Raw genomic sequence first — 65,184 nt, forward strand, 5'->3', positions numbered from 1 at the left:
TGCAGGACACGAACTTAACTATAGCGAGTAAATCAATAAACGCGACAGCTTGAGCAAGGACAATCGTGTCGGAATCTGCGGTTGTTATCACGTCGGCATCTGTGAACTCAAGCATGTGTAAGTACGATCTTTTATACCAAAGTATAAAGACGTGATTGGATAATGAGGAAGGTAATTAGTGACGAAGTAATTGAGTCTTCCTGGCAGAACTTAGGCTGAAGCTTCCATTTCATCTGTAAAGCACATAAAGCTATCGTTTGACTTTATAAACTTCTATTTCATGCATGATTTGTATGGATCTGTTAACTGAATGCAAAGTGTGAGTTCTAGAAAAATGTTTGTGTCTTGATGAGCATGTATCGCTCACTAGGAGTCGCTAAATGAACAGCTGCTGTATTTTTTTTTTCAACGGAGGATCAGTTGCCCTATTGGTTAAAATCCCCATACTGTATACTTAAATATTAAATTAATAAATGACATCAAAACAGGGGCGTTTGCATTATGATGTGGTGGGCTGCTGTGGGCCAGAAAGTCCAGGGCAACTTTTTGGTCCGAGTCCGCCCCTGAATTTCACTACTTAAACCGAATGCATCCCCATGACGTTGACTACCACTTTATGTATGTTAGCTTGTGCTGCTAGTCGGTTGCTGTAGCGTTAGCGCTGTTATTTCCCCCTTCACATTAGCCTCTGCATCGCTCCACCCTGATGTTAGGAATAGTAAGACAATACCAGAAGGTGCCAATCCCTTCACACTGGCAGCAAGAGGAAAAATGTCCACGCAAAGACGAGATGAGTGCCACAGAGCAGTCACTGGGTTTACTGTTAAAGGTTTGCTACAAATACAGTTTGATTTTGCACTAAAAAGGTTTTTTTTTTTTACATTCCTTTGCATTTTAGTTGGTTCAATATTAGTCTGTACGCAATATCATTTATTTATTTATAATATGTTCATGTTGTGGCAAAAAGGTTTCTCTTTTTTTGTTAATTTTGGCCAAGTAAGGATTGATACCAATCCTGAGTGTCTGCTGGCACACCCCTATCCAAAAAGCACAACCAGTTGTATTAATAATGTTATCCTGAGTGTGAATTTGTTTTAATTAAGGTGAAAAATAAAAGTTTTGTGTTTAATGTTTAATGTTTTGTGTTTAAAACATATGGTATCGAAAAAAAGTATCGTTAGGAAATGGTATCGAAACTGAGGTATCGAAATTGGCACCGGATCAAAAGATTTTGAACAATACCCAGCCCTATTTGGTTCAGAGTAATATTTCATTAATAGGCATTAGTTCTGGTTCCCTCTCGAGGAACTCAACATTACGTCAGCTAAGACGTATATGGGAACTCCTCCCTTCTCCCACTTTTGCTGAAATCTTATTGGCTAACGCCAGCTGGGGGCAGCTGGCCAATTGACGCGAAGCATGTAAATACTAACAGGTTTGCGGGCAGTATAAATTGCATGGGCGAGAAAATTACGTCAGAATCTCTTTCTTCACGCTAGAAGTCTTATCTGAGTCATCGTGGAAGTTGCAATAGAGGACTACTCACCCTGTTTTCCTCTCCGCATCCGATGGCTGCTAATGCTAGATTCGGACCTTCACCAGTTCTGTGTGACCTGCCTGGGATTCTCACACGGACCACACGTGCGCCCACTGTGCCGAGCTGCCAGTGCGCGCCCTCAGAGCCAGAGTGGCTCGGAAAACAGTGGGAATGAGGCCCACTGCTGCCAGCGAGCCGCTGGTGGGCCCTCCCCCGCCCGAAGACGAGTTGACGTCGGCGTGGTGGGCGATAGCTTCCGCCCCGCGAACTTCGTCCTCTTCGGAGGCATGCAAGAGCTCGTGGTGAAGTCGTGGGCTGCATCCTAATCGGCGCGCACCCACTCTGCTACGCAGGCCATGTTCAAGCACGTGGACGGGGCGGAAACCCTCCCCCCATCGAGGAGACTGTGCACCTGTGCCCGTCTCCCTCTGCATTTGGTTCGGACCACAGCCTGCCTTCCAAGCCGTGCGGTTCACGGCCCTTAGACGGACAAAGCCTATACTTCTGAAGGGAAGGCAGCTTCTGCTCTTCATGCCAGGGCAATACTCAAGGTGTTCAGGCAGATGGCGGCACAGTTGCGCTGACGTCATCAAGGATCTGCGTGCGGCAACTGATCTCGCGCTGATGGTTACTAAGCGCTCTGCTCAGCCGTTTCATGGGGCTCATGGTCGTCCTTACAGGCACCTATGGATTACCCTAGCTGTCCTGGAAGACGCGGACCGTAGGACGCTCCTAAACGTTCTAGTTGCTCCCTCCGGCCTCTTTGGTGACGTCATGGAGCTTTTCTCAGAGACACAGAAACCGCGCCAAGGCGATGAGCCACGTGATACCCCGTCGCTCACTCCAGTATTCATCTGTGAGGTTCCGCTCTTATGCACCTCGTCAGGCTCTAAGACCAGCTAAAATAGCCCGCCGTGAAACCAGCAGTGGTAAGAACCTGGGAGGAAACGTCAGGGTCGGTTTAGGACCCCGCGCCGCGAGAGAGCCAGCGCGCCATCGAGCCGTCTCCCTGACTGACCGATAGTGAAAGAGTGAGTGCGCGGGAGGCCCCGCCCCCAAGTGCCATGTTCAAATGCATCATGTCCCCCATTCCTTCGGGCGACGATTGCTATGTGTGTTTGAATGCTGTTTGTGTGAGTTCCACAATAGAAGCATGTACACAATCAACAAAAGAGCTTTTCTTTCTCTTACACTCAACACTGTGTCACTCGCCCTGTTTCATAGCAGCGCTGAGCCACAACCCATGATTATAATGGCCTCGCGAGGGAGCGAGAGTGCCAACACCACAAAAAACACGGTGTCACCCTCCATGTTCAGATGCATTACGCCCCCATGTTCCTTCGGGCGACGATTGCTATGTCTGTTTAAATGATGTTTGTGTGAGTTCCACAATAAAAGCATGTATACAATCAACAAAAGAGCTTTACTTCCTCTTACACTCATCACTGTGTCACTCGCCCTGTCTCATAGCAGCGCTGAGCCACAACCCATGATTATAATGGCCTCGCGAGGGAGCGAGAGTGCCAACACCACAAAAACACGGTGTCACCCTCCATGTTCAGATGCATTATGTCCCCCATGTTCCTTCGGGCGACGATTGCTATGTCTGTTTAAATGCTGTTTGTTTGAGTTCCACAATAAAAGCATGTATACAATCAACAAAAGAGCTTTACTTGCTCTTACACTCATCACTGTGTCACTCGCCCTGTCTCAGAACAGTGCAGAGCCACAACCTATGATTATAATGGCCTTGCGAGCGAGCGAGAGTGCTAACACCACAAAAACACATGCATCGTGTCCCCCATGTCACTATGGGTGACGATTGCTATATGCGTTATATGATGTTTGTGTGAGTAAAAATTTTACTTTAGAAGCATGTATCCAAGTTCTTGCACCCAACATTGTGTCACTCGCCCTGTCTCTAACAGCGCAGGGCCACAAACCCATGATTATAATGGCCTCTCGATGGCGCAAGAGTGTCACACCATTACGCGACGCGACCCGCTCTCCCGCCAGTGGTTCCAGCCTCGCGGGGGCGGGGCCCTGGTCATAATAAGCCATCCGTGGCTGTAGAGGTAACGCGTCCGCGGTGTCATTTCATGGACGGTAGAAAGGCTATCCTGTGCGTTTCACCGTGGATACTGGGAATATTCACAATGGATATTCTCTCTATTTCAAGCGCAGACCTCCCCGCTTCAATGGCGCGGTCCTGTCACTGACTTTGCCCCAGAACCATCCTGTTCTGCGACAGGAAGTTCTCAGTCTGCTCGATAGGGAGCGATAGAGCGAAATTTCCCCTCAGATCGAGCGGAATGCGCATGTTGAATTATTTGGACGATTGGCTGATTTTAGCCCACTCAAGAGATGTGCTATCAGTCACGTGAAAACAATGCTTCGCCGTTTGGATACGCTGGGACTGCGTGTGAATAAGCAGAAGAGCGTGCTGTTACGAGTCAGACTGTAACATATCTGGGAATATGTTTGGACTCGATGGCGATGCGAGCCCATCTGTCTCTAGAGCATTTCATCGACTCTGCGCTGTTTCAGACCGGGCAGGTCGTTACACTGAGGGAATTTCAGAGGCTTCTGGGATTGAATGGCGGCGGCTTCTTCAGTGCGCCATCTGGGTCTGCTACATTGCGGCCGCTACTGTTTTGGCTGTAACTCGAGGTCCGCCGAGGGCGTGGTCTTCGGTCCACAAACGCATACGGTCATTCACAGTTGCGTCAGCACTCTGAGACCAGGAGCTCTTTTCTCTACGAACGCATCTACTTCAGGCTGGGGAGCAGTGCGTCTGGGCGTACCTGCCTCAGGCCTGTGGTCGGAGTCACAGAGAAGGTGGCACATACACCGTTTGGAATTGAAAGCGGTGTCCTTAGCCCTGCAATCCATTCGGTCGAAATTGGAGCGGCAACTTGTACTGATACAAACCGACAACACGTCTGTGGTCTCGTACATAAATCGCCAGGGCGGCGTGCGCTCCAGAGCTCTATTCAAACAGGCAGCGAGGCTCCTGTTGCGGGCGGACCGACACTTAATCTCCATAAGAGCGTCGCACATCCCTGGTACTTTGAACCTTGGAGTGAGCATGCTTTCGAGGAATGGGATTCCTCAAGGAGGTGGAGGCTTCACCCAGGATCAGATCTAATGATTTGGGAGGGAGGAAGTGGATTTGTTTGCCACGAGCGAGAACACACACTGTAAGACGTTTTTCTCGCTATCTCACTCCCCCCTGCCGGGAGATGCTCTGACATCGCGTTGGCCGGAAGCCAGGCCTACACGTTCCCTCCGGTGAAGATTCTGCCTGTGTTGTGCAAAATCAGGGAGGAGAGAGCGTCAGTTATACTCGTGGCCCCGAACTGGCCGAATCAGCCCTAGTTCGCGGACCTGAGAGAGTTAGTGATGGCTCCCCCATGGCGAATCCCCCTCAGGCAGGACCTGCTGTCTCAGGCGAACGGCACAATATGGCACCCCAGCCCCGAACTGTGGAACCTTCATGTGTGGCCGCTGCATGGACCATAATAAGCGGGACGCTCTGCACTCACGAGTGCTAAACACACTTATGGAGACGCGAGCACCATCAAACATTCGCTGCTACGCGCAGAAGTGGGGAGTTTTCACAAAATGGTGCAAGGACATTTATGTTGACCCGGGGACCTGTTCCGTGTCGGATGTTTTGCGCTTTCTACAGCACAGTATGGATAGCGGGAGTTTGAAACCATCCACGCTGAAGGTGTATGTGACCGCTAGTGCCGCTTTTCGTTCCCCGGTTGACGGGCAAGCGATCGGTAAGCACGCTCTGGTAATCAGTTTTCTCAGGGGAGCAAGGAGATTGTGTAATTCATGGCCGCCCTCCGTGCCGCCGTGGGATTTAGCTCTAGTTTTGAGGGCTCTATCTCTTACTACCGTTCGAGCCCTTAGCTTCGATTGCGGTTAAGGAGCTTCCCTGAAGTCTGCTTTGCGTTTGGTGAACGATATTGCATCGGTTTCGGACCTGGCGACTGTAACGTCACTCTCCGGCCGAGACCGGGTTTCGTTCCGAAGTCACTCAATACACCGTTTTGTTTCCCTGCCCGCCTTATTTGTTGAGCCGTCAGCCTCGCGTGACGCTGATACTCAGAGCGCCGAGACCCTGTTAGGGTTTTACGGATGTATATGAATCGCTCGGCCGCCTTTCGTCAGTCGGACCAGCTGTTCGTGTGCTTGGTGGATGAAATAAGGGACGTGCTGTTTTCTAAACAGAGACTTTCTCACTGGATCGTGGACGCTATCGAATGCCAGGGGAAGGGTTATCCCCTCAACATCAGAGCTCATTCTGCGAGGACAATATAAATGCTTCCTGATGGGCCTGGTCTAGAAGTATGTCAGTCCAGTATTTATGTTTTTCTGCTGGCTGGTCTTCCCAGAACACAAGCTGGATGTACCCTCTGTTGCGTCACATGTACTTTCGGTGAGTTAAGTTTTATTCATTCTGTAATAACCAGCTATACAGTAGTTACCATGGCTGCTAACTCTGTGTTATGGTTTAAATGGTTTATGCAGTTGTCACCGCTAACCTGTCGACTCTGTGTTTACTCTCAAGCTTGAATGCTTTTGTGTTGTGTCTGCCCTGTTTAGTGCGGGCTTCACATTTATTGCATGAAGATATGCTATTTTTGTTAGGGTCGGAGCTATGTCTCATTGGTCTAGTTCCGCCTATCAGATGCAAGCACTCTTAGCGACACGGCCATTGGCTAGAACTGTCCTGCTTATGTGTGGGGGTGATTGACTCCGTTCAGGGCTTATCTTCACTGCTCTCATGGCGGGATTTTATACAGTTCCCATATACGTCTTAGCTGACGTAATGTTGAGTTCCCGCCTCGAGAGGGAACGTCTCCGGTTACTATCGTAACCTCGGTTCCCTGAGAGGCGGGAACGAGACATTACGTTAGCCGCCGTGGCCGCTGTTTGATCAGCTGTGCTAGCGTTCAGTCGTGATTCTGACGTAATTTTCGCGCCCATACAATTTATACTGCCCGCGAACCTGTCAGTATTTGCATGCTTCGCGTCAATTGGCCAGCTGCCCCCAGCTGGCGTTAGCCAATAAGATTTCAGCAAAAGTGGGAGAAGGGAGGAGTTCATATATACGTCTTAGCTGACGTAATGTCTCGTTCCCGCCTCTCGGGGAACCGAGGTTACGATCAGTGTTTGGAATAACGGCGTTTAAAAGAACGGCGTTAGGTAACGACGTTATTTTTTCAGTAACGGGGTAATATAACTAATTACTTTTCCCGTCGTTACAACGCCGTTAACGTTACTGAACGTTAAATGCGGTGCGTTACTATGCATTGATTTAATAAACTATGCAATCCGAACGCACCCCTGGCTCACACAGCGAGTGAGCAGGTGGGTTAATAACGAGATAAGCGATTATGATTGGCTAAAGCAGAGTCATGTGTTTCATGGTAGCCAATCAGAGCCAGTGTTTTTACACACATGCCGGCACACACATGCCGGCAGCGCCAGCGGCGCCAAACACACACACACACACACACACACACGCACAACAGCTACACAGAGATTCGCAGCAGCAGCAGAGATGGCGAGTCAGGAGGAGCAATCCGATTAAAAGTTGGCATTTTCAAGGTGGAGATATAAGCACTACTTCAAATTCATTGTGGTCAAAGGCAAGAACGTGCATGTAATGGGTACATGTAATGTGTGACACGCATCTACAAAGCTAGTGGCCAAAAACACTTTTCTTTCAAAGATAATACTTCAAGTGCATGATAAAACTCTTGCTGTCTGTTGACGTGCAATAAATATCGAAAGTTATGTACAAACACCTGTCTGTTCTACTCATTTCAACTGACTTGTGAAAACTGCTAAAAAAAAAAAAAACAAATTCTCTGACATATAGCAACTTTTTTTTTTTGTACAGTAACGCAAATAGTTACTTTCCCTGGTAACAAGTTACTTTTATTATAGAGTAATTCAGTTACTAACTCAGTTACTTTTTGGAACAAGTAGTGAGTAACTATAACTAATTACTTTTTTAAAGTAACGTTCCCAACAGTGGTTACGATAGTATCCGGAGACGTTTCCTTGATTATTTTTCTTTCATTATCTAATGAAATGACTCTGAAACATCACTGTTGTTCATGCAATATTGCTTAAACTGCTCCTCGGATTTGGACGTTTCATTCTTCATGTTGGTTTTTGTTCAGAGTGGATAACAGATAATATCAAGGTCATGCCAACGAGCATGAGATCCCCTTTAAGTGTTTAGTAATGTCAGCCTGTCCTTTGGGAAATCCCCCAGACCAGGATAATGTCAGGTCCATGCTACCCCTGCTGTAACTATACAGTTTTAATTACAAACCTGCAGAGTATTTCTGTGTGTGTGTGTGTGTGTGTGTGTGTGTGTGTGTGTGTGTGTGTGTGTGTGTGTGTGTGTGAGAGAGAGAGAGAGAGAGAGAGAGAGATATTTAAAGATTCACTCCGTGAGACAATAAAAATTCACTCTGGAAGAGTCAAACAATTATTCTGTGTACAGATTTCTAATTATCCGCAGTTTATGTGTGAGTACGCATTAGTGCTGGGAGAGAAAGTGTTGCTAAATGTCAGGCAGGGGAGGAGGGTCATGCCAGCTGCACAACACTGACGTGGCACCCATACCAAATATCAGCAGACATGTCTGGATGAACTAAAGACGAGTCTGTGTTGTTTGTGTCTTCTGTTTTTTCTATTTTTTATTTTCTATTATTCTGTTTAAAGTTTTATGGATTTTTAAAAAACTGTAATACATACAATATGAATTTGACAACTGTATTGTGTAAATAAATATATAACTGAAATATTTGCAATAGTTGTGAGTAATTTAATAATAAAATGGCTCCTCAAAGTACACTTATAAAATAATTTCTTACCCGATTTCACACAACTTCACTGATTAGACGTCATGACATCTAGTGGGGACAAGAAAAAATAACAGTTATTTGAGATCTGGGATCCCATACAACTAAAATTAAGATGAAACAAGGGGAAAGAATATATAACAGGTGTCCCTTTCTCATCTCAGTTTGCAAAATTTTAACATCTCATGACATGACCTTTTGCATTTCACATATCATCCTATCGTTAAAATACAATGGTTAACCGATGCTCATAACCAATGATCTTTCATATTCACGTCATATTTTTGTCTAGAAAGTCATGGCCATATGTGGTATTAAATGAATGCCTGAAAAATAATTAACCTGAATGTTGCATACTGACTGGCTGTATCAGACAGTGTTGTATTGGCCAAATAAGAGAAACTTGCAAATCAGTTACATCTTCTTTTGCTCAAGGGATATTGGAACATTAGTTACTCCATTATGTGTTGATAAATACAAAATAATAGCTTCTTTAGGAATTGTTTTAAACTATTTTCCATCACTAAATGTGGATAAATGAATTACCCGTTGTGTTTTTTTAGTACAGCAGTTGATGCCAAAACTGCAAGGCAAATGCAATATGCGATATCTGATTACAACAGGGCGATGCATTAATAATAATTATGGATTTGAAAAATTGCAGCCTCTGTTGGACAATCATTTTGCAATCAATTTTACTTGGTCTCTGATGCTTCAGAGCGGCATCGTGCTGATGAGACAAATGAGGCCTCCTACTTCTATGCTGCCATATGACTATAAATATAACTACTTATCTTCAGAGCTCCATAATCACAAACTACATCCTGCAATTCACAGAATGATAGCTATGTTGAAAATTAACATCCTCATACAGAAGTCAGACTTATTTGCAATTACCTTCCAATAAGTCACTTTGGGTTAGCTTTGGGAAGTGAGAAAGTGTTTAAATGTGTTAATCAATGTCCATTATAAAAACACACACCTGTCATCAGCTTCCTCTCCTCTAAGATCTTAGACAGTCAGTTTATACGCTCCCTAAATCAGATCTCTCTCTAATTGGTTTCACATCATTAATGGCTATTGTTATCTAATCAGACTTTATAAAGAAGAAATCAGCATGCATGTGACTGTTAGTTGAAATGTTTGAAAATAGCTGCATCAGTGGATCGTTGTTCATCTGTTGACAGTCACAGAAAGGTTTTTGTTGCTAGGAGAAATTTGCACGTCTGTTCCTGCAAACTCCCAAACGGGTCCCCGAAAGGTTACCAGGATTTGCAGATTTGAGAACACTTTGTACTGTACTACTGTTGATTGATTTGGTGCAGAACATAAGTGACCCTGGAGCTACAAAACCAGTCTTAAGTCACTGGGATATATTTGTAGCAATAGCCAAAAATACATTGTATATGTCAAAATTATTGATTTTACTTTTATGCTAAAAATCATTAGGATATTAAGTAAAGATCATGTTCCATGAAGATATTTTGTAAATTTCCAACAGTTAATATACAATAAATGTATTAACATTAGTAATACACATGGCTAAAGACTTTAAAGGTGATTTTCTCAATATTTAAAGATATTCAAACAGTTGTTACTCGGCCAAATATTGTCCTATCTTAACAAACCATGTATCAATGTAAAGCTTATTTATTCAAAAGCTTATTATTATATCAGCTATTATTTATGTATGCAGCTCAGTTTAAAAATATTTAACCATATGGCGGGTTTTGTGGTCCAGGCTAACATATTGCGATTTTTGAATTAAGAAATTAAAGCAGTTTTGCTTTGAAACAATTTATGTTTCCTCGTAATCCCACTGTACAATACACAATGTAAAACAATATAAACTTTACAGAACTCCATGAAGCTCAACGATATACATCCAAAAAGTTGCAAGTTACAACAAGAGATCAGTAATGAAGCATTATATGCGAGGAAAAAATAATCTCTTTTAATATATACAAGAGAAGTTTAAGGTCTTTGAGGTCTTTGAGGTTCTGTAGGTCCATGGAGTCTTGGTGGTCCTTGAATGTGTGAATTTTGAAAATAAACGTAGTTGTAGTTGTAGCATCCTGAAGAACCCCTTTATGCTGAAATGGTTCTATGTCCGAGTTTAGGGTTCTTTATTATCACCTTTTTGTTTTTCAAATCTGTTACTGTTTAAGCACCTCATTTCTGATTCTCTGGGGCTCAGTGATTCAGCTACACACACTGTCAACACACTCTTAACAGGTAAATGATTTCATTCATAATTTTAAAAACAAAATTAACTTTAAAATTGTAACTGGTTTCCAAACAAACATGTTCTTTTCTCTTTTTACATTTTTGGTCACATGTAAGTGTGAGCAGCTCTGTTCAGCTGAGGATACTTCTCTTATGTGTCTTATGTCAATATGTCATAGAAATATAAAGTGTTTATATGTCATGAATTTAAAAACAAATAGTTTTTTAGAAACTACATGAGGGTAAGTTAATGATGAGAGAATTTACATTATTCATTCATAAATCTTTATTGCTTTATTGCTTTAAAGGGAATACATATAAGCATATAGGTCTTCAACAGGACCTTATGAGCATAGGTTTTGATGTTTCAAACAAAGCCTTAGGATGGGTTCATAAGTCATTGTTTAACAAGTACTATAAGTAACACTTCGTAAATTTACAAAGCTAATGATTGTCCCATTGGCTCTCTGGATTATTTTGTAGAATAAACATGAATCAATGACTTGAGCTGAAGAGCCAGCAATTTGTAACCAACCTTTAGAAATCTTCTTTTAGGAATTTGTTCGTTGTAGGTGCTGAGATCATGCAGACATAATGTCCCATAAAACACTCCGATGTGATATAAGTGGTCCAGTTATGTTCAGATTATCACATTCTGATCCATGACTCTCACTGAGAATCAAAATCATTGACAGTTCAGCTGAAATCATTGACAGTTTCAAAGAGCTCTATTCTAATAAACATTAACTTCAGAAGCATTGCAGAATTAAGCATGAAATAGAAGGAATGATGGACTATAAAAGAGGGAAATGATCATCTATTCTGGGATCCGTCACCTAAGCAGATGATCTGAAACCCACTGAAAGAAACTTCCAGAAACCAGGACTCAAAGAACCTCAGCTGTGAGTGGAATCGGTTTAAGATTTTCACGCTATGTTAACTGAAGAGTGTTTATTAACACTTTTCAGAAGGAACTGGCAATATACACTGACATACTGGAGTGTGTTCTTCAGCTTTGGACTGAGCATAGCTTTTCTGGGACCTACGATCCTAGATCTGAAATGCCAGACTGGCTCCACGTTACAGGAGATCACCTGGGTGTTCTTCTCCCAGCAGCTCTGCCTGCTCATCGGCAGCTTGATTGGAGGAGCTTTCACAAAAACGTGAGTAGAGCAGTGAGTCTCTGCTGGAAAAGAGTCCACTAAAGATGGACATCTGCATCAAGATAAACACTCCATTGCTGTAATGCTCCATTAATTGAGAAACACACTGTGTGGCTTAGATTCAGTTCAGATGTTAGAAAGTGAAAGGCTTTCAGAGTCGATTACACTCTTAACTGGGGAGTTTATACACTTCTTAGTCCCTCTTTTCCTTTTTTCAATTGTTTGCTCCTTAATTGCCTTCTGAATCTCAGATATTTGGTTAAACATGGCTATTACAGATTTATGTAAGCTTTCAGTCCCGAAACTTCTTGACATCCTCAACAGATGTGATTTGAACATAATCCAATAAAGTATGTTTTCACTGTCACCATATCTCTCAAACAAACAGAAAATTGTGACCCTTGAGCTGTAATTTATCATAAAGTGAAGCTAACACCTACATGTATTTATTTGTATAATGTTATATATATATATATATATATATATATATATATATATATATATATATATATATATATATATATATATATATATATATATATATATATATTGTAAGGGAAACAGGTCAATTTAGCTCAAAGGGAATCATTTAAGATTTTAAAGGGAATTTGAACAGAATCACTGTTTCACGGCTGATCACTGAGACGCCCTGCGATTCACTGAACGAGCCGTTTAACATCAAATCTGCGCTGGATATTAATATCCAAAGTATAGTGAAAACACTATCAATTAGCACAGTAACAAGATCGAGAGTTTAAGACATTAACTTGTAAGCACAAAACACAAGATACTTCTCTTTTCAATATGAATAAGGCTTTATTAGATAAATCTAAGACATATAAACTAATCTAACACATAAACGCACGCACTCACACATTCACACAAGTTGCAGGAAGATCGAAAGTTAGGGAAAGATGAGTTTAAGAGAATGGAAATGTGGAATCCCAAGTTTACAGCAATACGTGAAATTGCATAGACATGAACAGCCATCAATCACTTAATTAACCCTCGCATTGAGTTCCTCGATGAGGTTAAAAATTATATTAGATACACCAGTGTAGATCAGTCTGGAGGGACATTGCCTGTGTAAAGGTGTCCCTTTGTTGTCTTTGAAAGGGGGTTTCCCGATGTCGCTGTTTGGCTGGAAGTTCAGAAGTCGTTGAAGTGACGTCTTGGGAAGCCTGTGGATGGGCGTTGGCTGAAGACGCGGAGTTGTGTGGGCTGTTTGAAGTTGAACGGACACTCGAGGTTAGACTCGGAGACACGTCGTTACAAAACTTAACTCAGAACACGGAACTCTCAAACGGAAAAGAAAATAAGTAAAGTTTCACGAGACTAGGTGGTGTTTCTTCTCATCGTGGCAGGGGCGGACTGGGACCAAAAAGTGGCCCCTGGACTTTCTGGCCCACAGCAGCCCACCACATCAAAACGCAAACGCCCCTGTTTTGATGTAATTTATTTATTTGATATTTAAGTATACTGTTTGGGGATTTTAACCAATAGGGCAACTGATCCTCCATTGAAAAAAAAAAAAAAAAGATAACCTGCGTGCTGCAGCTGTTCATTTAGCGACTCCTAGTGAGCGATAGATGTTCATCACGAGACAAAAATTCTCCTAGAACTCACACTTTGCATTCAGTTAACCAGTGTTGGGGAGTAACTAGTTACATGTAACTTAATTACGTAATTTAATTACAAAATATATGTAACTGTAATCAGTTACAGTTACTAAGAAAAAATGAGTAATTAAATTACAGTTACTTCTGAAAATTGTAAAGATTACAGTGGGGATTACATTTGAATATTTACACACATCCACATACAGATGTAATTGATTTCTTTCCCAAATTGAACTGACTATTCTGAGACGTACGGCCCTATAATTTCCGCGATGCAGAAACATAGTCTGGTTAGTAGAATCCAGTCATAAAAACAGGATTGCTATTGCCTAACACGGATGGAATATGCCACATTTTGGACAAATATATCAAAAGTACACTTGAATCAAAGCATATGCAAAGTTTTAATATTTGCTATAAATTCAGAGACAAAGGTTACTGTTGTTAAACCATGCCACAAATTTACATATTTATTTATTTAAAAATAAATACAAATGGTAATCCATTTGCAATAATAATAATTAAAAAAAACATGGTTACTGTACTTTTACGTAATAAAAGCAGTTAATTTTTGTGAGGGAAAAACATGACTCATGTTCAGTATTAGGATTTTATATTGTAGTGATGCACTCAATTTGACATGTAGGCAATTTAGAAAGTATAGTTTTGTTAAATCTTGAGTGTTAAAGTCATGAGGTAGATGGATAACAGGGCAAAATAAAGAGACTGAAAAGAAAAAAGAAATGAAGTGAAGGTGAAGTTCAGGAGAGAACTTTTAATTATTTTGCATGTCCCCAAACTAAAGATTTAAATCTTTTTTTATATCAGGTCCATACAAAAAATAGTGTTGTCCATGAATTTGTTTGTATGAGTTTGAGATTTCCCGGTCTGAAATTTTATCCCAGTCCGCCCCATGTGGAAATTAATGAAGCAGACATGCAGACATGTGTTCAGATTTGATCATCTTAATTCAAGTGATGAAGGATTGTAAAAGTCTGACAGTATTGAGCACTGCTGTAAGGTTAAACCTGAATGGTGTAAATGTTTGAAGATGATTAACAGTTGCAAATAAACATTTATTGGAGATTTTGAAAAGTAATCAAAAAGTAATCAAAAGTAATTAGTTACATTACTTTAATAAAGTAATTGAAAAAGTTACACTACTATTACATTTTAAATAGGGTAACTTGTAATCTGTAACCTATTACATTTCCAAAGTAACCTTCCCAACACTGCAATTAACAGATGCATGAATATGCGGTAATATAAGTTCATGATCCGATTCGTGAACAGATTATTCTCTTGAGTAAATCTTTTAAAATAATCATTTATTTTGTTTAACGAAAACATTGTGGAAACCAGTGGTTCACAAACTGGATAGATCTGAGGTGCAGGGCTCGCAAAATCGCTAGCCCGACGTCCAGGGGCTATTGTGTTTTGCAGTCGGGCTCCAAAATGTATCACTGCTCTTCTCGACGGGCTATCGTGAACAGTGATTTAAAATTCGCGTTGTTCACTCGCTTGGAGGGGTGAAATGTATCGTAGTTGATCGTTTTCACTTGTTTCTAAATCTTGCTGATTCAACTTTTTTAAACAATTTGCGCGCGTTCGAAGTATCCTGTTGCGCGTATCCTAACTTCTGAATGAAAAAATACACACACAATTATTTCAAAATAATTGTCTCTGCAAGTATTCTCGTAAACACAGTCGGTTATGTTTTAAGTGAACGTATACAGTGGCCTGCTGCTCAGAGAAATTCGCTGTACCAGATGAATCTGTCTCTCTCTAAATTAGACGAAAAAGCGCTTGTTGGCTGCGCGATCGACTCACTCATCCATTTGCCTAGAAAAGAGATGTAATATTATGATTTCCGTCAATTAAAAAAAAAAATATATATATATATATATATATATTTGTGTACCGGGTGGGCCGGCCCACATTGGCTAGCGGCCCACCGGGAAAAGTCCCGGTGCTCCAGATGGCCAGTCCGCCCCTGCATCGTGGCTAAGTAGCAGCAGGCGTGCAGGCCGACGCACGCTGGAACTGTGCTCAAAGAACAGTGATGACTAAAAGCATGGCTAGAAGCAAAAGCTAAGAAGCAAAGCTACAAGCTAAAAGCAGACATGACTAATAGCAAAAGCTTAACAAAAGCTAAAAGCTAAAAGCAAACTAAAAGCATACATGACTAATAGCAGAAGCAAAGCTAGAAGCTAAATTTTATGGTGTCCTAAGTATTTAAACTCTCCTGTTGGCCACACCTTAAATGTTGTCTTGACCAATCAGATATTGTCTTGGCTAGGGGGTATCATAAATCATATGTTATCTTATCAAGCATGTGGTCCGAATTTTCTCGCTCTTGAAGGGTATAATTTTGGACATGGTTCCTATAACAAGAATATGATACATTTGACAAATAACTGATGGTCAGGACTGTTTCAAGCAAGCAGATTCATATTAAACATGATAGTCAAATGTGTGGGTTACATATAAATGAATATGGAGTTAAGCAATGGACTGATATTCATTTAGAAGTAATTTTGGTCCATTTATATCTAAAAAAGACAGTTTCTGTGTCATCCTTTGACAAAGATTTCTGTGGAGACCAGAGGTTCAAAGGCCCCCTTAGGAATTTCAGTCTGGTTCTGCTAGGTGGGGGCAAGTGTTTATTACTCTCATGGGTTTACATGTGATGTCCGGCGTTGCATCTCAATTACTTGCCCCAAATTTGACAATCTCTTCTCCGAATTGAAATTGTCAATAATTGTTCTAATGGTGTTAATGTTGAAAGCTGTTCTGTGAAAGAGGTGGTTGCTTTGGACTTGTGGCACGGAATGATTCATGACTTCCTGTTGCCTTTCTGAGGAATTCAGCTCGTGTTTCAACCACGGGCCTGATCGACTCTTTAATTAGTCTGATTCGGGTCAGATCCGCTGCAATATATATATATATATATATATATATATATATTCCAAAAAATAAAATAAAGTTATATAAGGTTATACATTTATATATGTATTTTGAAATCACATTAAAACTAAACCTTAAAGACTGTTTTTTTTTAACCTTCAGGCTTTTATTTGGGTGGAAAAAAAGCAGGAAGACCTTAAACCTGCACAAGAACACAGTGCTACACTTCACTCTGAAACACGCAATTGTCACGGAGTCACCAGTAACACCTGCCACACCATCAGAGTCCAATCACCCGACTCCGCCCATCCGCTCATTATCACCAGATTACTGAAGTCCCCACACCTGCACCCGCTCATCACTGCCACTTCTTAAGCCGCACCTCCTTTCACTCTCTGTCTGGTCTCGTCAGAGAATCACCGACTCTACTCTCTGTGCTACTCTTAGGAATCATCTGAATACCTGAACGTTTGATCATCCGGATTACCTACCACCATCTGTCATCCGTGTCCTGTCAGTTCCTCCTGTGTCCACCCTTCATCTGTACAGCAAGTATCCTCAAGTCATCCTCTTAACATCCCACTCAGCTCAACTATTCCTCTGCAAGATTGTGTGATACCATCTTCTGTCTCCATTATTCCAATAAACGCCTACTTACCTGCATACCCTGTTGTCTCTCTCTTCTGTCCGTGACAGAAGACCAGAACAACTGTATGCAAAGAGCCGTTGGATTGGAAGAGGACCCTTCACAAGCTTCTCTCCCCGAGCAAGCACAAGCTGGCAATCCACCACTTCCACCTCATCTTCACTCTCCTTCAATGCCTGCCTCTCACAGTCCCATGGCCCGACCTGCAACGTACACCGGTGAGGCGGAGGGTTGCAGTGGGTTTCTACTACAATGTTCACTCTACTTTGAGATGCAAGCACATGCCTTCCCTACTGATCGTACTAAGATCGCCTATTTGATCTCCCTCCTCTCTGGTCCCGCCCTCCAATGGGCTCAGTCAATCTGGGAAGCGAATGGCCCCCTCACTCGCTCATGGGAGGCTTTCGCCACCCACTTCAAAGAAGTTTTCGGCCTCAACACCTCCGCTCTCTCCATCCATGATCAGTTGTACCGCCTTTGTCAAGGAAATTTGACTGTGAGTGAATATGCTTTACATTTCCGCACTCTAGCCGCCAACTGTGGATAGAATGAAACTGCACTTATCACCTGCTTTCGTCAAGGATTGAATCCTACCATCCGCCATCAAGTAGCAGTTTATGATGATGTCATCGGCTCGGAGAACTTCATTCAGCGTACCATTCGCATCTCTCAACGTCTCACCGCCTGTGCTCTGGACCAACCCGCTGCGCACCCTCGGCCTCCCACACCATCTATAAACCTTCCAGCACCTGAGCCTATGCAAATCGACTCATACCAACTCACTGCAGTAGAACATCAACAACGCATTCACAATGGCCTCTGCCTCTACTGCGGTTCCGAAGGACATCTCATTTCACAGTGCCCAGTGCGACCACCACGCCCAGCGGTGAGTACAATCCAGATTCCTCCTATGACATCTCCATTATCACATACTCCAGTCATGATAGTGACCCGTTCCTACTCTGTTTTAGCGTATGCTCTCATTGACACCGGCTCCTCAGGGAACTTCATCTCCCACGAACTCCTCAAGAAGCTCAGTCTCCCGAGGAGAAGGATCACGAAGAAGTTAGAAATCCACACCATCTTGGGTAAACCGCTGGGCCGTGGTCAAGTCTGTCATCAATCCCCCATAGTCTCACTAGACATTGGATGTCTTCATCAGGAGAAGATTTCATTTCTGGTGCTGGAAGGGTCCACCGCGGATATCATCCTGGGACGCCCGTGGATGTCAGAACACTCCCCGCAAGTCAACTGGACCACTGGGGAAATTACGCAATGGGGTGAATACTGCTCTCTATCTTGTCTACTACCTGTCATCAAGATCTGTCGTCAGAAACCCTCTCCTGATGATTTCCACTCTTCCTCTCATCTTCACCTCAACTACACGTCGATCGAAAGTCCAGAATCCAGCCAACCAACAGAGATTCCCCTTGAGTACCGGGCGTTCCAGGAAGTGTTCAGCAAACAACAAGCGACACAGTTACCACCTCATCGGCCATGGGACTGCGCCATTGACCTGCTGCCTGGAGCCACACCACCCAAGGGCCGGATCTATCCACTGTCCATCCCGGAGCAGAAGGCAATGGATGAGTAAATCAAAGAAGCCTTACAACAGCGGTTCATTCGACCATCTACTTCCCCTGCTGCATCGTTTTTTCTTCGTGGGAAAGAAGGACGGAGGCTTGAGGCCATGCATCGACTACCGTGCACTCAACGAACAAATGGTCAAATTCCACTATCCCCTTCCTCTGGTCCCAGCCGCGCTGGAACAACTACGTGGAGCTAAAATCTTCACCAAACTGGATCTCAGAAGTGCATACAATCTCATACGCATCCGAAGAGGCGACGAGTGGAAAACTGCTTTCATTACTCCATCAGGGCACTATGAATATCTTGTTATGCCCTATGGGCTGTCCAACTCGCCATCTGTATTTCAAGCCTTCATGAACGAAGTGTTCCGTGAGTTTCTGCATCAATTTGTAATCGTTTATATTGATGACATCTTAATCTTCTCCAAGAGCTTAACTGAACACCATCACCACGTCTGTCAAGTCCTTCAAAGACTCAGAGATCATCAGTTGTTCCTGAAGTTGGAAAAGTGTGAGTTCCACCGTACCACTGTTCACTTCCTTGGCTATGTCATCAGCCCACAAGGGATCCAAATGGACCAGAGGAAGGTGGACACCATCATTAACTGGTCACAACCCACCACCGTCAAAGACCTCCAGAGATTCTTAGGGTTTGCAAACTTCTACCGTCGTTTTATTCATCAATACAGTATCATCAGTTCCTCACTCACCTCTCTCCTCAAGGGCCAGCCCAAGTCTCTGTCCTGGAACCCAGCGGCCACTCAAGCCTTCCAACAACTGAAGCATGCCTTCTGTTTGGCTCCCATCCTGGTCCATCCCAATCCGGACCTCCCCTTCGTGGTCGAAGTGGACGCCTCATCGACCGGGGTTGGAGCTATTCTATCACAGCAGCAGGGGAAGCCTCCAGTACTCCATCCATGTGCCTTCTATTCCAAGAAACTGTCCCCGGCGGAGCGTAATTACGACATCGGTAATCGGGAACTTCTGGCTATCAAGATGGCTTTCGAAGAATGGAGACACTGGCTGGAGGGAGCACACCATCAAGTCGAAGTCATTACGGACCACCGTAACCTCGAATGTCTTCAAGAAGCCAAACGTCTAAATCCTCGCCAAGCCCGATGGGCCCTCTTCTTCACGCGTTTCAACTTCCAAGTTACATATCGACCAGGAGGCAAGAACCTTAAAGCAGACGCCCTCTCCCGTCTTCATGCGCCTGAGCCCGAAGTATCACCTCCTGAAGCTATACTCCCTCCAGCCATTATCGTTAGTCCCATCGAATGGTCTATGGAGGATCGTATCCGGGAAGCCACCCGTTCCGAGCCAGCTCCACCGGGAGGTCCTGAGGGAAGGATATATGTTCCATCATCACTACGCCTGTCCCTCATAGACTCAGTTCACACGTCTCCGGGCTCTGGACATCCAGGCAGCCGGCGAACCCTCTCGCTCCTTCGTAACCGGTTCTGGTGGCCCACCATCGCGCAGGATGTCTCCCAGTACGTTCGTGGATGCTCAGTCTGTGCCATCTCCAATACTCCACGACGACTCCCCGAAGGGAAGCTAAAGCCACTGCCCATACCACGTCGTCCATGGTCCCATCTGGGTGTCGACTTTATGACCGATCTCCCACCTTCAGATTCTCACACTGGTATCCTAGTTGTAGTCGACCGCTTCTCCAAGGCATGCAAACTCATCCCATTAAAAGGTCTTCCCACTGCCTTTGAAACTGCCAACCTACTATTCCACCATGTATTCCGTCACTTTGGTCTACCAGAAGACATTGTATCAGATAGGGGTCCCCAATTCATCTCCCGAGTCTGGCATGCTTTCTTCAGATTACTCGGAGTCTCAGTCAGCCTATCTTCGGGGTACCATCCTCAATCCAACGGCCAGACTGAGTGCAAGATTCAGGAGATCGGAAGGTACCTGCGAACCTACTGCCACCAGAACCAAGGCAGCTGGAACCGCTTCCTCCCATGGGCCGAGTATGCACAGAACTCTCTACGCCAAGACACCACCGGTTTAACACCGTTTCAGTGCATACTCGGGTACCAGCCTCCTCTCTTCCCCTGGTCAGGAGAGCCGTCAGAGGTCCCAGCGGTCAACACCTGGTTCGAAGCGAGTGAGAGGGTATGGGACTCAGCACACATCCATCTCCAGCGAGCAGTGCGAAGACACCAGAGCCAGGCCGACATCAAAAGAGGAGTTACACCCCAGTACCAACCAGGTCAAAAGGTCTGGCTCTTCACCAGAGACATCCGTCTTCACCTGCCCTGTCGAAAGCTGAGTCCCCGCTATATAGGTCCCTTCACCATCGAGAGGCAGGTCAACGAGGTCACCTACTGTCTTCACCTTCCCTCACACTACCGGATCGCACCATCATTTCATGTCTCACTGTTAAAGCCCTTCACTGATCCTCGTGTTCCTCCTTCCCCAGGACCTGATGGTGTTGACGTACCCCCTCCTCCCGAAGTCGCAGAGGAAGAGTCAATTCACCGTGTGCAGGACATACTGGATTCCCATCGGCGAGGCCGCCTCCTAGAGTATCTGGTAGACTGGGAGGGATATGGTCCTGAAGAACGCTCTTGGGTCCCTAGGGACGACATCCTGGACCCATCCCTCCTCACCCAGTTCCACAACTCCCATCCCAACCGCCCTGCGCCGAGAGGTCGAGGCCGACCCCGTCGACGGATAACACGGGCGTCAGGAGCCGCCCGTAGAGGGGGGGGTACTGTCACGGAGTCACCAGTAACGCCTGCCACACCATCAGAGTCCAATCACCCGACTCCGCCCATCCGCTCATTATCACCAGATTACTGAAGTCCCCACACCTGCACCCGCTCATCACTGCCACTTCTTAAGCCCGCACCTCCTTTCACTCTCTGTCTGGTCTCGTCAGAGAATCACCGACTCTACTCTCTGTGCTACTCTTAGGAATCATCTGAATACCTGAACGTTTGATCATCCGGATTACCTACCACCATCTGTCATCCGTGTCCTGTCAGTTCCTCCTGTGTCCACCCTTCATCTGTACAGCAAGTATCCTCAAGTCATCCTCTTAACATCCCACTCAGCTCAACTATTCCTCTGCAAGATTGTGTGATACCATCTTCTGTCTCCATTATTCCAATAAACATCTACTTACCTGCATACCCTGTTGTCTCTCTCTTCTGTCCGTGACAGCAATGCTTCTGATCAATCGTGCAGCACTATTTCTGACTAGCTGTCAGGAATATGAAAGCACATAAATAAAATACAATTTAAGACTCTCCATGAAGTGCAGATAAACATCATGTTGTGGAATATTCAGTTCAATTCAATTCAAGTTTATTTGTATAGCGCTTTTTACAATACAAATCATTGCAAATCAACTTTACAGAAAATTAAGTTTCTACAATATTTAGTAGTAGCTTATCAGTCGTGACTGTCAGTTTATGTGCATTTGAAAGGTACAGAAAAATCAATTAAAGACGTAATCGAACAGATGATGAACACTATTAACAGCAAGTATTATATGATGCAATCACACTTATAGCAATATTTGTTAGTTCCGTTTGTTGTTTCAGGGTTAGCCTCATCTGAGGTCCTCTGAGGGTCAGCATCATCACTTCTCAGGTGTTCTGGATCCAGACTGGAGCTTGTGTAAATCCTAGTTACCACAGGGCAAAACAGAGAAACAAATAGAAACATAATTAGCATAGCTGCTGTTCCAACCAAGTAAAATTAATTAGTTTAACCCAAGCTAAAGAATGATAATGCACATTTGACCAGATATAACTGCAGTCCAAAAATATGAGATGCATTATTTGAATGCTTGGCGAAAGAGATGTGTTTTTAATCTAGATTTAAACAGAGAGAGTGTGTCTGAACATTATCAGGAAGGCTATTCCAGAGTTTGTGAGCCAAATGCGAAAAATCTCTACCTCTTTTAATGGACTTGCTATACCTTGTTATACTAGGAACTACCAAAAGTCCAGCATTTTGTGACCTTAGGGAGCATGATGGATTGTAACGTGGTAGAAGGCTAGTTAGGTACGCAGGAGCTAAAACATTAAGGGCCTTATAGGTGAGTAGTAATATTTTGTAACTGATACAGAACTTAATAGGTAGCCAGTGCAGAGACTGTAAAATTGGGGTAATATGATCATATTATTTTGACCTTTTAAGAACTCTAGCCGCTGCATTTTGTACTACCTGTGGCTTGTTTATTAAAGATGCAGGACAACCACCTAGCAGTGCATTACAATAGTCCAGTCTAGAGGTCATGAATGTATGAACTAGCTTTTTTTGCATCAAAAATAAGTAACATGTTTCGTAGCTTGGCAATGTTTCTAAGATGGAAGAGTGCTGTTTTTGTAATATGGGAAATATGATTTTCAAAAGAAAACCCAGATAACACCCAGATCTTTACCTGTATTGGAAGTAACAGTACTGTACATCCATCTAGTTGCAAATTCTAATCTATGAGATTCTGTGTACTATTTTTTGGTCCAATAAGTAATATCTCTGTCTTATCTGTATTTAATAGGAGAAAATTATTGGTCATCCAATCTTGTACATTTTTCTTAACACACTCTGTTAGCTTAGATAATTTAGAAGTTTCATCTGGTCTCGTTGAGATATAATGTATAGTTGAGTATCATCAGCATAACAATGGAAACTAATCTCGTATTTTCTAATAATATTATCAAGGGGCAACATGTATATTGAAAACAGCAGAGGACCCAGGACAGATCCTTGTGGCACTCCATATTGTACTGAGATGACTCTCCATTTAAATAAACAAAGTTGTAGCGATCGGACAGGTAGGATCTAAACCATCTTAGAGCCTACCCTTGAATACATGTATAGTTTTGTAATCGATTTATGAGTATTTCATGATCTATGGTGTCGAATGCAGCTATAAGATCAAGTAAAACTAGCAATGAGATGCAGCCTTGATCTGACGCAAGAAGCAGGTCATTTGTAATTTTAACAAGTGCAGTTTCTGTGCTATGGTGGGGCCTGAAACCTGAATGAAATTCCTCAAACAGATCTTTTTTTTTTTTGCAGGAAGGAGCACAATTGGGCAGACACAACTTTTTCAATTTTTTTTTAATAAATGGAAGATTTGTAATGGGCCTATAATTTCACTAGGATCTAGTTGTGGTTTCTTAATAAGAGGCTTAATAACCGCCAGCTTGAATGCTTACTAAGCTGTCTTATTACAGATATTAAACATTAGCAGTTGTAATTGGCAATATTTTTAAACTAAAGTAAAAGTATGAAAAATAAAGAGAGATAATTAACAGATCCAAGCTGTTTTCCTTGTGTCATCAGGTTGTTCAGGGCCCTCATCGCTCTCTTCTTCTCCTCCCTCATCATCTCTGTGGTTTTTGCTATCATCCCACTTTGCTATAATGTGCTGCTGCTGGCGGTTGCTATGGCAGTGTCAGGCCTGGCGATGGGCATCATCGACACTATTGCAAACATCCAACTGGTGTCCATTTATAAGAAAGACTCTGCTATCTTTCTACAGGTGAGGAAAGAGATAAATCTTCATACATTTACAGGGATATACCTAGAGATATATCTACATACATTTACAGGGTTTATTTTAAATATAAAAGGCTGTTTTATTTATTTATCTTATTTGTTCCTCAATCATGGTCCTGTACAGTGGAAAAAGTTGTAACCTAATTCAAATGGAATTATATGAAAAGAAATGCAAGAAAGTGTGTAAAATCTCACCGGGAGGTGCCCATGGTCAAATTCTATCCCAAAAATCAAAAGAAAAAAAAAGTTTTTCAAAAAGAAAATAAAATTTCCTCCTGTCCTCGTCCTGTTAATATTTAATTACAGAATAAAGCACTAAATAAATAAATAAAAACAGTTAATATAATTTTACCTCCAAATTCTCATTATAGTGTAAAATACAGTCTCATATCTTATATAATAGGAATTATCTTAAAAGAACAGAAATACTAAACGCATAATGAAAACTGTGGTGATATGGTTAATTGTCCTGATATAAATGTCACAAAGCAAAAAAAAAAAAAAAAGTAACAAAAAAACACATTTAATGCAAAATTAGATTTTTTGGGAGGAGAATGCAGTTTGGATAGGGGCATAATTAAATACATTATTTATTTAGTTTATAAATAATTTTATTAAATTAACACCTTAACATGACAGCTCTTCATGTTCTTCATGAGTCTCTTGTCTGTGTTTTCACTCTCTTTCCAGGCACTGCACTTCTTCATTGGGCTCGGTGCTCTGGTGAGCCCCCTGATTGCAGACCCTTTCATATCAGAGCACTGCCTGGGCAGTAATAGCACAGAAAATGCCACAGAGGTAATTCATCACTTCAGATACAGCATCAGGTCACCTGTAATCCACACTGAAAATTCTCCGCACTCAGAGCCGGTGGAGGAGACGGCCAATGTGGAATACGCCTTCTGGATCATGGCTCTCATAAATGTAAGCTGATGCATAGCCTTGTGTGTGGTGTAGAAAAGGTCTTGGATCTCTGAGATCGCAGTGTTTTTCTCTCCTAGTTGCCCGTGCCGATCGTGGTTTTTGTGTTGATGTACCAAGAGAAGCTGCTCCCCTTCTGCCCAAACAGCACACCGCAACTGCTGGACAAAGATGAGCTGGCCATGGAGACTAAAGCACCAGAAGGCACAGAAATGTCTGAACCACACGATACAGGTACAAGTGAACAGCAGTATTAATTTAACACATCAATAAATGACATTATCCTGCAGAAGTTAGATTTTATTTTTTTTATTATTCTTTTGAGCGAAGGCTTAGGCCTACTAAGGCTGCATTTATTTTATTTAAACAAAAATACAGTAAATACAGCTATATTGTGAAATATTTGTACAATTTAAACTAAACCGTTAATGTTTATATATTTTAAAATGTCATTTATTTCTGGGATGGCAAAGATGCAGCCTTTACTCCAGTCTTCAGTGTCACATGATCCTTCAGAAATCATTATGATTTGCTGCTCAAGAAACATTTATTATTATATTTTTTATTATGGTCCCTTAGGTTTTCATCATGCAGGACATGGAAACATCTTCAGCTGCTGTGTGAATGGAAGCCTGAGTGGGTTACCGGTCACGTTTTTTGGTATCCACATCTTAGGCAGTATGGTGCTGTTCATGACGGAAGGCATTATGGTGAGTGAGCTCAATGAGATTAATTATTTTTCTGAATATTTTTGAGATCTTCAAGTTAATATTTATTCCTGACGCTTGAACCTCATTTTTAGGGGGTCTATGCTGGTTTTGTTTACACGTACGCTGTTTCAGCTCCCATGTCTCTGCACGCTAAAATGGCAGCATACCTGAACTGTATCTTCTGGGCAGCCGTCACTGCTGGACGACTGGTGTCCATCCCACTATCATACCGATTCAGACCTGTGCATCTGCTCGTCATGAACCTGGTAATCTATTATGTAACACTGTAATACAGTATAGCTGATTATGATTTATAGAGTACACATCCCTCCAAACTACCTGTAGGTTTTTTCTATCATATTGCTCCACTTTTTCTATCAGCTATTCGAAATACTGCTTGTGGCTGTTGAGTATGAATTGAGAATTGAATGTGAATCCTCTCTCTTCTCTCTCTCTCTTAAGACTGGTGTGACTGTAACATTGCTGCTGTTACTGATCCTCTACACAAACAGAGTGTTTCTGTTTGTTGGGACGACCTTGCTTGGGCTTTTCATCAGCAGTGTTTTCCCCTGCTTGGTGGCCTACACCGAGGAAATCTTAGAGTACCGCGGTAAATAACACACAAATATACTGTTATATTTCATGGTGGGGACCTTTAACTTTCTGTTGTTCTTACATTCTATATTCCATAATAATATTATATATCATTACATATATTATAATATTCCATACTACTACTACTAATTATTAGTATTATTTTAAATAATTATTAATTAATTAAATACTACAGACTTGATATTATGAATTTATATTTATATTACAAAGATATTACAGACTTTATATTACAATGCTTTTCTTATCTTATTATCTTATTTTATATTATGAATTTCTCAGTTTTTATTATTATAAAAATTCAATCTTGACACCAAAAGTGAGTAAAATTGAGGGGCATTACATAGACTTTTATTGTTTTTATATACAGATAGTTATATACTTTTTAACTGAAACCCCACCCCTAACGCTCACAGAAAACGTTCTGCATTTTTACAATTTCAACAAAACATTGTTTAATTATTTTATACCAGTTTTACAAATGAGGATGTCCCAAAATGGAGGCTTTTGGCGATTTTGTCAGGTTTTGCTCACTTTCGGGTACAAAATTTCCCCAATATATGGCTAAGTAGGTACACACACACACACACACACACACACACACAGTGTCCCCACAATGATAAACCAGACTCTGTGTGTGCGTGTGAATTTAATCTGAACATCAACATTTGTAAGATTTAGTCAGTCAAACAATTTTACCTGACGTTAACTGAACTAATAATGTGCATGTTGAAAAAAGTGATCTGTGACATTTGTACTTTATTATGTAAAGCTTTCTCTTTTTTTCTTCAGGATGTGCAACAACAGTCTTAGTGACAACTGCTGGAATGGGTGAGATGACGTTGCAGGTGTTGGTTGGATCAGTAAGTACTTAGGCTCCCGTTTTTAACATTTGAGAAAGATTTTCTATGGAAGTAAATAACCCTGAGCAAATTTATTGTAGCTAATTCAGAAAAAAGGGACTTACAGTTTCTTGGTGTGTGGTTTCGTCATCGGATGCCTCGGTTTCGTCTTCTTTCTCAGTGTGATCCTGTGCAACCCCATCCACAGAAATCTCACAGGTAAAAACAACAAACTTACACGGTTATTATTTACTAATTTAACTGGTAATATTAATACTATTTGAGTAAATTGGACAACATTATATGACTGTCTCAATGTGTTCACCATCCAGGATCATCTAAAAAATCAGCCGTGGTGGAAGCGCCGCCAGCTCCTGCTCCACCTACTTCACAGAAAGCTGCACCAGAGCAGAAATTTGCTGTTATATCAACAGAATCAATTAAATGTGACTCTGGATGAGACCATCCATGGGTCATAACCTGCTGGAAATACTTAACAATACAAATGTAAACTGTCAGTGTGCTTTCATTATCACATTTATTTCAACAAACAACAAAAACTCTACATGGTGATGAAATATGTTTTTTATGTATTTCTGCCAAGTTTGGTGTGTAAATACAGTACAGACCAAAAGTTTGGACACACCTTCTCATTCAAAGAGTTTTCTTTATTTTCATGACTATGAAAATTGTAGATTCACACTGAAGGCATCAAACCTATGAATTAACACATGTGGAATTATATATGGAATTATATACATAACAAAAAAGTGTGAAACAACTGAAAATATGTCATATTCTAGGTTCTTCAAAGTAGCCACCTTTTGCTTTGATTACTGCTTTGCACACTCTTGGCATTCTCTTGATGAGCTTCAAGAGGTAGTCACCTGAAATGGTCTTCCAACAGTCTTGAAGGAGTTCCCCGAGAGATGCTTAGCACTTGTTGGCCCTTTTGCCTTCAGTCTGCGGTCCAGCTCACCCCTAAACCATCTCGATTGGGTTCAGGTCTGGTGACTGTGGATGCCAGGTCATCTGGCGCAGCACCCCATCACTCTCCTTCTTGGTCAAATAGCCCTTGATGCCTTCAGTGTGACTCTACAATTTTCATAGTCATTAAAATATAGAAAACTCTTTGAATGAGAAGGTGTGTCCAAACTTTTGGTCTGTACTGTATATATATATATATATATATATATATATATATATATATTTTTTTTTTTATTTTTTTTTTTTTTATGTTGAGTGTCTCGCAGACAATACTGGTTGTTAAATTAGGAATATGTTTTGAAAGTTTTATTACAGGAGGGGAATTAAGTAATTTATAGCATAAAATGCATAAAGTTTTGTACTTTACCCAAGACTGAAAATCATTTGCACCAAATCAAATACCATATTAAACTCTCAATTAATAATTCTCAAACCTGAAGAAGAAATCCTAGAATATTCCTAGTCATTCAAAACATTATTTTGTTTTTTTTAAATATTGGTTTAACTGATCTTGGGCTGGAAGGTTTGTGAGTATTGTCCTGAAATCATACATGAATAATTATTGTTTCTGTTAAACTGCGATCATGTTCCCCCAACTTCATTCATCTCATTTTATCTCATGAGTTATCTCATTTTAGTAGATTGTGGCCATGTTGTGCTCATTTCTCCCCTTGTTTTGATTTAGTAGTGTAATGAAGCACAGCTCACACAGAAGTTGCCGTCAGAAATTACACATCACATGAACTCCTTTTGAAATGACTGGGCTTTGTCCACGGAAATATACCAAACAATGGTAAATGTGACAAATGTTTCATTGCCACACTTTTATATTTGTATAAAAGCTAAATTTTGCTTAGCTAGACTCTTCCAGAAAGATCTTTGCAACTTAGTAAAAGAAAAAGTGGCATTATTTTCAAGCTATTGCTTTGACTGGATGTGTGACTGGGTATGTGTTGGCTATAAAAGACAGCATGTAGGATACCTTACTGACTGTACAAACACAAAACAGTCTTCAATCCTGTAAGAACACCTCTAAGAATTGTGCTTCAATTATATTCATCCAGCACTTGAACAAAACCTCAGTCTTCAATCAGAAAGATGCTAAGTAAAACATTATGATGTCATTTCCATTGCAATCTACAGAAGTTCATGGCATGCCATAAAAAAAGGACAGGTCATCAACTACTAGATTTCTTTAAAGATACATTTTATTCTTTCCTTGTAAAACAAATTTTACAAAAATCAGAATAGCGTAATTAAAACATACATTTATTTTGGATAAATTATGATATAGACTGAAAAGCTACAGATTAGAATGGAGATACAAGCAATAAAAATAGTCATATGCAGCTGAGAAAGCTATGGATGGTGTGCACTGAATTCGGCTCGTTTTTACCATTCTAATGGCTCAATGGACCGCTCATTTAAAAAGGCATCTATAAGCATCAAAATATTCTTAAAAAAAATGCACACATGAAGCATCACAGAGGTCAATATTAAGGTTTTCACTAGCTTTTCACTTCTGACATCACTCCGAGCCTGAGACTCCGCCCACCGACGTACTTCACACCACGTACATGAAAGCATGCCAACCATAAAAGGGGCTCAATACAACCATAGAAAAAGTCATCTTAGTTCAAATGCTCAGACGGAAAAAAGCTGATTTACTAGACTGAATTAAGAAGTAACTGCACGGAAAGTGGGAGAAAGTAGCGTACTACAGCTATGTAACGTTCAGTTGATGTAGCAAGGAAATCACATGACTGCAGCCACAACAATCCAGTGCAGCTCATGAAGACAAGCGTATATGCTCATTATAAGCCTGTGGTTTCACCGGTCAACAAAGCTGGGATGAGATCATGTACATTAAAAGTGACAAAAAATGGTGTGTTTGGGAATAAACAAGCAGTTTTGTTCTTTTCAAATACAATTTTTCCCGGGCAAATAATCTTCGTCCTTTATTATACATTGAAGGTCAACTGTAGCAAAACGGTTTCGGCAAAAATGTTGCAAAGCTATAATTGAAACATTGATAAATATTAATATGAAAGACCACGTTTCAGGATTAGGCCAAACCGTATAGATTTAGGATGAGTTTGATGATACTTTACAGATTTTGTTTTGAGATATGGTATTTACAAGCTGAGAGAAACATAACAAACATCCGAAACACTCTTTGAGTATTGTGGGAAATAAATTCTAATGCTCCTCATTAAGAAAAAAAGATAAGCTGTTCACCAGCAGGCGAAAGAGCTCAGTCTTCACCTGATGGAGCTTCCTCCTCAGAAACATCGTCCTTTGCCTCTTTCTCATTCTCCTTCTCCTTCTCCTCCTCCTCCTTTTCTCCGTTATCAGTGTTTTCCTCTCCTTCGGCGCCGCTTTCATCATCCTGCGTCTTCTTGGGGGCAGGCGACTCCTTTCGGTTTTCCTCCTGTGCCTCTTCCTCTTCCTCCTCCTTGTTGCTCTCGATCTCTTCATCTTCGGCTTTAGTCGAGGCCTTCTTCACAACTCTCTTCACCTTCGTCTGACGTTTTCCTCTCCTCTTCTTGGGCCCTCGGGTCGCTGCAAACAGATAATTGACGTCATTACTGTAACTGTGACCATTAAAGGCATCTGGAGGAAGTTCTTAATTAATTTTAAGCAGGAAGTGATTCATTTTGAAGGTGTTACAGTTGACCTTTCTGATGATAGGATTATGGGTGGCTTTACCTGAAGCCCTTATCTTGGGTTTAGGGGATTTCTTGTCTTTGCTTCTCCTGCTCACTTTTGAGTTCTTCCGTTTCGGACGGCCATAATCGCTGTCATCATCGTCATCCTCCACCGTGAAGTCTTCATCACTGCCTGAATCTTCTATGAGGAGAAGAGGGAAGTATAAATAAAATCAGCAAGTATCTAACTGTTTGCTAAAATGTGAAGGTCAGTGTTCTTGAAAGAGTTTGTCTCTAACATAATACTCCTCATACCCCCAGTGTAAACATCACTGTCGTCTTCCTCCTCCTCTTTCTTTTCCTCCTCATCCTCACTGCCTCCATCCCCAAGAAGAATCTCCCTCTGTTTGGATGCAGCTTTAGTGGCAGCCTGACGCACCTGACGACCCTTCTTCCTCACAACCTTACCATCATCATCACTGTCATCTGTGCGCCAAAAGAGCAGGTGCATGGTTAATAAACACAAGCTGAAATTACGCATTAGTATGCAAAATGCATAAACAAGCATGAAAATGTTACTGAGGTTTAGTGCGGTTAAGTGAATAAAAGCAAATTAATTAAATTGGCAACATTACAGCTGAGGGCAGACTGACAAAATTGCATTTTAACAGCATAAAGAGCGAATGAAGAAATTATTTATAATACATATTACATAGAAATGAAAAGATAATGAGGTGGGATGTTTATATTTAACATTATACACTACTAGTCAAACTATGTATATATATATATATATATATATATATATATATATATATATATATATATATATATATAAATCTATATTTCACTTATTTGGGATGTTCAAATTTTTACTGTTTACTATTTGAATAATTAACTGAGAAAGAATTTTAAGCAATATTTGCTCAATTGCCACCAGGTTTAATATAGTAAACTAAAACAATAAAATAATAAAAAAGTGATATAAAAATACATACTCACACACACACACACATATACATACATACATATATATATATATACATATATATATATATATATATATATATATATATATATATATATATATATATATATATATATATATATATATATATACATATATATATATATATATATATATATATATATATGTTTAGATCAACTTGTTGCCAAAACAACATTTCTTATTTTTGTTAAGTTTAACTTGAAATGCTAAAATAATTCAAACTAAAGCCGAGTAGATATATATACTGTAGACATATTAAAATCTTATAAAAAATAATAACCACACAACATAATTACTACAACTTTAACTCGAGAAATGAAAAAGAATACAAAAGTATCTCAATGATTCTAAAATAATACAGACTTAAAAAATACAAGCCATTATTTTCATTTTACTTATATTTTATGTTTGTTATGTTTATATTTCATATAATATATTTAATATTTAATGAAGAAGTTCATATTTAAGAACATTATAAGGCAGAAAGTAGCTTAAACCATCCAAGATGTCAGAAATGACTGAATGACTTCATGTAATGAATGAAGCTGTCCTTCAGTGTTTATATTGGTAATACCTGCAGGCCTTTTTCGTTTAGCTGTTGCCTGTCTCCCTCTGCTGGCCTCTTTAGCATCAAAATCACTTTCACCAGCATCATCCTCCTCTTCCTCATCCTCCCCATAGTCATTGTCATCATCACTTAAATCCTCTGGAATATGAGAGAATGTGTCCGAATATTCAATAACCGAATAAAAAAGTATGTTTAAATAAAATATTTGAATATAAATCCTGATGGGAAATAATAGTAAAAAATTTATAATAATTAAGTAAAACAAAAATGTACTTACTCTTGCGGTCCTTGATTCGAGAATCATCACTACATAAGAAGAGATACAGCATTTATTTTTAAGGGTATATAAAATAATTCAGACAAAATAAAGACACCATTAATCTAAATCAAATAAAACAGTCTAATGAATATGTATGCAGCTCATAAATAACATTCCAAATGGAGGAGTGCTAAAACAAATGCATGCAAATATGACAGTGGTGCTTAAACTGAAATATCATACTTTTACAACCACTATTTATCATTTCTTTCGTAGAGATGCTACATATTTACTATTTAAAAATGTGATAATTCAAACAGACTAACCTGCGTTTTACAGAGATTTTCTCAGGTCGAGCCGATTCTCTTCCATATTCCTCATCTGTATGAAATCATTCAGTTGAATCAGGTTAGGAAACAGCATGACTTCAAAACACTGCATCTACTAAACCATTAATGCAGCACGGTGTCATTATTTAACATTAGGGCTCATTTTCCATTTGTGTTTTATTTTAAGCACTTTCATGACTTTTCCAAACCTGGAGGAAAACACTTAAAAATCCCCTGTTATTTCCTGACTGTGACTGTGGGAACCCTGTACAGTGGGACAGAAGGATGACGTTCTGTATGGAACAGGATATTTGCATTAGAGGAGTTTACCTGCATCGTCAGACTCCTGGAATTGTGCATAGTCAACAACCCTTTTATTCCTGTGCACAAAAGAACATGAAAGGACAAGTAAATGACCCACAAGAGAACAAACATACATGCAGCAGAATATGTTTATAAATCATTTATCATCTATGACCTAAAAATCAGTTCACAACAGGGGTCTTTAATCTATATGAATATTTTTATGGCACAATATTAATGCATATATATGCTTCGATGCAATGTCAATAAACATAAGATACTAATGAATGATGTACATTTCATATGTACTTTTTAATGTGAGATGAACGATAAAACATTTAGCTTTGGCAGGAAACAAATGCAGGGTATTGCGCCTTTAAAAAAAACCTGATCTGAATGCAGCAGAACTTCTCTCTAGGCTTAAAAAAAAAGCTTATTTGTATCGAATCTATAATAAATATTTTAAATGGTTGCGGATATATTATTACTGAAAAGTTGTATTCATCCTCCATATAGCAACAGAGCTGTCACTCCTTTTATTTAAAGCTGTGCAGCTTGACTGAAGGGGCATAGGAGACAGGGGTGCCATGTTGGAGTAGGTTAATTGCCAATAGCATCAGTGTTTGTGTTCGCAGAGGGGCACTGAACTACAGGCCCTGCGGGTCAGATTATATCCACTGCCCACAGGAGGACCTCCTCAGTCCATAACTTATACCGACGCGTCCGACATTCCCTCCCGAGCTCCTGGAGTCTGACAGATGATAAACAGCATGTTGCCAGTGTTAACGTCACTTAGGCTCGCTGGTTCATATCAACGCTACGAAAACAACAAGGGTGCATTTAAATATAAGTTTATCGCGAAACGTAAACACGTTTATTAATTACCTAGGGGGGCTTAATTGCTGATTGAAGACAGATCCAACCCTAAAGTGCATTGATTACAAACAAGTTTGCAGAAGAAATGGCTCAAGTCGCACATGTGAAGTAATGGCGCGCATTGCGCTGCTCAAACAGGCGCGCCGCTGAACTAACACTAATGCTCACGGGGCTAACTGAGGAAAACACGTGAAACTTTCACCGCAATAGCTTATTAGTACACCACACTTTCGCTAAATGACGAGGTAATTGTAAAGCGAATGTTTTGTTGTTGTTGTTGTTTGTTTGGGGTGGGGGCGATCATGGCTAGCTGTTTGTTTTTGTATAACAGTAACGTAATTAGTCATCATCGTGAACTACTATTCAGATTTTATCTGCTTGCGGTTAGCATACGTGCGTCTGGGGATGCCGAAACCGATGCAGTCATGTTTTCAATGAAAATAAATCTAAACATGTATAAAGAGATGGAAATCTACGTGTTAACGTGTGATTTCGGCTGTTTTGGATTGCAATGTAAACACGCGCAGAAAAACGCTGGTTAGCCACTTAGCATTTAGCAAACATGGAGAGACCCACAAACAGATCGCATCATGTGCGAAACCGCGATTACTGTAGAGCGAAGACGACTAACGAAACGCGCTTACCTTGAAGGTCTCGCCATTCCGCACACAGATTAAGAGACGTTTGCTATTCCAACCTGCAGTTTTATTTGAAAAACAAATGTGGTGGCTTGCAGTGCTAGCTTTTTGCAGCTGAAGTCCAGGTGTCTGCTGCTTGGAAGATCTTTCTGTAGCACGGAGCTGTGCGAAACTACTCGAATGCAATGCAAACTGCACTAAAAGAGGCCCAAACTGTGTGCGATCTAAAGCATCTGTTTGCACAACGCGTTGGTCTGTGTGGGTAGAAAATGTTGAAGTATCCACAGGCCGGATTGACCTGGTTAAGCCTGCTGTCGAATAGAAGCTAACTAATTATCTGCTGCCTGGCCTCCCAGCCAGGAGTCTTTTATGAGTAAAAGTGGGATGGGAGTCTGAAGAACACAAGACCCCTCAAACCTGGATTGGATGACCACACTCAGCAACAGTCCTTTACTACCCACTCATTCACATAGAAAGATGGTTAATCAGTTGATTAGATTAATTTATTAAAACTATTTCCAAATCCTGTTTAGTCTGATAATGTTATTACTGTGAAATAGTGAAGCTAGACTCGTTCAATCTGTGTAATAAACATACTCAACTTTTAGGGGTGTATCCAATATCACCAGAGTCAAAGGCATTTATGCACATTCATTCTGATTTGAAGGGGGTTAAGCAGACTGAGATTGCTGAGGAATGTTTTGTATTGCAATTGTTGGAGGCAACAGGTGTGTAATGTTTTATTTCAGAGACATTTGACTTGCTCATCAGCCTTGTTATTAAAAAACGCATAGATTTGAACATTGCCTAATCTAATTGTTGCAGATTTTAATGTTTATTAGTTCAGTAATAAGTGCTTACACTAGTCTGGGTCAAACACTAGGCAAGCTGCACATTTCTGGAAATAGAGAAGTGCTTGTCAGAGGGTTGAGGGTACAAAAACATTTTCTCACAGATAAAAGGAAAGCACTTTAAACCATTGCTAAACCCAGCCATTAGGGAGGCAACCCAGCCATTAGGGAGGCACAAGCCAGTGCACTCTTAGTGCCGGTCCCAAGCCCGGATAAATGGGGAGGGTTGCGTTAGGAAGGGCATCCAGCGTAAAACATGTGCCAAATCAAATATGCGGGTCACGAATAAGAATTTCATACCGGATCGGTCGAGGCCCGGGTTAACAACGACCGCCTCAGGTATCGTTAGCCAACAGGGTACCGGTGGAAATTGGGCTACTGTCGGCCGAAGGAGGAGGAGGAGAGGAGGAAGACGTCTACAGAGGCGACGGGGAAAGGAGATGTGTAGGAGAGTGGAGGTTCGGGTTGGTACTTTAAATGTTGGCACTATGACTGGTAAAGGGAGAGAGTTAGCTGATATGATGGAGAGGAGAAGGGTAGATATGTTGTGTGTTCAGGAGACCAAGTGGAAAGGGAGTAAGGCCAGAAACATTGGAGGTGGGTTTAAACTGTTCTATCATGGTGTGGATGGAAAGAGAAATGGTGTAGGGGTGATTATGAAGGAAGAGTACAGTAAGAGTGTAGTGGAGGTGAAGAGAGTTTCTGATAGGGTGATGATCGTGAAGGTGGAAGTTGAAGGGATGATGATAAATGTCATCAGTGCCTATGCTCCACAAGTCGGCTGTGAGATGGAGGAGAAGGAAAGATTCTGGAGTGAATTAGATGAAGTGGTAGATGGTGTACCTAGAAATGAACGATTGGTGATTGGGGCAGACTTTAATGGACATGTAGGTGAGGGGAACAGAGGTGATGAGAAGGTTATGGGTAGGTATGGCCTAAAGGAGAGAAATGTGGAAGGGCAGATGGTGGTAGATTTTGCTAAAAGGATGGAAATGGCAGTGGTGAATACGTATTTTAAGAAGAAGGAGGATCATAGGGTGACCTATAAGAGTGGAGGAAGGTGCACACAGGTGGACTATGTTCTATGTAGGAGATGCAACCTGAAGGAGATTGGAGACTGTAAGGTGTTGGCAGGGGACAGTGTAGCTAGACAGCATCGGATGGTGGTCTGTAGGATGGTTTTAGAGACGAAGAAGAAGAGGAGGAGAGTAAGGACTGAAAGAAGAATAAGATGGTGGAAACTGAAGGAGGAAGACTGTAGTGTGAGGTTCAGGGAAGAGGTCAGACAGAGGCTAGGTGGTGGTGAAGAGGTGCTGGATGATTGGGAAACTTCCGCAGGAGTGATGAGGGAGGCAGCTAGAAAGGTACTTGGTGTGACATCTGGAAATAGAAAGGAAGACAAGGAGACGTGGTGGTGGAATGAGGAAGTGCAGGGGAGCATAAGGGGAAAGAGGTTAGCAAAACAGAAGTGGGATCGACAGGGTGATGAGAAAAGTAGGCAGGAGTACAAGGAGATGCGGCAACAGGTAAAGAGGGATGTGGCGAAAGCCAAGGAAAAGGCATACGAGGAGCTGTATGAGAGGTTGAACACTAAGGAAGGAGAAAAGGATTTGTACCGATTGGCCAGGCAGAGAGATCGAGCTGGGAAGGATGTGTTGCAAGTTAGAGCAATAAAGGATGGAGATGGAAATGTGTTGACTAGTGAGGAGAGTTTGTTGAGAAGATGGAGGGAGTATTTTGAGCAGCTGATGAACGAGGAAAATGAGAGAGAGAGAAGGTTGGATGATGTGGTGTTAGTAAAGCAGGAAGTGGATAGGATTAGTAAGGAGGAAGTGAGAGCAGCAATTAAGAGGATGAAGAGTGGAAAGTCAGTTGGACCAGATGACATACCGGTAGAAGCATGGAGATGTTTAGGAGAGATGGCAGTGGAGTTTTTAACCAGATTGTTTAACAAGATTTTGGAAGGTGAGAGGATGCCTGAGGAATGGAGAAGGAGTGTGCTGGTACCGATCTTTAAGCATAAGGGAGATGTGCAGAACTGCAGTAACTACAGGGGAATTAAGTTGATCAGTCACACCATGAAGTTATGGGAAAGAGTAGTGGAAGCCAGGCTGAGAGAAGAGGTGACCATCTGTGAGCAACAGTATGGTTTCATGCCGAGGAAGAGCACCACAGATGCCATATTTGCTTTGAGAACGTTGATGGAGAAGTATAGAGAAGGACAGAAGGAGCTGCATTGTGTATTTGTGGATCTAGAGAAAGCGTACGACAGAGTGCCAAGAGAGGAGCTGTGGTATTGTATGAGGAAGTCAGGTGTGTCAGAGAAGTATGTGAGGGTGGTGCAGGACATGTATGAGGACAGTGTGACTGCAGTGAAGTGTGCAGTAGGAACGACAGACTGGTTCAAGGTGAAGGTTGGACTGCATCAAGGATCGGCCCTGAGCCCTTTCCTGTTTGCAGTGGTGATGGACAGGTTGACGGACGAGGTCAGACAAGAGTCTCCCTGGACTATGATGTTTGCGGATGATATTGTGATTTGTGGTGAGAGTAGTGAGCAGGTTGAGAAGAGCCTGGAGAGGTGGAGGTACGTGCTGGAGAGGAGGGGAATGAAAGTCAGTAGGAGTAAGACAGAGTACATGTGCGTAAATGAGAGGGAGGGCAGTGGAGTGGTGCGGTTACAGGGTGAAGAGGTGAAGAAGGTGGAGGAGTTCAGGTACCTGGGGTCAACAGTGCAAAGTAATGGAGAGTGTGTTAGGGAAGTGAAGAAAAGAGTGCAGGCAGGGTGGAGTGGGTGGAGAAGAGTGACAGGAGTGATTTGTGATAGTAAAGTATCTGCAAGAATGAAAGGAAAAGTTTATAGGACTGTGGTGAGACCTGCGATGTTGTATGGGTTAGAGACAGTGGCATTGAGTAAAAGGCAGGAGGCGGAGCTGGAGGTAGCAGAGCTGAAGATGTTAAGGTTTTCGTTGGGAGTGACGAGGATGGACAAGATTAGAAATGAGTTTATTAGAGGGACAGCGCATGTTGGACGTTTTGGTGACAAGGTGAGGGAGGCGAGATTGAGATGGTTTGGACATGTGCAGAGGAGGGACATGAATTATATTGGTAGGAGAATGCTGAGGATGGAGCCACCAGGAAGGAGGAAAAGAGGAAGACCAAGGAGGAGGTTCATGGATGTGGTGAGGGAAGACATGCAGGTAGTTGGTGTAAAAGAGGCAGATGTAGAGGACAAGGTGGTATGGAGACGGATGATCCGCTGTGGCGACCCCTAATGGGAGCAGCCGAAAGAAAAAGAAGAAGAAGAAGAAGACTTTAAACCATTGCTACTGAGACAGTGTGAAAATGTTCAATATGGTAGATTCATATTGAACCAATGAAGGTTTAACTCTGATGGTATTTGGATATCTTGCAAAGGATAGGCATGAAATTATTTGGATATTTTGCAGAGAATTAAAAATAATAACCTTGATAATTAAAAAAGATTATGAAAAAATGTGTTCTATGATGATGTAATTAAAATATAATTAAGTTCTTAAGGGTGTTGAACTTTGAAGGTTTCAGTTTATTTTTCCTGGTTATATTTATATTGTGTAATAACAATTGTAACAACATATTTATGAATGGGGTTGTTTTTCTGGTCATAAATTAGCTTCGACATTCTGTGTGAAATGGAATCAGTTTTGAAGAAGAGTGAATAAAAATGAAGGATAGTTTAAAAATCTGCATTATGATAGACATAAACAGAATTGTGTCTAATATAGACTGTGTCTTATTGTGTAAGAATTTTTGCTATTTTGAATTCATGTTTCTGGGTTTGCAGTTCTTGTAAACATTAATCTGGAACTTTAAATTTAAATCAAACAATCTTCCATCTAGTACGCATTACAATAATAATCATAAGATGTTATACATCATAGTTCAGTATTCATCTTGATATAACTAATGTTTGTTTCCACATAAGTGCATTATATATATATATATATATATATAAACATACTTTACAGTATATTCAATATTTATACTACTTTTTTTTCTTTTGGTCTTTTTTTTTATGGCTAGCTTGAAAAAAAAATTGCTTTATTAATCTTAACAAGAATATCAGAAATACTGAAAGACTGAAAAAGCATGTCTGAAAGCACATATGAAAGATAAAAACAAACAATTTATTTAGCCGTTATTATGCAAAGTAATGTATTGTAATTTGCCATATAAAATATTTTCACAATGATTATTGGCTTATATAAATAATGTTTTCACATGTTAGGATTACTGAGTTTTAATGGTTAAAACATTTTAGTTAATAATAAATTTTGTTGTTGTTGTTTTTTTACACTGAAAAATCTGGGGCAAAGAAAACAAACACAAATGTCTGATTCAACGAAAATAAACTATAAAGGAATAGTAAACAGTCCAGTCACGTGATCTTCATGGTCAGTGTGTAAAAATGAAATTAAATCTTGATGCTGTAGCTACACAAGCACTAGTTATGTACTGTAGGCTATACATAATTTAGGTTCTTGCACAATTTTTGTTCTCTTCAGATGACAGGTAAAACTGCATTAAACCAGTGGCGATGTGCCTCATTCCTTCAGCACGCCTAAACATTTAACAAAAAAAACAAACAAACAAACAAATAAATCTGTCCAAATAAATGGCGATAGACGTGGGTTACAAGTTTTTTAAACAGACTATGGTTACAAGCGTTCTTCCAAGTGGCGAAAGTTAGTCATAATGTAAAAGGTGAGCATTTGAACTTGAACTATGAAAGGGCGAATTCCAAACGGCTTTTTTGCGCCCTTAAAAGGCACTTCGTGAAGGGTACGTCATTTGTAGGGACGTTCCAAACGAAAGTGAACAGCTCCCTTCACAAAGCGCTCCCAGAAGTCCGTTAGCGAAGGGAACATGAGATTGTTTACTTCACGTGATTTGTGAAAGTGATTTCCGTGTGTGAACATGTGATCTTTGGTTAGGAGATCTTGCAATGCTATTTAAAGCAACATTGGGGTTGATTTCGAGTTCACATAAAAACGTAAGCAGAAAAGGTTAATTAGGTCTATTTTAATGTAAGACAACATAATTTTCATCAGTAATCGAAACATGATTTAAGACGGTAAGCAAGTTTAAGCAGTTTTAGTTTGAAGATATTGAATAGTAAACAAGACACAATTAGACAATATTTGAATAAAAAAATAATAATAAGAAATATTTATTTGCAACAACTGATGGAGTGCGCGATGCTGCACGCACGGGCATCGTTATCAAGGTAACATTTGGTCAGTCATTCCCCTCGCCAAAGAAGTTCCAAAAGCCTAAACGAGACAGTAATACACCTACACCCTTCAAAGAACACACTTCAAGGGAGCAAGGCATAGGGATGCTCACTTCCGCTATGACAGACACGCACTTGCGCTGCCGCAAAGCAGACTGGGTAGTAGGAACATAGACATATAAATATTCATGTTTTTTAATTGTACAATTAATACAATACAATTAATGTATTTTTTATTTTTTGTTAGTTTTTTTGATTGAAAGAATATTGTATGGACAATGCTTAATAGCTCGTTGACAGATAAACCATGTTCAAAACATTTACACTTTAAAATGTCTTCATCACAATTACAACAATGTGAGGCAAATGATTGTAAATTCGTGATTTGAGTGCAGAAATGAACTCTTATTAAACATTTAGTTTAGAAATCAGAGCCATATACATTTTCTCCTACATTTGCTGCCTCCTTAATTTGGGTTATTTAGTATGGGTAACATTGCATTATGGTGGTTGTCCCATGTATCTTAAGTATATATATATTTTTTTGTTTTGTTTTGTTTTTGCTAACATGGCCATTGAAGGTTGTGGTATTGGTGACTGGGAAGGCCGCGGGAGTCATGTGCAAAAGTTTCTGGAGAGAACTGGCCCCTTCACAAACCCAGACTTTGAACCTAGTGAAGAGTTGAGAAAAAGTAATAATTTATATTATTTATTTAGAATTATATGTATATTTGTTTATTTATTTTTATTTTCTTTTATTCTCTTCTTGTTTTGTGATATTTGGAAACGTTGTACTTCATTTTAATAGACACTACAGTTTCTGTTGGAAACATGCAAAATCCTGGTCATTGGAGTTGGGGGTCTTGGCTGTGAAGTACTGGAAAACCTGGTAAGATCTCTATCTATATTTTAAATCCAGCCCCTTATTATTATAATTTATGTTTTCATTCAGTGAAAACTTGAGCATACTATTTTTTTAAGGCTCTGTCAGGTTTTCGTCATATTCATATTGTGGATATGGACATCATTGATGTCTCCAACCTCAACAGACAGTTTCTCTTTAGGTGCGACCATCAAAGTGTGGATTTTAAAATGGATATCTGAGTTTCTTGGCACCTACTTTATTTAGTTTTATTTATGCCTAACTTCTTAAAGGTCCAAAGATGTTGGACGGCCCAAAGCAGATGTGGCAGCTGAGTTTTTAAACCAGAGTTTTCCAGGTTGTAATGTTGAACCGCATCCTTTAAATTAATGCCTCTGCTATGACTATGACTTTACACTTTTACTGACGTTCTGAACACACGTGCTTAACATCTCTGTGGATGAAACAACATTTTCTTAATTTGATTTCAGACACTTTTAAAGAAATTCAAGATTTTGATGCTTTGTTTTATAGATGTGAGTGCATATTTTTTATTATATCAAAAACCCTCTCTTTGAAGTATTTATAGTGTCTGTGAACTGATCTATGAATATTTCTTCTTTGTCTTGTTGAGTTTAATATTATTGTTTGTGGGCTGGACTCAATCAGTGCAGGTGCTGAATCAATGGGATGCTGGTCAGTTCTGATACATCATGCATTTAACTATGACTAAAGCCAGTAAACGAATGTTTGCTTAATAACACATTGAAACTACCTGCACTTTAAAACTAAACTGCCCCATTGAAACGGACAAGCACACAGACATTTTATTCCCCATCCATCTGTAATATTTGTATTAACAAATATTGTATTTTATTATTTTTTTAATTTAGTTTAAATAAATGCAATTAAAATGTATTAAATACTTAATTTGTGTAATAAGGGGAATGAAGTGCAGCCAGCAGGTCTTTATTGTGAAACAAACCCTGAAAGGGTGATCAGGATGTTCACGTAATGCTGAAAAAGTACTTGTAACAATACTAAAATTATGTGTTAAAGAGTTTGCTGGTGTAAAATAACTTATAACACAGTAATTTTAGTTACGCTTTATTTTAAGGTGTCCTTATTATACATGTACTTACTATTACAGTAACAATAAATTATGCATAATTACATGCAAGTAACTCTAAGCCAAACCCTAACCATATAGTAAGTACATGTAGTTAATATTACTCCGTACTTAAATGTATAATTACAATGTAACAAGGACACCTTGTGTAACCTATTTTCTTTTTTTAAAGTGAAATTTCATTGCAAATATTTCATTGCCCCCCTCTTCTTGGGCTCACATCTGACTAGTCTAGTGCAGCTTTGACACTTTCAGTATTAAAATATTACGATGGATGGATGGAAAAGGAATATGCAGCATTATAGTAAATTCATTAGTCTGCCACAGTAGCTATAAGCCCTGACAAATGTTTTTTGGTTTAACTGTGGTTGGTGTGGTTTCTCTTCAGTTCTCCCTGCTCTCTTATGAAGATGGCTTTTTGAATCTCAGCTCTATCATTCCTCTGATAGATGGAGGGACAGAGGGCTTTAAGGGGAATACAAGAGTCATCCTGCCGGGAATGACAGCCTGTATAGACTGCACACTGGAGCTTTACCCACCACAAGTACTGTTTTCTCACGCTCACATGCTGTTAATTCCATTCATCCCTGTAAATGAAGGGTTTACTGTTACCATACAACTATATATTACTCGTAATGCTGAGATGAAATGACTGTCTGCTTTTGTCTGTGTTCTCTTCTTGTGCACTATTGCCTCAATGCCACGGCTACCAGAGCACTGTATAGAGTACATGAGAGTGCTGCAGTGGCCTAAAGACAAACCCTTTGGAGGTGTTTACAAGTTTTTATAATTTCTACAGAGTGAATCATCTATAGGTTTTGATTGCATCTCTGTCATTGTTTTGATATTTCACGTTTGTTTCATGGCCAGAAAAATAATTTAATTTTTTATTTAGATCTTATAAACCAAGCCACATTCCTCAAACATAAAGCCATTTCTAAAATGTATTGAAAACATTTTTTACTAGTCACAGAATCTGGTCCTTAATTTATTTATGTCTGTTTTCTTTCAGTGCATATATCCCATTGAATAACTATCTGGTTAATTTTATACATTTGAAGCAGAGCGAAAGTTAATGATGACATTTTCTATCTTTTATCTGTTACACAAGTTACAAACTTTAATTTAAGGTCTCTTTAGAAAAGACTGAGCTTTTTGAAAGTAAAAGATGTGAAATGTTCGCAGTTGTTTTGTTATTGCCTGTTATGATTGACAGGACAACTGTTCAGCATATAGACGGGTTCCTCAAAAACTGCCATTTCCACCATCTGCTAAACTGCAAGAAGTCCTGGACTATGACTGAGAATGCTTCTAGTACATGATTCCCATTAACTCTCTCTCACTGCAAATGATTTATAAATACTGATCTACTTGAATTTAAAACTGTTTTCTTTTTTTCTTTTTTTAGACAAATGAAGTCCCCAGCTATCACTGCAACACTTGAAGGCAAAAATAAAACACTCTACCTGGAGGTGAGACAGTATGTACTAAGATTCTGAATATAATGCTATTTATTATATTTCTTTACTGCTTAAATATTAAGGTTTTATTTGTGTTCTTCAGACCATTGCCTCAACTGAAGAAAGAACTAGACCCAATCTTCGCAAAACTTTGAAAGGTGAGATCCTTTCCAGCCATGAGAACCACAAAAGCACAACTGAAATTGAATTCCCAAATGGTCAAAAGGGTTGCCAGCATTATCATTTTATTCACCATGTCTGTGTTTCACCATGATTTGTGTGTATGTGTGTTGAAGAGCTGGGATTGGCTGATGGATAGGAGTAAGCTGTTGCTGATGTCACCACTCCTCAGACTGTCCTCTTCAAGCTCAACTTCACATCAGAAACATGCAGCATTAAACATGGACAAAATTAATTTAATGGCACAGGTTCCTCAAATTCACCTGCAACAAGTTTTTGCATCATTTGCATCATATACCTGAATAACTCCCTTCATGTGTAGAGTCTGTATGTGCTTTGTTCTTCAGACTGAAATATCAAGTATTTTTTTCTGATTAATTTGTAACTTTATGAGGAATGTTGTCATTTTATCAACCAGCAATCCAGACAATTGTATGATTATTATGCAAGGATGATGAGACCTCAGCACTTTACAGTAAGGTCTCCTTAACATTAACTTAAGCATTAGCATTAACTAACAATGACCAATATGTTTGTTACAGTATTTATATATCTCCGTTAATGTTAAAAATACAACTGTTCATTGTTAGTCCATCTTAGTTCAGGTAATTTAAATATTAACAGACAGCTTGATTTTATTAATGTATCAGTAAATGCTAAAATTAAACTTATTTTTTTATTATTATTGTTATTTTTAACTATAGTTAACTAATGTTAACAAATGGAACATTAGTGTACAGTGTTACCATTATAGTTTTATTTCTGTTGTTTGCCTTTGTGTCTTGTAAAATGTGTTTTAAGTTAAAGTATGTACATATTGTTTTTGCAGATGTTTCTGAAAGAATCTGACCTATAATAAATTATTTTCTTAAGTTTAACATTTATTGACAAATTTATATTTGAGTTGAAATATGAGGAAACTGCATTTCACTCTGCTGAAAATTATTTTTATTTGTTTGCATTAATTGCTTTCATTTCATTTGTATTTCAGTGTATTAAATGTTAATGTATGCACATTTACCAATGGTAATCAAACACAAATGGACCATAATAAGAATGTTCTACATCAGTAGAGCGCAATTATGACGTGCGGATTGCAGCAGATACATATAAACATTATTTTATAGAATTCTGTTTTTGTTGCGGTTGGTGTTTTTTTTACGTGTTTGAAGAGTTTCTACAGTAATTATATTAATTTTCGTTTTTTGACTTGTTTTCGGACCTTGACTGTCGGCTTTGGATTCAGTGTCAGTGTCACTGTGTGACACTGACACTGAATGAGTGATTTTGACTCCCTTCCGTTTTTGACGCAAGATTTTGTCGGTTTGGCTTCCCGGCTTTGACTTTTTTCTCTTTTTTTGACTCACGGCTTCGGACAATCATCTGATTGGTTGATAACTCGACGACTGAAAACAAAAGCAAAAAAACGATCCGTTTATGGAAATGGGAGCAATTAGTGTTTTATGTGTAAGTATGTAATGCGCACACATCAGATACTAACAATTCACAAATAATGACTGTCCAGTGAAGAGCTTCATACATTTTCATAACATTAAAAAACAAAATGGCATGTTTGCCATGGGAGTACATGGTGTGCTGTGCAGTATAATTCCCAGTAAACCTTCCTTTTTTTCTACTGAACTTTTGTCTTGTGCAGGTGGAAACACCAAGAGCTCTGTTTGGTATTCCCCTCATTGTCCTGAGGGAGAGCGGACAGATGAGGCATGGTCTTCCTCGGGTGCTCACACACATTGTGGAGTTTGTGGATAAGCACGGTGAGTGTCGTGTGTGTGGCAGTGTTTCCTAGTGTTTGTCCATTGTATGCAGAGATTGTGTGTATTTGTAAACTGCGTTTGTGTTTAGGTATCAGTAAGAGTGGTCTGTTCAGAGCCAGCTGTTCAGTGAAACGCTGCCGGGAACTGAGGAAAGGTTTTGATCAAGGAGGCTTTCCAGAGTTTGACAGTGGATATATTCTTACTCCGGCCTCCTTACTGAAAGCTTTCCTCAGGTGTTTAGGGGTATGTGAAGTTGAGTTGGTGATGTGTGCACTTGCTGAACAACAAAACAGATTTATCACATTTGACTGAATATTCTTGAATTCTTTATTATATCTTGCAGATTCAAAAGAGGGAGGACTGAATCAGGCTGTGAGGACGATCCTGAACAGTCTTCCAGAGGAACATTTGAATGTCCTCTGCTACCTAATGTTCTTCCTGTCCCGTGTGGCTGCTGAAAGTCAACTAAATCTTATGACATCTGGGACCCAACATCTTTCAGTAAGTGTTTTTGTGTGTGTGTGTGTGTGTGTGTGTGTGTGTGTGTGTGCATTCAGCTTATAGTCTGTTCTTCTGAACACATTTCAACATAACTACAGGTCATCTAGAATTACATGCACACATTTTCAGAATCAAATGAGACACCAGTCTGGTGGAGTTGTCAATCCTAAAATGGAGATGGGTATGTAGTGTATTTAGTAAGGTGACACATTTGTTATTTGTGTGTACAGCGTTCCTCTCGGCCCCACCATGGTTGAGGAACAGGGGCAGTGTAATGCTTTGACTGAGCACCTGCTGGACAACCTGATCCACCTTCTGCCAAACATGTACCCTCATGCACCCACCAGCATCACAGCAGTGAGTTTATATGATGTTAAAAGTTTGTTTCAAATGATGGTCGCATCTTTGTGTGATTGGCTTTATGAATTAAATAAGAATGTTGTTCAACTGTAAATTATTTTTTGTTTTGTTATGTATATATATAAGAAATTCAAAATGTTTAGAAATGTGTTTGTGTGTTTGAGGAGGAAAGGGACTGGGCTAATGAAGATTGTGTCCAACAGCTGCTGCTCACAAAAATAAGGTACATTTGCTTAAGTCATACACACACTTGTGTAGGTACACAGGATACTGGTTATTACAGGTTTATTATAATTAGTTTATTGCTTGTCAGTCCACATTCATCCTTGTTTTATGTATGTATGTTCCAGATCAAAGCTGCCTAAAATTGGACGACTTGGGCAATTGAGAAAACGATTAAGAGGTTTTTGGAAAAAGCTGTGCTCATGCACTTGCAGGTACATAGTATGATCACAGTAGACAACATTTTTATGTTTGGTGATGAAAAAGAGAGACGAAGAGACTGATATGGTTGTCCTGTGCATGTGATCATAAGTTTAGAAATAAAGTTTTACTATGAATAAGATTAGATTACAGTCCAGATTAAAGTTTTATTGCTCCTTGTTTTTGGTAAACAAAATTTATATTTTATTTTTTTATTCCTTTGCCTCATAGCAATGACACAGAGAGTGGAGAGGCCTCTATGAGAGTGGAGACCCAAGACATAGGAGAGTAGAAGATTCTATGGATTGTGAGAATCACCAGAAGACACTGGGGTCGGTGAGAATCACCGGAAGACACTGGGGTCCGAGGTGAATCACCAGAAGACACTGGGGTTGGTGAGGGTCACCGGAAGACACTGGGGTCGGTGAGAATCACCGGAAGACACTGGGGCTGGTGAGGGTCACCGGAAGACACTGGGGTTGGTGAGAATCACCGGAAGACACTGGGGTCCGAGGTGAATCACCAGAAGACACTGGGGTCGGTGAGGGTCACCGGAAGACACTGGGGTCGGTGAGAATCACCAGAAGACACTGGGGTTGGTGAGGGTCACCGGAAGACATTGGGGTCAGTGAGAATCACCGGAAGACACTGGGGTCAGTGAGGGTCACCAGAAGACACTGGAGTCAGAGAGGGTCATCAGTGAGGGTCACACGAAGACACTGGGGTCAGTGAGAGTCACCGGAAGACACTGGGGTCAGTGTAAATCTCCAGCAGACACTGGGGTCAGTGAGGGTCACCAGAAGACACTGGGGTCGGTGAGAATCACCGGAAGACACTGGGGTCGGTGAGAGTCACCGGAAGACACTGGGGTCGGTGAGAATCACCGGAAGACACTGGGGTCGGTGAGAGTCACCGGAAGACACTGGGGTCGGTGAGAATCACCGGAAGACACTGGGGTCGGTGAGAATCACTGGAAGACACTGGTGTCAGTGAGGGTCACCGGAAGACACTGGGGTCAGTGAGGGTCACCGGAAGACACTGGGGTCAGTGAGGGTCACCGAAAGACACTGGGGTCAGTGAGAATCACCGGAAGACACTGGGGTCCGTGAGGATCACCAGAAGACACTGGGGTCGGTGAGAATCACCGGAAGACACTGGGTTCAGTCAGGATCATCAGTGAGGGTCACCAGAAGCCACTGGAGTCAGTGAGGGTCACCAGAAGACACTGGGGTCAGTGAGGGTCACCAGAAGACAATTGGGTCGGAGAGGATCACCGGAAGACACTGGGATAGGTGAGGGTCATAGGAAGACAGTGGAGTCAGTGAGGGTCACCGGAAGACATTGGGGTCGGTGAGGATCACCGGAAGACACTGGGGCCAAATGAGAGTTATCACAAAACACTAGGGCTGATGAGGGTCACTGCAAGATAAAAGGGCTGGTGAGGGTCACTAGAAGACACTGATAAGGGTCAACCGGAAGGCAATCAGGCCAAGTGACGGTCACGGTAAAACACTGGGGATGGCGAAGATCACCGTAAAACATTGGGGCCAAGTGAGGGTCACGGTAAAACATTGGGGCCAGTGAGGGTCACTCCAAAACACTGGGACTGGAGAGGATCATTGCAAGACATTGGGGCCAAGTAAGGGTCACCGTAAAACACTGGGGCCGGTGAGGGTTACTGCAAAACACTCGGGCTGGTGAGGGTCGTTGCAAAACACTGAGGTTGGTGAGGGTCACCACAAGACATTTGGGCCATGTAAGGCTCTCTGCAAAACAGCGGAGCTAGTGAGGTTCACTGCAAGAGAATATGGCTGGTGAGGGTCACAGCAAAACACTGGGGTTGGTGAGGGTCACTACAAAGATATTGTGTCCAGCAAGAGTCACTGCATTACAATGGGTCCAGTGGGGAGGGATACTCGGATGGCATTGCGGTCTTTGAGGTTCACCGTAATACATTGGGATCAGTGAAGGTCACTGGAGATGTTGAGAGATGATGGCCGGTTTGATTATGAAGACACAGGCATGATAGATGCTGATGTTGCTGACTGACACAATTAAAAACTTCAATAAGCCGACTCTCTTTTTTTCTTGATTAAGTGTGTACAATTTTTTTTTGTTTTTGGTTGTCCTGGCAAGTTGAATTTACAAAATTTCAAATTTAGCAAAAGCCAAAATTAAGCACTTAAAAAATTCAGCTGTCTACAAATGTATGTATGCCAAAATAAACAAAGTAATTTGAATTATTTATTATTTATGATTATTAAAAAAACCATATTAGAAATTGTATGAATATTTAAAATGTAAATTTAATTGGACTTAATTTAAATCAAATGTATTGGTGTTGTTATTAAATACTGAGGAAATGTTAGTATGGCGGTATAGAGTAAACATTAGTTTCTTCCTGAAACTGTAATGAGCTCGCGCTATCAAAGAAATATCCCTGTCTACCGCGTAAATAACTCAAGTAATCGCCTTTAGAGTAGTAATAGAGAAGATCTTAAAGTGAACAGATGGTCTCTTGATCAAGTTTGATTCGGACGCATATGCACGAATCCTCTTCCTGAGGACTTTGCTGAACCAGTTTTGAACGAATGCATGAAGAGGAGGGACACTCGTTTTCCTGAAGAAATACAGGTAGGGCAACTCGAAACTTATATTTTTAAAAGGAGCAGGTCGAAACATTTGTATTTTCCATTCGTTTACAAAATTATCCTCAAATACTGCATGTGTACATGAAAATTATGAATAACGTAAACGCGGCGTGACTGCGTTTTTTTATGTTCTCGACAGTTTACAAGTTACCTGTGTAGTGGCGCAAATGTCGCGTTCGTTTATTAAGGAACTTGTTTCATCTTTTGCATTTTTCTTCATATACTTTTAAAAAGTGTAGAAAAATAGTCCTCGACAACAACACCCTTCTGAAAAGGTAAGATTGACACGAGTCAGCGAATTTGTTGTCTAAATTATAACAATTTTCGTCTGTCCAGAAGTTAAGGAAGTGTGTGTAAATGAGTATAGCTACTAATAATTTAAATAACAGATAAACCTTTTTTTCCAGTATTGGTTTGCCTTCGTTAATAAGACTTATGTAGCCTTTCTCCCTCAACCTCTGCAATGGTTTTACTATAATTTTACAAAGCTTCATCGAAAAGATAGCAAGCCTACTACTATTATTTTTACTCTTCAGTGTGAACAACGGGGATTTAAAATGGAAAAAATGAATTAAAAAAAAGTGAAAGAAAGATGTATCTACCTTGAGTAGAAATGCATCTCGGCTTCATTCTAATTATCATGTTTTGGTCTAATATATAGTTTTTGTTTAGGCTACATTTCACATTTGTGATATATAGTCATGATGAGCTGGTAAGCCAGTGGATCATAGGCTTATACAGATTGTGAAGTTGCTGCTGTGCTTTGAAAATGTAAGAACATCCTGAACATTAAAAATGTTATCCTGACAACATATTTGTTATTATCTTTCCTGGATGACGGATTGACCCAGGGGACTCCACAGTAATCCTGACACTAATCGCTAACAGCATTTTCCCCCCTCGCACCTTTTGTTTCTTTCTAGGCCTTGCATATAATGAAAATGATAACAAGGGTGATGCTACTGAACCTCAGATATTATTTTGCGTCTGATGGTTCGCAAATGACAGAACATTAAGTGAAGTGTCATTCTAAATTCAGGTATCCTCTAAAGATCTACCAGTTTGAGGAAGAGCAATTACTATGGTTAATATGATGTACTGAATGTATGATGTGTCATATTATTAATATTCCTTTTTTTTTAAGTTGTAAGCTTTGGGCACATTGTTATTATTATATATGCTATAGAAATAGGCTTTTGTAAGTACATATGATGCTTGCACAGTACTAAAATAAAGATCAATACAAAATACACTGCTTTTTTATCACAGGAAAATGCAAAAATACATTGGAAAAGAGAAATCTGTGTGAAGCTTATCTACAGGAATAATGTTAAGCAGAAACCAGGGGCTCTTCTGCTTCTGTGTGTGGCTCCTGTGCTCTCAGTCAGTGTCCAGCAACAACCAAAGCTCTCGAGGCCAAAACGGTGAGCTAAGCTAGTGCAACATCTTTTCGTCTTTCCCCTCAGGTCTAATTAAACACACTGGACACACAGTTATATGGCTCCACTGGGAGCACAGTCAGACCACTGCTAATAACAGCTAAAGAGCCATTTGCCACCCACTTATACCTCATCCAAACGTTCATCATGAGGTGTTTGGTAGATTGACAGTAGATTAGACAGTACACAGTAGATTGACATATTTATTTGCATACTTAAAAAGTCAAATAATATATATATATATATATATATATACAGTACAGACCAAAAGTTTGGACACACCTTCTCATTCATAGAGTTTTCTTTATTTTCATGAGTATGAAAACTGTAGATTCACACTGAAGGCATCAAAACTATGAATTAACACATGTGGAATTATATACATAACAAAAAAGTGTGAAACAACTGAAAATATGTCATATTCTAGGTTCTTCAAAGTAGCCACCTTTTGCTTTGATTACTGCTTTGCACACTCTTGGCTTTCTCTTGATGAGCTCCAAGAGGTAGTCACCTGAAATGGTCTTCCAACAGTCTTGAAGGAGTTCCCCGAGAGATGCTTAGCACTTGTTGGCCCTTTTGCCTTCTGTCTGCGGTCCAGCTCACCCCTAAACCATCTCGATTGGGTTCAGGTCCGGTGACTGTGGATGCCAGGTCATCTGGCGCAGCACCCCATCACTCTCCTTCTTGGTCAAATAGCCCTTGATGCCTTCAGTGTGACTCTACAATTTTCATAGTCATTAAAATATAGAAAACTCTTTGAATGAGAAGGTGTGTCCAAACTTTTGGTCTGTACTGTATATCACATCACTCTGTGGCAAATTAACCAAAGTTCAGAAACTTCCCTAGCTAAAAATAATAATTTAGGTAAGAATGTTTTTATTTTATTTAGCTTTTTGTGAAGTCACTGGATCAGAGCTCAGCAAAGGCTAATTGTAGTGTTGTTTATGTCCATGTGAGGACGCCAGAATACTAGAAATAATGTTGCCTGTGCCTCTGTTTTCACAATATATATATTTCAAGATGTGTCTACACACAATATGACAAACATTCAGCATGAAATGTCTCTAACTGTCTTTCTGTCAATCTAAGGTCGGTCTGAAGTTAAGCCGGGTACCTGTGAAGTGGTGGCAGCTCATCGCTGCTGTAATAAGAATAAAATAGAGGAGAGGTCTCAGACGGTCAAGTGCTCATGTCTTCCTGGACAGGTTGCTGGGACCACCCATGCTCAACCTTCATGTGTAGATGGTATGTCCACTTTACATGGACACAGCATTTTATTTTTGTGTAATGCTGCTTCTACACTGAGAGGTGTCAATGCAGTCCATAATACCTGTCATACTGGCCAAAACTGCAATTGGAAAAAATGCATTTAAGTATAATTTTGTTGCGCCATTTTATTGTTTTATTACTTTTTCTTTAAATGTGTCTAATACCGTTTTTTAATATATTTTTCATTCAATTTTGAGTAATCAAAGTGTTTTTTATATGTTTAGTGTCAGTTCTAGTTTTAGTTAATATTAATAAACCGGCTGTATTTGATGGTTTGCAAACTCCTGTTGGCTCCATTTTAGTTTCAGAAACAGGTTGGACTTCCATTTGATTTAAAACTCCAGCAAAATAAAACAGTGGCTTTCTTAAACTGTCACTCTACTTAAATTTGGCCCAGGCTTCGAGGTGTGAATCTAATCCTGCTCTGCCAGTTTGCTGACTTTTCAATCAACAGATATTTTTGGGTATTTACTGCCGTGCTGTATGTTTCTTGCTGGAGCAAGAAATTTTCTGCAGGAAGGGATTTTTTTTAGGGATGCACCAATATTAAAATTCTGGTGGATACAATAAACTAATAATTAATTAACCAATACATAGTCAGTATTCAAGTTCTATAGGCCTAGTATTTTATTAATAAAACTTTTTTTTTAACTCTGTCATTTTAAATGCTACAAATAAATTTAGGCATCACAACATTATAAAGTATGAAAAAAGCAATGTAAAAAAATTACCTTTGACAATGCTGTTAAATTATTACTGTTGTTATTACTAGCTTTTAGATGATGAGTTTTTACAATTGGATATCAATATATCTGTAAATGTCCAAAGTTGACAGATGACTGAAATGGTATTTTTTATGAATAAAATTTGACTGATATGAATTGAAATGAATAATATTCCTCAATAATATACCCTATATAATGCATTTCTTGCACACAGACTAATTCAGTGATGATTCTCTAGTATTTGGATTTAGATTGAGGAAAATCTTCTCTAGTCTAAATGATAATGCAGATTTTGATTCAAAGTCTTCATAATTCATTCTTTGAAAAAAATTTCAAGAAACAAGTTTTGAAAGAAAAATCCAGATGTAATACCACATTCACGTTCATACATTTTCTCATATCTTCAATAGCATTACTATATCCTGGTGCCTGGGGTGCACATGTATTGTGTTAAGCAGGATATTACCATTTTACAAAAGACGCTGCTGACTTTGTTTGGATCTGTCCTTGAATATCCTGCTCAAAAGACTAGCATGAATTTTCAGACCAGCCCTGTCTTTCTGATGAAGCCGGTTGGCCAGCGCATGTCTGGCAGGTTAAGGGACCCATGCTGTGTCTTTGTCCAAAATCCAACATATGCTGGTCTGTCATGTGGGTTTTGTAGGCATGGAGCAATAATCAGACATATCTAGTGTCTTTTTGTGTAGTTCTAGCATGCATGTTCTTCTTTCTGTGTGGGTTTAAGTGTGGGTTTATGTGCATCTGAGAGGTGGGCAGTGAGTTTATGTGGGTGTGATATCGTGGTCATTTTTTCTATGCCTCTGAGCAGGTGGAAACTTGAGAAAATTGAACAGAACTTAATATTTCACAGTGTGTTTTCAGTCTAATTTAGTTATTTGTGATTTTATACATCTTTTTATGCTGATCCCTGGAATACTAGATTCCGATCGGTCTGTTGAGGAAAACATATGCAAAATGTTGTTTTATATAAACTCTAACTCTAAACTCTGGGCTGTTGTCTCTGGAAAAATGCATGCTAGTTTAACTCTGCTTTCTCTTTCTTCTCACATAAGTAAATAATTTAAACTAAATTAGTAATTTGTATCCTTGTTTTTATTTATTCACTTTGAAATTAGCGATATTAAACAGGACAACAAGGTCAGTCATTGTTGCTCTTATTTTTGATCAGTTTAATTTGTCTTTGCTGAATAAAATAATAAAAAAATATATATATTTAACTTTTTTAAAGAAATTAATACTTTTATTCTGTTTATCAAAGTGTCCAAAAAATGAGCATGTTTTTTCATTAACAAAAAAATTAAGAAAATTATATATATAATTTCTTGTTGGTACTGTATGTTTGCTCCTGTCTTTCACTTGGTTTTCTTTTCATTACCTTTCAGCGTCTATCGTGCGGATGAAGTGGTGGTGTCAAATGGAGCCGTGTTTAAATGTAATTTTATTAATAAGATTCGGGAGGAGCGCGTCAGATACTTAGCCTAATCAACACAGGTGGACCATAATCAAGTAATCAATCCCATAGTATAAATATCGCTGACTTACCTCTATCCATTGACGGTTTATCAGCATCCCTCCTCCACCCCATCTCCTCACTTCAAGTTCACTTTATAAATAGACGGGGAAGGGGGGGGGGTACTCTAGGTTCGGGCCATTCCCGAGCTCGGAGCCCTTCCCCGGACAGCACGCCAAATACGCATACCTCAGCTAATTATATGTAAGCGTGAACTATTGAAATGGTGAAGAGTGTAAAGCGTTGCCTGACCTCACCGGCTGGTCCTGCAGCTCTGGGAACAAAATCAAAACTACCAAGGTGAGCTGTAAGGCCTGGCCTATGGAGAGAGTCCACTCTTAGAAATATAGTTAGCAGTCTGACAGAGACCACACATATGTCAGAGCTTCATCGCCAGATGTTTTGGGTTGAATGTCCCAGAAGTGATGCTTGTTTGGACTGTAAATCTGTTTTCTTCTATTTATTCACTGCTAACTGTGCCTGTCATATGGAATATCATCTAAAATACATCTTGGCTCTTCTTCCCTGCTTAGCCCACGCGGTAAAGCAACGCTTCTGTGGACATGTGATGACAACTCATAATTTCACACGAGCATATTTTAAAATCAGACCTGCAAATGTCAACAAAAATGCATGCTCGAGCAGAAACATGTGAACCGTGAGCTAAGACTGTGAGAAGAGTTTAAATGATGCAAGGCACTGGCTTCACGAAACCTAAATATCTCTAGTTCAAATAAATTCTGTTATTTTTAACTTTTTTCATCAAGAATCCTGAGAAATATCATTATTTCCATAAAAAATATTAAGCAGCAACTATTTTTAACATTGAAAATAATAATAAATGTTTCTTGAGCAGCAAATCATCATATCAGAAGGATTTCTGAAGGATCATGTGACTCTGAAGACTGGAGTCATGATGCTGAAAATTCAGCTTTGCATCACAGGAACAAATTACATTTAACATATATTCAGATAGAAAATGTTTATTATAAATTATAATAATAGTTCACAATGATACTGTTTTTACAGTTTTATTTTTTGTTTATACAGTTTTATTTTTGGGTGAGCATAGACAGTAGTATATTTTCCAAAATATCTGTGCTTCACAGGAGAAAGAAAAGTCATACAGGTGTTGAAGGACACAAGGAGAGAGAAATTGTTGATTTTATATGCCTTTAAATATTTTGTGAAATCACAGGTATGTTTTTTTCTCTCTCTCCATCTTGATGAAACCATGTTGCACTAACACGAAAATCCGTTGTTCCCCAAATTGTAACCAAGTTAACTCTGATGTTGTTTTTGCACCAGCAAAACTTTTTCTGGATGTCTGATTTAGACAAATATTAAGATAAAGCCCTTACCAACACACACAAACACACACACACTGCATTTCTCTTCATTTTCATCTGACTGACACACCACCTGCAAGTGGAGGCAAGTAAACATGGAATTTTGGAGCAAAACAAGCCCTGTTTGATATGGAAATAGAACAGAGGAGTGTGAGAGAGTGTGTGTGTTTATCTGGATGTGTGAAAAAGACAGATGGAGAATCAGACTATGCTGGAGCCCATGTGCTCCTGAGTTGTAGGTCATTATCATATTAGAGTTTATTAGAATTTTTATGGCTTTTTTTCTGGGTTTCAGTCAGCTTCAAATTATGACTGTAAAAACAGTGAAATCATTTATTAGTTTGGTTACGCAAACACATGTTGGAGATCACTGCAGGTTCCAGTCACCGCTGACTGTTTTGAATGATTTATCATGGGGCTCATTAAAACGCATGACAATTCACTGAATTAATTTGGTGGTTCCAAATGTAAAACTCTGGGATTTTTTTGAAGTGTTAATGAATAAACATTCATTATTGAGGTGCCTCTCTGTATCGTTATTTACCCATGAAGAATGTGGGTATTTTTACACCTTTTCACTCTGCAGTACCCATAACATTATACCTGACAGTTTAAGTGGCAAGAGGGAAGATGAATTTGAATGCATTTCAAAATAAACACATTTCAATTTTAATGACACAGAACTCTCCTGGAGAGAGTAATTGTTCTGTGTGGAGATTCAGAAAATAGGGTATTACTTATGCATGCTGTGCCTGGCATCCATCCCTTGGGGATGGCCAGCGTGTTCCTGTAGTGTTTTAGAAGAACTGAGGACAGTGGATGTAAGTATATGTGCTTGAATTTAAATGTTGACGTCCATAATGAACTTAATGGTGGGGTGCTTGAGTTTTACATTCACAGTACTCTTCTCTTTGCATTGCATTGTTAATAATAAGGGTGCAGCTGAATAACTTGATGTGCCATTGTTCACATGCTTTAAAATAACAAAATGAGGAACTTATGCCAAAGCGCTATGCCAGAAACTTATTACATCCAGCAGTGAGCAGAGCAATACAGAGAATTTGGCTCTGTGGGAAATAAAAAATTTCAAATTATGAACTGTTTTAGACCGGCAATTTACCATTACCAGGCTCAGGTGGATCCCTCTTTTTGGAGGAGAAAATTAACAGGAATGGATGTGGAGGGAAAAAACATATCCAAAATGTGTGTTCATTGGTCAGATAATAGCCCAAATCTTTAGTTACATCATACAGTGGGACAGAGGAAAGGAAGGAGAGTAACACATCTGTTTGCTATTATTTCTCCTATAAATTAAGTTTATGTCATTATTTATTCTTCCTCATGTGCTGCCAAACGTGTATGACTTACTTTCTACCATCAAACACAAAAGGAGATCCAAGATGCTCTTTTCCATACAATCTAAGTGCATTCACTTTCACTGAATGGCTAAAAGTTGGTTAGAACATTATGTATACACACACACACAGACAGTATTGTGCTGAAGTCTTAGGCCATTAGTATTTTCACCAGCAACAACAACAAAAATGTTTTAAGCCAGTTATTTATATATTTTGCCATATTATATTTAGTGTATCAGTAGGAAATATCAGTTTAAATTTACAAACTTTCCTTTTGTAATAATCCGGTGAGATTTTTATGCACAAGGAGTCTAACAACAGCCAGTGCTCCACACAGAGATATGATCTCATCATCATTCAGTGCATTATTTCATGAAGAATCAGAAAAAACTGAAACAAACTAAATTCAGAAGAACTGTGGCAACGTCTCCAAGACACCTGAAGAAACCTTCCTACAAAGCTGAAAAATTATGTGAAAGTGTACATAGTACAAAAAAAAACAAAGGGTTTTAAAAAGGGTGGTAGCAGCAAATGTTGATTTGATTTAGTTAATAGAAGCTAATTGATAAATAAAATCTATTTATGACATTATTTTTGAAAGCATCCTCACAGCATTTTTTTTTTTGGGGGGGGGGGTGAAAATACGAATGGCTTAAGATTTTTGCATAGTAGTTTATATATACAGGTTCTTCTCAATAAATTAGAATTTTGAGGAAAAGTTCATTTATTTCAGTAATTCAACTCAAATTGTGAAACGTCTCGGGTTACTTGACTGTAACCCTGTTCCCTGAAAAAGCGGGAACGAGATGCTGTGCTCAATAGCGCTAATGAGAACATTCGTTGTTCGACCGGTTGTGAAGCATTGTGTGTCAAACACACCAAAATTGACTTAAATAATCTCGGCAGGTGACGTCACTGATAACGTGCACCTGCAGGTTATAAATAGACGTGAAATGGAAACATCCTCAGGTTACCCCTTTGTCTGAAGAGACGTCCGGACACGTCGACAGTGCGGAATTGAGGCGGAGCATCTCGTTCCCGCTTTTTCAGGGAACAGGGTTACAGTCAAGTAACCCGAGACGTTCCCTATCAAAAGCTACTCTCGATGCTGCGCTCAATAGCGCTAATGGGAACGAGAATACCAACGCCGCCGCACTGTAAGTGTCTGGACCCCCAAGGTTGTGTAGTGTGTGCGCACAAACACCGAAGAGGTCTCAGACATGACTCTGGGATGTGGACTCAAGGGCATGCGAGCCCGGAGTAGCATCGGCATCCAAACTATAGAATCTAACAAATGTGTGCGGAAAGGACCAACCTGGCTCATCACACACTTGCTGCAAGGGCGCACCTCTTGCTCAAGCCATTGAAGATGCAACCCAACTGGTTGAATGGGCACTAACTCCTAGTGGCAAAGTTTGACCACGCGCCTCGTAGGCTAGGGCGAAAGCAACCCTCACCCAATGTGAAACTGTTTGCCTGGTGGCAGCCGCACCCCTGACTGCGGCCCCCACGGCATATGAAAAGCTGCTCTGACTTACGCCACTGGCTAGTGCGGTGGAAGTAAATCTGAAGAGCACATACTGGACACAGTAAGTGAAGTCTTTTCTGCTCCGGTGTTGTAAATGGCAGAGGACAGAAGTCTTTGGAGATAAGTAGGATGGACATCCAAACTATAGAACCTGACAAATGTGTGCGGAGAGGACCAACCTGCCGCATCACACACTTGAGCAGGAGCATCCCTCACCCAATGTGAAACTGTTTGCCTGGAGGCAGCCACCCCCCCCCCCCCCCCCCCGGTTGCGGCCCCCATGGCATATGAAAAGCTCTGACTTATGCCACTGGCTAGTGCGGTGGATGTAAGTCTGAAGAGCACGTACTGGATACAGTAAGGAATATTCGGAAGATAATTAGGGTGAGAATGCAAAATAGCTTTGACTCGCCTAGGGGCAAAATCGGAACAGGATGGCAGGACTGACAAAGCCTGTAAATCCCGAATTCTCCTTAGAGAGGTAATGGCCATAAGAAAAACCATCTTTTGAGTCAGAAGCCTGGCAGGCGCTGATTCTAATGGTTCGAAAGGGGTGCCAGCCAGCCCCTCGAGCACTACGGCTAAATCCCCTGAAGGGGCCGTAGCTCTAGTGGGTGCCTCAACCTCTGAGCCCCATGAATGAAGCGGGCGACCAGAGGGTGCTTCCCCACAGAAACCCAGTCAATCAAAACATTGCAAGCCAAACTAGCGGCCATGTAAGTTCTGAGAGTACTAGGGCATGTGCCTGAGGACAATTTCTCTTGCAGGAACTCCAGTACTGAAACAATTTGGCAGTGAGCTGGGTCTGCATGTTGTGTCATGCACCAGCCCTCAAAAACACTCCATATGAGGGCATAAGTTCTTCTAGTGGAGGGAGTCCTAGCACTTAGAATGGTCTCTATTACTGTGGCTGGAAGGCCAGCATCACTAGTTGGTCCCCCTCAGGGGCCAGACGTGAAAGTTCCAGAGCTCAGGCGAGGAATGAAGTACAGTCCCCAGTGCCTGAGAGAAGATCTCTCCTGACTGGAATCGCCCATGGCGAGCCATCGAGGAGGGATATTAGATCTGAGAACCAAACTCCGGTCGGCCAACGGGGCGCTATCAGTAAGAGGCGAGACCCCTGTCGACGGACCTTGGCCAGGACTCCCGGGAGCAGAGCAATCGGAGTAAAGGCGTAAAGACGCAGTCTGGGCCACGCATGGGCCTTAGCGTCCAGACCCAGGGGAGCTGGATGAGTCAGAGAGATGTAGAGGGGACATTGTGCCATCTCCTGTGAAGCACAGAGGTCCACTTCTGCTACTTGAAATCTTTCCCAGATTTGACTACTTAGGGGTGGAGTTTCCATTTCCCGTGTTTCACAGCTTGTCTGGACAGCAAGTCTGCTCCCACATTCATATGCCCAGGAATGTAAATCGCCCTGAGGGACAGGAACTTATCCTGTGCCCAAAGCATAACCTGGTGCGCTAACTCGTTCGAGAGGCGCGACTGCAGTCCGCCCTGGCAATTTATGTAAGAGACTACAGATGTGTTGTCCACCCGCACTAGGACATGGTAGCCTCTCAACTGCCGGAGGAAGTATTTCAGGGCCAGAAATACAGTCTTCATTTCGAGGCAATTGATGTGCCAATTCGAGAATATGACCTCTCCAGATCCCTTGGGCTGGACAGCCAACTAAGGCCGCTCCCCAGCCCATGAGGGAAGCGTCTGTCATTAGCATCTTGCGATGACAACACGGACCTAGAGTGGGACCCAAAGTCAGAAACCGGGGTCTGAACCACATAGATAGGGTACGAAGCCCCTGGCGCGTAACCTTATTTGTCACTGGGGATTGGCCCTTGGATGAAATCCCCTGGCTCTGAGCCACAACTGAAATGATCTCATGTGCAGGAGGCCCAAAGGTATCACCGTGGATGCAGCTGCCATGAGACCTGAACAGTGACTTTCTGGCCTAGCTTGATGTTCTTTAGGGTGTTTAGAACAGTGACTTTCTGGCCTAGCTTGATGTTCTTTAGGGTGTTTAGAATGGATTTGACGCATGCAGGAGAAAGCTGTGCCTGCATTGTGATCGAATCCCATACCACACCCAAATACGTTGTCCTCTGAGCCGGAGAGAGAACGCTTTTCTTGGCGTTGAGTCTCAACCCCAGAGATTCGAGATGAGCTAGGACGACATGCTGATGTCGAAGCGCAAACTCTTGAGACTGGGTCAGATTCAGCCAATCGTTTATATACATTTTAAATGTGGATGCCCTGGAGTTGTAGAGGAGCCAGAGCTGCATCCATGAATTTCGTGTAAGTGCGGGATAACAAAGCTAGGCCGAATTGAAGAACCTGATACTGGTAAGCTTCGCCCCCGAAAGTGAACCTCAGGTACCTCCTGAGTTGTGGCAATATTTCAACGTGAAAATACACGTCCATTAGATCTATGATTCGACGCAGCCCCTCATCTTTCTTGGGAATCAAGAAATACCGACTGTAATAGCCTGACTCTCTGTCTGGCAGGGGAACACATTCTATGGCCCCTTTGACCAGCAGAGTCTGTGATTCCTGTGTCAACAGATATGCACGTGCCTGTTTCACAGAGGTGGAGACCACGCTATTGAAAGGCAGAAGATGATGTGCAAACTGAATCCTGTAGCCCTTCACTACAGTACTTTCGACTCATGGGGTTGATATTTGGCAGTAGCTTCCACGCTGCCAGCTTCTCCAAAAGGGGCACTAATTGTGACACTTTGTTTGTTGGGGGGGGGGGGGGTGTTAGATGTCTGGTGTCCTGAAACGTGGCAGGAAGCAACAGAGCATGTATCATTTCACTGGAGACCACTGCCCCCCGAAACACCGGTGGTGGTGGAGGTTGTTCAGTGATCCCCTAAGGGTGCCAGGAAGGAGCCTTACACTTCTGATGGAATTTTCCAGGGCCCTCCCTGAGGGGACACACCCTTTGTCCTGGGCACAGTTTAAGGCCCTTGATTTGGTCATGATGACCGTACTTTAGTCCAGCTCCATCTGGGCTGCCAAGTGTTACAAGCTGCTCCCCAGTCTTATGAGGGGGCGCACAACTCGCCATACTCTCTCTTTGAACCTCCTACCCCAGAGGAGCTGGATCGGGTCGGGACTGTTTATTTATTTATTTATTTTTTTGACAGCCTCGACACTTGAGCACAGTGAGTGAAAAACATATTAAAAGTCTCCTCCTGGCACTCAGATTTTTTAGATCAGCCGGATACGCCTGCATAACCCATGGTGTGCAGGGCAGCACTAGTCTGACCCACAGCATGAAATGCGTTCCATCCAAGTGTAGATGTTGCTACAGTACGTTTGGCAGGGAACAATTGCTGTATTTTTATATATATATATATATATATAAGGACTCCCGGGAGCAGAGCAATCAGAGGAAAGGCGTAAAGACGCAGTCTGGGCCACGCATGGGCCTTAGCGTCCAGACCCAGGGGAGCTGGATGAGTCAGAGAGATGTAGAGGGGACATTGTGCCATCTCCTGTGAAGCACAGAGGTCCACTTCTGCTACTTGAAATCTTTCCCAGATTTGACTACTTAGGGGTGGAGTTTCCATTTCCCGTGTTTCACAGCTTGTCTGGACAGCAAGTCTGCTCCCACATTCATATGCCCAGGAATGTAAATCGCCCTGAGGGACAGGAACTTATCCTGTGCCCAAAGCATAACCTGGTGCGCTAACTCGTTCGAGAGGCGCGACTGCAGTCCGCCCTGGCAATTTATGTAAGAGACTACAGATGTGTTGTCCACCTGCACTAGGACATGGTAGCCTCTCAACTGCTGGAGGAAGTATTTCAGGGCCAGAAATACAGTCTTCATTTCGAGGCAATTGATGTGCCAATTCGAGAATATGACCTCTCCAGATCCCTTGGGCTGGACAGCCAACTAAGGCCGCTCCCCAGCCCATGAGGGAAGCGTCTGTCATTAGCATCTTGCGATGACAACACGGACCTAGAGTGGGACCCAAAGTCAGAAACCGGGGTCTGAACCACATAGATAGGGTACGAAGCCCCTGGCGCGTAACCTTATTTGTCACTGGGGATTGGCCCTTGGATGAAATCCCCTGGCTCTGAGCCACAACTGAAATGATCTCATGTGCAGGAGGCCCAAAGGTATCACCGTGGATGCAGCTGCCATGAGACCTGAACAGTGACTTTCTGGCCTAGCTTGATGTTCTTTAGGGTGTTTAGAACAGTGACTTTCTGGCCTAGCTTGATGTTCTTTAGGGTGTTTAGAATGGATTTGACGCATGCAGGAGAAAGCTGTGCCTGCATTGTGATCGAATCCCATACCACACCCAAATACGTTGTCCTCTGAGCCGGAGAGAGAACGCTTTTCTTGGCGTTGAGTCTCAACCCCAGAGATTCGAGATGAGCTAGGACGACATGCTGATGTCGAAGCGCAAACTCTTGAGACTGGGTCAGATTCAGCCAATCGTTTATATACATTTTAAATGTGGATGCCCTGGAGTTGTAGAGGAGCCAGAGCTGCATCCATGAATTTCGTGTAAGTGCGGGATAACAAAGCTAGGCCGAATTGAAGAACCTGATACTGGTAAGCTTCGCCCCCGAAAGTGAACCTCAGGAACCTCCTGAGTTGTGGCAATATTTCAACATGAAAATACACGTCCATTAGATCTATGATTCGACGCAGCCCCCCATCTTTCTTGGGAATCAAGAAATACCGACTGTAATAGCCTGACTCTCTGTCTGGCAGGGGAACACATTCTATGGCCCCTTTGACCAGCAGAGTCTGTGATTCCTGTGTCAACAGATATGCACGTGCCTGTTTCACAGAGGTGGAGACCATGCTATTGAAACGCAGAAGATGATGTGCAAACTGAATCCTGTAGCCCTTCACTACAGTTCTTTCGACTCATGGGGTTGATATTTGGCAGTAGCTTCCACGCTGCCAGCTTCTCCAAAAGGGGCACTAATTGTGACACTTTGTTTGTTGGGGGGGGGGGGGGGTTAGATGTCTGGTGTCCTGAAACGTGGCAGGAAGCAACAGAGCATGTATCATTTCACTGGAGACCACTGCCCCCCGAAACACCGGTGGTGGTGGAGGTTGTTCAGTGATCCCCTAAGGGTGCCAGGAAGGAGCCTTAGTAGCACTAGTCTGACCCACAGCATGAAATGCGTTCCATCCAAGTGTAGATGTTGCTACAGTACGTTTGGCAGGGAACAATTGCTGTATTTATATATATATATATATATATATATATATATATATATATATATATATATATATATATTTGTTATTCATCATCATTTCATCATTTTTTTATTTATATTTTTATTTAAATGACGTTGCTCCAATAGGGGAGAGATAGCAGCTAGCGTCTCTCTCTCACCTATGAAATCATAATGTACAAAATCTAATTTTAAGGCTTTAATCTGGTCACTGCACGAGTCACTACCTAGTAACTCCTCATGTCCTTATAATCGCAAGAGGAGCGCTAGGAGAGAGCACTCTCAATGTCCATTTCAACAGGAGCTAGAGCTACAGCAGCCTCTGCCCAATCCGAAGAAGTGCCTGGGCACGCTTCGGAAGTGGGCGCGAGAACCGTCCGATCTTCTAGATCGGAGCGCGATCTTAATGAGTGGGAAGCAGCTCGTTCCTCGTGAGAGCAAAGAGCCTAGCGCGGATAGGAAGTGAACCGCGGTGTTTACAACTGCCACTCTAGAACGCGAA

General features: G+C 40.9%; 2 protein-coding genes, 1 long non-coding RNA gene and 2 pseudogenes across 6 annotated transcripts; 4 read left to right on the forward strand and 1 right to left on the reverse strand.

Annotated features, from left to right (window-relative positions):
- Positions 1-11,592: 11,592 nt before the first annotated feature.
- LOC132129474 (major facilitator superfamily domain-containing protein 4B-like) lies at positions 11,593-27,754 on the forward strand. 3 transcript variants are annotated; one of them, XM_059541091.1, is made up of 10 exons: positions 11,593-11,822; positions 23,900-24,098; positions 24,806-25,039; positions 25,117-25,270; positions 25,616-25,746; positions 25,839-26,012; positions 26,209-26,356; positions 27,151-27,221; positions 27,302-27,419; positions 27,533-27,754. In XM_059541091.1, exons 1-10 carry the CDS (start codon positions 11,593-11,595, stop codon positions 27,658-27,660), a joined length of 1,587 nt encoding a protein of 528 aa, XP_059397074.1. In that variant the 3' UTR covers positions 27,661-27,754. The 3 variants fall into 3 exon arrangements, with proteins under 3 accessions (XP_059397074.1, XP_059397075.1, XP_059397076.1); XM_059541092.1 differs by having other exon boundaries at positions 25,631-25,746; XM_059541093.1 differs by having other exon boundaries at positions 25,117-25,276; positions 27,302-27,608.
- A 1,623-nt stretch (positions 27,755-29,377) lies between these two features.
- LOC132128909 (nuclear ubiquitous casein and cyclin-dependent kinase substrate 1-like) lies at positions 29,378-35,204 on the reverse strand. 2 transcript variants are annotated; one of them, XM_059540305.1, is made up of 8 exons: positions 34,824-35,204; positions 33,331-33,380; positions 32,998-33,052; positions 32,690-32,718; positions 32,419-32,550; positions 31,151-31,321; positions 30,897-31,034; positions 29,378-30,749 (listed from the first exon to the last, which is right to left on the reverse strand). In XM_059540305.1, exons 1-8 carry the CDS (start codon positions 34,838-34,840, stop codon positions 30,442-30,444), a joined length of 900 nt encoding a protein of 299 aa, XP_059396288.1. In that variant the 5' UTR covers positions 34,841-35,204; the 3' UTR covers positions 29,378-30,441. The 2 variants fall into 2 exon arrangements, with proteins under 2 accessions (XP_059396288.1, XP_059396287.1); XM_059540304.1 differs by having other exon boundaries at positions 30,897-31,037; positions 34,824-35,201.
- A 6,301-nt stretch (positions 35,205-41,505) lies between these two features.
- LOC132129009 (NEDD8-activating enzyme E1 catalytic subunit-like) lies at positions 41,506-43,718 on the forward strand (annotated as a pseudogene).
- A 6,504-nt stretch (positions 43,719-50,222) lies between these two features.
- LOC132129010 (chemokine-like protein TAFA-4) lies at positions 50,223-55,161 on the forward strand (annotated as a pseudogene).
- A 302-nt stretch (positions 55,162-55,463) lies between these two features.
- Positions 55,464-57,110, forward strand: LOC132129262 (uncharacterized). Its single transcript, XR_009428468.1, has 2 exons — positions 55,464-55,542; positions 55,776-57,110. It is a non-coding gene; the product is annotated as an uncharacterized LOC132129262 (long non-coding RNA).
- The last annotated feature ends 8,074 nt before the right edge of the window (positions 57,111-65,184 follow it).

Source organism: Carassius carassius, chromosome 46 (genome assembly GCF_963082965.1).
Source record: "Carassius carassius chromosome 46, fCarCar2.1, whole genome shotgun sequence".
NCBI classification, from domain to species: domain Eukaryota; kingdom Metazoa; phylum Chordata; class Actinopteri; order Cypriniformes; family Cyprinidae; genus Carassius; species Carassius carassius.

Excerpts from the sequence above, each read along its gene's own strand:
- LOC132129474 (XM_059541091.1), top strand. The coding sequence starts at position 11,593 with ATGTTAACTGAAGAGTGTTTATTAACACTTTTCAGAAGGAACTGGCAA. Across the intron at positions 25,271-25,615 it reads GTCTGAACCACACGATACAG|GTTTTCATCATGCAGGACAT; the intron begins GTACAAGTGAAC and ends ATGGTCCCTTAG. Across the intron at positions 27,420-27,532 it reads CATCCACAGAAATCTCACAG|GATCATCTAAAAAATCAGCC; the intron begins GTAAAAACAACA and ends TTCACCATCCAG.
- LOC132128909 (XM_059540304.1), bottom strand. Across the intron at positions 31,038-31,150 it reads CAGTGATGTTTACACTGGGG|AAGATTCAGGCAGTGATGAA; the intron begins GTATGAGGAGTA and ends TTCTCCTCATAG. Across the intron at positions 30,750-30,896 it reads ACCCAAGATAAGGGCTTCAG|CGACCCGAGGGCCCAAGAAG; the intron begins GTAAAGCCACCC and ends ATCTGTTTGCAG.